Source organism: Dermacentor andersoni, unplaced genomic scaffold (genome assembly GCF_023375885.2).
Source record: "Dermacentor andersoni unplaced genomic scaffold, qqDerAnde1_hic_scaffold ctg00000039.1, whole genome shotgun sequence".
NCBI lineage: Eukaryota > Metazoa > Arthropoda > Arachnida > Ixodida > Ixodidae > Dermacentor > Dermacentor andersoni.
In genome coordinates this window covers 18,422,157-18,494,245 of record NW_027314752.1, presented here as the reverse complement: position 1 = coordinate 18,494,245, position 72,089 = coordinate 18,422,157, and the positions used below count along the sequence as shown (strand labels likewise).

Below are 72,089 nucleotides of genomic sequence, written 5' to 3'. Positions count from 1 at the left end.
TTTGACACGGTATGCTGAAACCGCCGCCTTACCTGCCGCATCAGCAAAAGACATCACCTCGTTTATTCTAAACAACTTCGTTCTCCGCCATGGCGCACCACGTGAACTGTTGAGCGATCGGGGCCGCGTATTCCTCTCAAATGTCCTGCAGTCACTCTTATCTGAATGCCAAATTATTCACCGCACTACTACTGCTTATCATCCGCAGACCAATGGCTTAACGGAACGATTCAACAGAACTCTATGTGACATGTTATCAATGTATCTTGCATCTGACCACTCCAACTGGGACCTTGTACTTCCATTCGTCACTTACGCATATAACACTGCCTCTCAAGCCACTACCGGATTCTCACCATTTTTTCTGCTTTACGGCCGCCATCCCTCCAGCACCATTGATACGGTTCTCCCGTACCGGCCGGACCCTGCTGAATGCTCACCTGTTTCTACGGTTGCTCAGGACGCCGAAAAATGCCGCCAACTGGCCCGTTCGTTGACATCTGCTCAACAGTGCCGCCAAAAAGAAAGCCATGACCTCAATCCTCCCCCTCACGCCTTCCCCGTCGACTCACTCGTGTGGCTTTGGGTGCCGCCTGTTGCTGCTCCTGGCCTTTCGTCCAAGCTCCTCCCGAAGTACCACGGGCGCTATCGCGTGTTTGCACAAACATCACCAGTGAACTACGTGGTCGAACCCGTATCGTCATCTTCCGATCTGCGTCGTCGGGGGCGAGACACTGTGCACATCGATCGGCTGAAGAGCGCGTAAAGGGGACGCGTGGATCAAGAAGAGAAAGAAAGAGGAGAACGAAGACTGTGCAGCTGCCATTATTCCTGTTGTTCGTAGCCTGCCGTTCCTGCTCTCGCACGCCTAAATGAACCCCCTTTCCCCGTGCTTGTAACAAAATATATATATATATATATATGTATACATATATATATATATATATATATATATATATATATATATATATATATATATATATATATGGAGAGAGAGAGAAAATAATGAGTCGTAGCTCGCGCAGTATAGCCCTCTGGGCCGTTTCCTTTTTTTTTCTTTCAAAAATTGTCCTATTAGGGTTATTATAAATACACGAAGGTATTTCGCCCTCGTAAGCAGCAGTCCTTGAGATAGTTATTCTGGCGGCTAGCTTCCCACGCCATGCGTGCCGCCCTCGCACCTGCTTAAGCTTTTCCTAGACGCTACAGTTATTTTATGTCCGCGCAACCTTGAGCGATCGGAAAGCGCGTTTTCCCCTCTTGGCCGGAGGAGAAGGGAGGCTTTGTTCCGGCCGCAGAGCCCTCCATGTCTCAGTACTGTGCCTGGTGGTGGTCTCGTGCGGACGATGCCCTCTCGGTGCGCGCATATTCTCCCTCATCTTTTAAGAGGTTCAATACTTACAAGCATTTGTCCCGCAAACTATATTTATTTCAAGGGAATTTTCCACGTCTCAATAATTTCTCTCGTCGTATTCGAGTACTTATTGCCGTGTTATTGTTGTTAACGAAGATTTCCCTGAAGTCTAAATATTTTAAGTCTTTTTGTCGTGTGCGTATCATGGCCACGAACGCTAATATCACCTTCCGGTTCTCTACCACGGTTGCGCTTTAAAACCACGGCGCTGCACTTTTGCTTCAGGTACTTTCCTTTCCTTCCTTCTTCTCCGCCCTTAAACTGGCTCTCTTAACTACTACCCGCAGAGACAAAGCAAAAGCGCGCGCATTAGATCCCATAAATGAGATAAATATTAACAATTATTATTAGGGTTATAATTATATTCGAGTGCTGATTGCTGTGCTATCGTTTGTTAACGAAGCTTTCCCTCAAGTCTAAATATTTTAAAGCAGTTTGTCGTGTGCGGATCATGGCCACGCACGCTTATATCGCCTTCCGTTACTCTACCACGGGCGCACTTTAAAACCACGTCGCTGCAATTTTGCTTTCCTTTCCTTCCTTCTCCTCCGCCCTTAAACTGGCGCCCTTATTATAACTACTACACGCAGAGACAAAGCAACTGCGCGCGCATGCGATCCGATAGGCGAGATAAATATATATATATATATATATATATATATCTTGTAAAGGAGATTTATTAGGGTTCGTAGCGACCGCCGGTTCTGCGATTCACGGAGCAGTTCCCGACCGCGAGCTTCTGCTGCGCGCTTGATGCTGCCGATGCTGCTGACCCAGTGCGCACGTTGGTTATCATCCTTACAATGGCCCCGCGGAAATAAAGGAGCCATCCTGGCTACTTAGGTTTCTGGAAGGACGGTAGAATGGTGATACGTCTTGAGACGCTGAACGTGAACGACTACGCGGTTACGACGTCACATGTCGGACGGCGGCGGTAGCGGCTCAATTAGGTAATTCACGGGTGATGTTCTCTCGAGAACGCGGTATGGCCCGTCGTACTTCGGAAGGAGTATTGAAGCGAGCCCAGGGGTGCGGTGTGGCACTAACAACCAGACGAGAGCGCCCGGAAGAAAAGTGGGAGGCGAGTTCTGGGCATCGTGAACGGCTTTTTGACGGTTCTGGTTGTCCGAGGTGAATCGGCGGGCCAGCTCGCGACATTCCTCGGCGTGTCTGGCGGCTTCCGAGATCGGCAGGCATTCAGATGGGTTTGGCTGGTAGGGCAGAATGGTGACGATTGTGTGAGAAGGATGACGGCCGTAAAGGAGGTAAAAGGGTGAGAATCCGGTAGTGGCCTGAGTCGCGGTGTTGGAAGCATAGGTGACAAACGGAAGAACGTGGTCCCAATTAGAGTGATCAGGTGAAACATACATGGCAAGCATGTCACCAAGAGTTCGATTAAGGCGTTCCGTGGTACCGTTAGTCTGTGGGTGATAAGCAGTGCATTTATGATGAACAATAGCGCATTCAGCAAGCAGTTGTTCGATGACTTCAGATAAGAAGGCGCGGCCTCTGTCGCTTAAAAGTTCACGTGGACCTCCATGACGAAGGAGAAAACGGTGAAGTATGAAATGGGCGACCTGCTGCGCTGTTGCATTTGGTAGAACAGCGGTCTCCGCATAACGGGTTAAGTGGTCTACCGCAACGATTATCCACCTGTTGCCGGTAGGAGTCAACGGAAGTGGCCCGTAGAGATCTATGCCCACGCGATCAAAGGGTCGGGATGGGCATTGCAGAGGCTGTAGTTCACCGGCGGAATTTTGCGGTGGCGCTTTACGGCGTTGACACTCACGACAAGAGCGGACGAACGTTTGAACGAAATTATACATTCCCCGCCAGTAATAGCGATGTCGAAGTCTTTCGTAGGTTTTGTAGACTCCCGCGTCGCCACACTGAGGGTCTACGTGGAACGAGGAGCAGAGCTCTGATCGCAAGGTTCTCGGAATGACGAGTAACCAGGTGCGTCCCTCTGGGGCATAGTTGCGGCGATATAGTAGCTGGTCTCGAATCGCAAAATGGGGAACTTGGCGCCGAAGCGTACGTGACGCTGGAACTTTCGACGTATCCGAGAGAAGGTCGAGCCGAGATGCAGTCCTGGGATCATTACGCTGTGCCGCAGCGATAGTGTCAACGTCCAGAGAGGATAATGTACACTCGCAGGCGGAGTCGTCACTGGCCTTCAGGGGAAGCGGCGATCGGGATAGCGCGTCAGCATCGGAGTGCTTTCGCCCGGAACGGTAAGCCACGCGGATGTCATATTCTTGGATTCGCAATGCCCAGCGGGCAAGGCGGCCGGCTGGATCTTTCAGCGTCGACAGCCAACATAGTGCGTGGTGGTCGGTCACTACGTCAAATGATCGGCCGTATAAATATGGGCGAAACTTGCCAAGCGCCCACACAAGGGCCACGCACTCCTTTTCTGTAACGCTGTAATTGTTTTCCGCCTTGGTTAACGTGCGACTCGCGTATGCGACGACGTATTCTGTGTGGCCAGGTTGACGCTGTGCCAACACAGCGCCAAGGCCTACACCGCTTGCATCGGTATGGATTTCGGTTGGCGCTTGAGGGTCAAAATGGCGAAGAATGGGTGGCGTCGTGAGAAGACGGCGCAAGGTTGCGAAGTCGTCGTCACACTCTGAAGACCATGATGAGAGATCTCTAGCGCCACCAAGGATCTGCGTGAGAGGCGATATAATTGACGCAAAGTTTCGAACGAATCGTCGGAAGTAAGAGCAGAGGCCGATAAAACTGCGTAGCTCTTTCATAGTGGTAGGTTTTGGGAACGCAGTAACAGAACGTAGCTTCTCGGGATCCGGGCGAATGCCCTCCTTTGAAACGACATGGCCTAAAATTGTGAGCTGACGAACAGCAAATCTACACTACTTCAGGTTAAGTTGCAACTCGGTGTTGGTCAAGCAAGTGAGTACGTGCTGGAGGCGGAGCAGGTGCGTTGCAAAATCAGGGGCAAACACCACAATATCGTCAAGATAGCAAAAACGGATTTTCCATTTGAGGCCACGTAGAACATTATCCATCATCCTTTCGAACGTTGCAGGAGCGTTGCAAAGTCGGAAAGGCATGACGGTGAATTCATACAAGCCGTCTGGTGTAACAAAGGCAGTTTTCGGGCGATCAGCCTCTGCCATCGGAACCTGCCAGTAGCCTGACCGCAAATCCAGCGAAGAAAAGAACTCGGCTCCCTGTAAACAGTCCAGAGCATCATCGATGCGTGGTAATGGGTAGACGTCCTCCAGCGTGATCTTGTTCAAGCGTCGAAAATCAACACAGAAGCGGATGGAACCGTCTTTTTTTGGGACGAGGACCACGGGAGAGGCCCATAGGCTTTGGGAAGGTTGAAGGACGCCTCGACGGAGCATGTCATCGACCTGGTCTGCAATGACGTGACGTTCCTTAGCGGACACGCGATATGGTCTTTGTCGCAGCGGTGAGTGAGAGCCAGTGTTGATGTAATGCTCGACCGTCGATGCGCGGCCAAGAGATGGTTGCGCACCGTCGAAAGAACGGCGGAATTGCTGAAGGAGTGCGAGAAGTTGAGATCGCTGCGAATGCGTCAGATCTTCGGCGATGAATGGGCTGAACACACCAGTGTATGTTGAGTCGGGTACGGAGAGGGCACTCAGTTCATGGATGGCAGTAGAAGGCACTTCGTCGAGGACGGAGACAATTCGTGTTGAATCGACCGACTCGACGTAACCAAGGCATTCGCGGCGGAACAGTGATAGCGGCGATGAAAGATGATTGTAAATGGGCATCGTGCTGGCACCGGCGGCAAGGTCAAGAGCTGCAAAGGGCAAAGGAAGCGCTTTTCGGGTAACAAAGTGATGAGAGGGCATGAGGAAGACCGTCCCGTCTGTAATGATACTACAGAAGACTGGTACGAATGATGAAGAGCGCGGAGGAATACAGGTGTCTTCTTTCACGACATATTTAGCGGCAGGATGAGCATCGACGGAGGCCAGGTTACCAAGGTGGAAAAGTTCAATCTCAGCCCGGGCGCAATTGATGATAGCATTGTGGCGTGAGAGAAAATCCCATCCTAGAATAAGGGCGTGGGAGCACGATGAAAGAACTATGAATTGAATCATGTACCAAACGTCCTGTATGGTCACCTGGGCAGTACAAGCAGCGGTAGGGCGAATGGGTTGAGCACTCGCCGTTCGGAGCGACCATCCAGACAAAGACGTCGTCACTTTACGAAGTGAACGGCGAAATCTTGCACCCATAACTGAAATAGCGGCACCGGTATCGACGAGGGCGACTGTAGCGACATCTTGGATAAACACATCAATGACATTGCCAGGTAAAGGAGGAGGACTTCGGCATGTCGACACTTGCGCAGTTCTTGCCTCAGGAACTGCGTCGTCTAGTTTCCCTCTTCGTTAGAGCCGGGCCGTCGACGCATAGGGGAAAGCGATCGGCGACGTGGGGAGGGCGACCGGAGGCGTTCGAAGTGAGGACGGCGATCAGTTTGGGAGCGAGCTGGTGATGGGTCGAAGGATCCGTAAGACGCAGTTGGATCAGGCGGCACATAGGGCGCGCGGCGATCGCCATCGAACGCCTGCGATCGGCGGCGGCAGAACCTTGCGACATGACCGGGATACCTACAGGCGAAGCATATAGGGCGATTGTCCGGCGTACGCCACGGGTTAGTGACGGCAGTGGTGGTCCAGGGGACGGGAGGGGGAGGGCGGTGCACAGGCTGCTGGAAGCGACACACGGGCACAGTGCTAGGGGCCATTGCAGCAACCATAGCATAAGTGAGTGGTGTAGTCACGACATCTTGCTGGTGAACAGCCGGCAGCGCTTCCGCGACCTCTTCATGGATCACGTTACGGAGATGAGACGGCAAAGTGCTGGCAGACTCCTGAGTAACGGACACCAGAGATAGCTGTCGTGCAACTTCTTCGCGGACGAAATCCTTGATTTGGGTTATCAGGGAGGCTTGTTCTGGGCCGGTGGTCAGACTGCAGAGTGACGTCATATTTGGTGTGCGATGTCACCTTGTCAGAGCTCGCTGCTTACGCAACTCATCATAGCTCTGGCACAAGCTGATGACGTCGCCAACAGTGCGTGGGTCCTTGGCCAGAAGCATCTGGAACGCAGCATCATCGATTCCCTTCATGACGTGCTTGATCTTTTCCGCTTCCGTCATGGCAGCGTTCACGCGTCTGCACAAATCTAGAACGTCTTCTATATAGCTGGTGAATGTCTGACCCGTGTCCTGTGCGCGTGTACGCAAACGCTGCTCGGTCAAATACTTCGGTAATCAAAGTCTTGAACACCGACCACGTTCGGATATCCATCTCATGATTTCTGAACCAGAGACAGGCCACGCCCTCGAGATAGAATGATAAGTAAGCCAGTTTATTTGAGTCATTCCATTTGTTATGTACGCTCAGCCGCTCGTAGGACGACAGCCACTCTTCAACGTCGTTGTCGTCGGTTCCGCTGAAGATGGGAGGCTCCCGTTGGCGAACGGTACCAGGGCAAGGGACGGTTGGCGGTGGAAGAGTCTGTTGGTCGGCGTCCGGCATGGCAGATGGTAGCGTCCGAGAACGGAGTTCCAGGATGGTAGAGTTGAACGTTACCCCGCACGGCTGCACCACTTGTAAAGGAGATTTATTAGGGTTCGTAGCGACCGCCGGTTCTACGATGCACCGTGCAGTTCCCGAGCTCAAGCTTCTGCTGCTCGCTTGATGCTGCCGATGCTACTGACCCAGTGCGCATGTTTGTTATCTTCCTTACAAATATATATATATATATATATATATATATATATATTTATTTATTTATTTATTTATTTATTTATAAATATAAAAATAGAAAATTATCAGTTATAGCATTCGTAGTATAGCCCTCTGGGCCGTTTCCTTCTTTTTCTTTCGAAAATAGTCCTATTCGGGTTATTATAATTACAGGAAGGTATTTCGCCATCGTCAGCAGCAGTCCTTGAGATAGTTATTCTGGCGGCTAGCTTCCCACCCTATGCGTGCCGCCCTCGCACCTGTTTATTCTTTTCCTAGACGCTAGAGTTATAATATGTCCGCGCAACCTTGATTGATCGGCAAGCACGTTTTCCCCTCTTGGCCGGCAGAGAAGGGAGGCTTTGTTCTGGCCGCAGAACCCACCAGGGGTGCTATGCAGGATGCGCCAAGTTTGCCGAAACTCTGGATCTTCACGAGCTCTGGCGACACCCCAAGATGAAAGGACGAATGGTACCGAGACACAGTTTATGTTTCGACAAGCCTCCAGTTTTGTTGGTTTATCTAGATTCACTCTGGCTGGCTATCATTCCTTGGGCGTTGCCTTCTGGGCGGTCGACAAACTGGAGCTCACGTGATCATACCGTCGGTGCATGGTCGTGCCTTCTTTCACTTGTTTGTCGTTCCACCGAGTGCATTACATGCACAAGCCAGTTATAAAACAAACGCATTTAGTACAATATTATTAGTTAGTTTAACGTGGTTTAGAAGCATTTTAAAGCTTACAACATGTACACTGAATGTGCATTAGACTAATTTGCAATTTAGTGCGCTTCGCATTATACCACGAGGGGACGCTGTGGTGGCGTCATCACATCCATTCACCGGGCGAGCATGGCGGCAAAGCATCGGGGGCGCCCAGTGTAAACAAACTCGTACAACGAGCTTGCAGTGCGCGACGTAGTGATAAGGCTCGACGATGACCACTATTTCTTGGATAGTTCTGTTCCTCCGTGGGCAATGTTTCCGTGCACCCCGAAAGACTGCCAATAGCTTCGGCGATGTTACAGATCGCAACGCGCACCTACTGTTCACGGCGAAGTGCTGAAGAAACAACTTGTCCGGTGCCGCTTCTGCGAGCGCGCCGAGTTCCTCCACTCTGCGTGACTGCGAACGTCACGAACATTACAGTGTGGGCAAAAGGCAGACATCCTATAAAGCTACGATGCGACAAGGAAGTGGTACCGACGATGGATCTCGCTACCAAAACAGTGAAGGGGACATCGAAAAGCTCCAGATAAGTATATTTCTACTGTTTCATATTTAGCATAATAAGAGTGCACGGATTAGGTCACTTTCGTAGTAACGAACTGAATGTCCAGCAGTTTAAAGAAGGCAGTGAGAACCAATGAGTGTTCGTGCTTTTACATGCAAGTGGGCCAGCAAAAATATGGAAAAGATGAAGGTAACCTTCACTAACTTGGTGAGAGAACATAAATTCATGAGTGACTTTAAGCCCGCAAAATTTATGGAAGAGTATCTTTATCCAGGTGAAATATCAATAGCAGGTACTGATATAAAGTAGGGAGCTTATACAAAAATTTCATGGGTTGAACAGCACATGGAAGGCATTACCGAATCGTGATCACCACGTTACCGATATCCTTGAAAAAAGTCTAGAATCATTGCATTCTACCGGATATGCAATATGGGACATAAACCTGAAGGTTAACAAATAAACTTGAGATTTCAAGGACTGTGCAGAAAGCGAAGTAACAAAAATTGTTGGAGATAGCATTAAGGCAGGAAGACAGTGGCGTAGTAAACCGTGGCAACTGATATGCTAGTTGAGATTAAGAAAAAGAAAAAAGGAATCGGCAGGCAGGCCATGCACGTATTCGATCACTTGTTGCCAATTCATAACGGGTGATTACATAAGCGTGACAGAATGGATGTCAAGGGGAGAGAACTACGGCCGAGGATGGTAGAAAACTGCATAATGGGACAAGAATATGATGTTTGTAGGCATAGGATGCAATCAGCTCGTATAAGACGGGATTGTAGGGTGAGGCATTTGTTTTGCAGCGAACAAAAATAGGTTTGTGGTGCTGACAGTAGAGACTCGTGAAGGTACGGGGCCACCTCAGCTGCTGGCACACTAATCAACATGACAATTGGCTCTGAAAAAGAAAACCCCAGTTATGAAAAGTAAAGCAACGTTGTCCCAACGCATTGTTTTATTGTGCATACTACACTAAGGCTTCCACAGTTAAAGGCACTTAGTACTGATAGTGCAACGAGCATTTTTGTTTGTAAATAATGGTTTGTATGCGGCTGATTCATTCCAATACACTTTTTTGCAGCAAAACATTCTGCTGCTGGAGGCACTCAACCGCCTGGTGGCAGTAGGCGAGCGCCAGGCACGTGCTCTTGAGAGTGTGGCAGAGGTCCAGAGGGCTGCTCTGCAACAGTAGTATCGGTGCCCTTACTGCTCTCCTGTCGAGCCCACAGAACGCACTTTATAAAGGAGCTTTCAGTTTAATATTTTGTTTATTATTCAAGAACATGAATAAAATTATTGCAGTAAACATTGTGCTGTGCATATTAGGAGACTTGTAACATGCACTTGGTGTCCCTTCAAAATAGGCAAAAATGCAAGACAACATGTGCCACTCTTGGACCACGTAAATAAAAAATACACTAATGCAGCATACACGTCATTGTGCTGTTTGTTCTTTCTATGTGCAAAAATACAGTGCGTGTTGATTAGCCATAAGATGAACGGTGTGTGTAATTCACAATGAAGACAGGAAACAGCAGGAGCTTAATAATGCTATCACCTATAGACTGTGCATATGACTGCAACACTCCTCGATTCAAATGTGCCATTACATGCATGTTCGATACCACATATTCTTTAACATTGTCTTATAATTGCATGCACTATATTTCACACATCTTAAGCACTTGCATAGCACACTTCTGATGTATCCATTTCATAGGCCAAATAATTGTACACTTTGTCCTTTTGTGTTGTATGAAAACCAGCATCCTTTACAGTCGGATAAAACTTCAGAAGACAGGAGAGGCCCCGCCTAGATGACCAAAGCGCAGCAGCCAATTGCCTCTACGTCTAAACAAATAGTCCCTCTCGAACGAGCAAGTATTAGTCTCTGCGGCGGCACGATGTCAGTCTAGAGTGCGTGCCCATTGGTGCAGGCTTGTGTTCGCCTGCCTTAAAGTGCAGATTCTGCAGCCTCCTAAAGTTGTATCCGACTATAGAAACACGTAATACCTTGCACCAGTTGCATAGACTTCTGCAACTTGATAGCACACAATGATCAGGAGCAGAAATCTATAAAGGCATCCAAGCAAAGCTGGCTGGCCACACTTTCATTATGAGGGGCTGTAAAAAGGTCTCGCCAAATATTCCCATGACGTCCTTGAAAAAGAGGTGGTGTTTGGCACTTCTTTAGAATCAAAAACAGATTACACTGAATGTTGTTTCGCACGTCAAAACAAACTGAGCTTGGTTATTTGTACAGCATGTAATGGGAGGTTGTGCTTCACATAGGAAACAAACTGCTCTGTCCAGTACAATGTTGAGGCCGGTATGGCACCTATTATGTCAACAGCGTCTATATACAAATTCCACTTTTCACAGGCCATTGATTTCACCATTATTTTTGTATGATGGTTCTTTCAATCAGTGCTTGTATTACATGAGCAGGTGGATTTGAAAGCAAAGCTTTGTTTGCTAACCTTGTGTGGCAAGGCACTGGCATGTTGTCGAATAGCTCACACTTCCTCGGTCCTGCAGCAAAGAAGCCCAATGCTCTATTTGAAGTTGGATCGCACAACAATTCAACGGCACACAAAGAAGAGTAACACACACAGCAAAGCATTCTGCTGCGTGTATTTATCTTCATATTGTGCGGTCGAATTGTTGTGGAATTAAACTTCAAGCTTCTATACCAATACACAGTCTGCAACCTCACCAATGCTCTAGTTATTAGGCCACAATAGTGCACATCTTTGAAATTTCCCAACATAAATTAGCTCTCCAAAAAATCACAAATGTTAAATTTTGCAGCACAGGTGTATGTATGCACGTGCCATATTCTTTACCACTAAATTCACAGGAATCAAAGAGGCAAGCATTAACCAGCCTTGCTGCTGCCGTTACCATTATCATCATGACACCAATGGAAAGACAGTGCCACGTTTCAGTAAAGGGAGTGCCGGAGGGAAAGGTGTGACAGCGAGGGCTTACAATAAAAATAACGGTTACGAGACATGTTCAATGCCAATATATGCTGCATGTCGCTCAGCCTACTTTGGCATTGCGGCAAGCGTTTACTCGTTTGAGCATATCACGTTTTGTGTAATCATTGCTCTAAAGCTGTAGAAATGGTCTATTTGCTCTGCAATTTTTATTTTTATCATGGTGGGTTAAAGACCCACTTTTCATTGGCATCTGCACCACATTTCTCCCGATATGTAATTTTGCCTTGGTGGTTCATGACATCTTCACGTACAGAGTTCTAGAGAGCATTGGATGTGCATTGTTCTACTGCTTAAGAATTAGAGCCCCATTATGGGATGAAAATATAGAATTTATCCATCCAGAATAACGCCGCCCCCCCAAAAAAAGAAGATACACTGAACCTCTGGCACATGCATCGACAGTGAACAAAGCAAACAATCTGAAGTATTTTCTTCATGTAAGCCAACACACTAAGATTCTCAATGCATTTTCATTTCGCCACAAATGCATAGGCACAACCGGCTTGGTGCAACATCCACATCTCGCGCTGCAACAAATTGTGCAATGCCTCGCTGTTCTATAGTGCGGCCGACAGATTACGCATGACCAAATTTCAGCATTGTGCATACTACGTAACTTCACCAATGAAGAACCCCAAGTTCTTTATGAGATTAGGATTCATAGGCTACTTCACACAATTTGTGATATTAATTTATCTATTTATACTTAATTAACCTCTTTCCCAAGAAAGTGAGCCATTTGGAAGGCACCCTGACAGACAAGTAAAACAATCGGCAAAAAGTCATCAAGCAGCGAAAAAGTCAGTATCATAAGCAGCCACATGTGAGATGTCGCTAACACAGAATTTAAGTTGGCTACACAGAAGTGACAAATTTGGCAATATGGCGTGTCTAAACATTACTTCAATGTTAATCACAGTAACGCTGACATTGAAGGCACCTTGATTCCTACGTACGTTCCGTCGACACACCCGACTACGTTCGTAATGTTCCCACGAAGTAGGAAGCATTCTTTTATATATGCCCGCTCAGCCGCAGTATTCTGGAAAGTTAGCCACCGCTTACGCACTGCCGCATCGATAAGCGCGTCAGACACATCTCTGACACAGTGGCTAACAGTAGTTTGATGGCGTCCAATGTAACGCTCGGCGCCGACGCTTCCCTGAAAACTCCCAGTCCCGTAGAAACGGGGGGCACAGATGACTTGCTCTACGACGGTGAGCGAATGAAGCCCGCCACGCTGTCTCCGCAGACGAGAGTCTTCGCCTAGCTCGTCACACAGCCAGCGCACTGATGTCTTCGACAGGAGGAAATGACGCTGAAACTCCCCGTCGGTCACGTAGGTGAACGGGTCCCGACGGTCATACTGACGCTTGCTGCCGCTGGATGCAATGAAACAGGCTGCTGCTGCCGCCGCCATGTTCCCGAGTTGAACTCGGAGGGGGTTTCGCGATGTACGAGTTTAGCGCGAGTTCGCCCGTCAATCAAAATCAGAGGTCACGCCCCGCGCGAGGCATGTAACTCTTGTGCGCGCACCCACTACAGTTGGGCCACGCCCAACTTATCTTCCGTCAACAGCGACGCGATGTCGAGCTGAGAGGCATCAACAATCTTGACCGACGACATAAAACACGCACAACGCACTGTCATCGGTGATGTACGGAGCACCGCTATCAAAAACAAAGCATTGACTGTTGCTGGCTTATGCACACATCTTCTCGGGCTGAGATGGCCGCACAACACGGTTTCATTGCCTGCATTGTGGCGCGTAGCGCACAGTAAATAATTATCGGCACGTCACTGTAGCTGCTTGCAGGGCGTCGATGCGCCGAGGGGGACGACGATGCTGAGGAGTGCGTATTGCAGCAGTCGTTTGAGATGGCTGCTCTGTCATCGGTGATGAAACGGAGCCACAGCGTCGTAAACACGATCAGCGTGCGAGAATCGCTCGCTCTTCTAGACCCAGTGCAATGGCATTTCTTCATCACAAGCACTGCGCACTCAGCAGTTCCAACACCTCTCTCCGTTCGAAATCTGATTTCATAACTGCACACAAGAGCCCTCACCTGCCAAAATGCGAGTGCTGCGGTGTCGTTACGATATCCACCTGCGATCGCTGCTGGCTCCAGCAGACGTAATCCGCAAGCACCTTCGACTACAGAACACACTCGTACACTGCGTACATGCGCTCAGAGGCACCTTCACTCAGCAAGCGATGACAATGTGATGAACTGTGTCGCTGGGGAAGCACGCACTTTTCGCAATGTATCGCAGAGGCTTCGCGCACAAAGATAAACTGGTACATTTTCACTGAACTGCGTCACTACGCTCTCTAAAATAACATACCGCCATTTTGCAGTGACAGCCGTTGTGTCGTTTTTAGTTGGTAAAGCGGGGGCCTTAATAGCCTAGTGAAGCGCCTGCGATGAACAGCCGCACCGCGGCGCTGCGTTTCTATTCCCCTAATAGAGAAAGGGTGGCCATGACCTTCCATGAATCATAACCGACTTTATTGAGAATAGCACTGCAGCGCCCCTAGGCGACTTATCACCGTATGAGCGCCCTCGTGCGTGCGACCCGCTTCAATGTAGCGCTGGTACCGCTTCTAAGCTTTCGCCTCAGTGTCGCCACTCGCGGCAAGAGGTGCAAAATTTAATAATTTGCTTGATCTCCGTTTGTCATCACAAATTTCTAGCGTTGAAAACGAAAAACAGATACTTAAAGAAATAAAAATGTTCGTTATTTTATTTGTTGTATTTTAACGTATTCGTTTGAGTGAAAGTGTAGGTGCAAGAATGCGCCGCATGTACCCTGTTCGCATTCCATGGCGGAAAGAAAGATAGGGCTCGAAAGAGGAGGCACGCCCTTGACGCGCCCGGGAAAGGCGTGGCAAGCGGCTCACGGCAAGTGTGCAGACAGACAGCGGGACAGTCACGGTATCGCTAAGTTGCGATAATCCGTTGATAACAATATGCGGCGCTGCCGCGTTTCGTTGTGCAGCCTTCTGCGCTTGAAACGTGGAAGCAGCGTGCCGCGCAGGGTGCGCTCATGTTGTCATACGCGGCTTTTTGTCTACATATTTTTTGCCTGCACCTTCGGCGCGTTCCGCGCTATCTCCGTTCACTGACTGCCGTCGAGCAAACTCGGGTAAAACTCGGGTGAACGAGAAACTCGGCGCATCCTGCATAGCACCCCAGGTCTCAGTAAGGTGCCTGGTGGTGGTCTCGTGCGGGCGATGCCCTCTCAGTCAGAGCATATTCCCCCTCATCTATTAAGAGGTTCAATACTTACAAGGATTTTTCTCGCAAACCATATTTACTTCAAGGGAATTTTCTACGTCTCAATAATTTCTCTCGTCGTATTCGAGTGCAGATTGTGGTGTTATAGTTTGTTAAAGGGACACTAAAGGGAAAAATGATTTCTTCTGCATCAGTAAATTACCGTTCTACAACACCAAAAACACCACTCTTACAACAATAAGACGTTTGGTGCGCCAGAAAAAGCGCAAGAACGAAATACGGGTGGCGACGCCTACTTGAGTTCCCGCACCTGGGCGCTGTGACGTCATGGATTTTGATGGCATCTTCTAGGGCCTACTAATTATAAATATCGGTACAGATTGACTACATTGTGTTCTAAAGGAACCAAATAATAAACATGGCAAATTTCGGGAACCTTTATTCAGCCAACGCGGCCCAAATGCGAAAACATACTTTGGAATCCCTGACGTCACGCTGACGTACCGGCGCTGGAGTTTCGGCGCGAAATTCAAATACTGATACTTTGACCTTCATTTTCTCATCGAATAATCAAACTATTTTCTTGAAATGACTGCCTGCAGGGTTCTCAAACAATTCTCCATTAGTCTAAACTGATTTATTGTTTCCCTTTAGTGTCCCTTTAACGAAGCTTTCCCTCAGGTCTAAATATTTTAAGGCAGTTTGTCGTGTGCGTATCATGGCCACGCACGCTTATATCGCCTTCCGTTTTTCTACCACGGGTGCGCTTTAAAACCACGGCGCTGCGATTTTGCTTCAGAGACTTTCCTTTCCGTCCCTCTTCTCCGCCATTAAACTGGCTCTCTTAACTACTACACGCTGAGACAAAGCAACAATGCGCGCATTCGATCCCATAGATGAGATGAATATTTACAAAAATTATTAGGGCTATAATTAGAGTCGAGTGCTGATTGCTGTGCTATCGTTTGTTAACACAGCTTTCCCTCAAGTCTAAATTTTTTTAAGGCAGTTTGTTGTGGGCGTATCATGGCCACGCACGCCTATATCGCCTTCCATTTCTCTACACGGGTGCGCTTTAAAACCACGGCGCTGCATTTTTGCTTCAGAGACTTTCCTTTTCTTCCTTCTTCTCCGCCCTTAAACTGGCTCTCTTAACTACTACACGCAGAGACAAAGCAACAAGGCTCACTAGACAACCACAAGGCTCCGTCCTCGGGCCTCTTCTTTTTCTAATCTACATCAACGACTTGCCTTCTACTGTTTCCTCTCATATCCATTTATTTGCGGATGACTGCGTAATCTTCAGAGCAATAACAAGCAGTGACGATGTAACCACTCTTCAGGCTGACCTGAACGCTATTCCATTGTGGCGTAAAACATGGCTAATGGAACTTAACATCACAAAATGTAAATCTCTTCGTGTATCAAGAACTTGCAACAGTATCCCCACTTATTCCTTAGATCATGTCCTCTTAGAATCGGTAGGCTCATACAAGTACCTTGGTGTACACATCACTTCCACTCTCACTTGTTCTGCACATATCACATACATAATTAACAATGCTAATCGTATGATTCGTTACATCCGCCGCAACTTTTCTAAAGCACCCTCATCCCTCAAACTGCTCTTGTACAAAACGTTAATACTTCCGAAACTAGAGTACGCCGCATCCATCAGGGACCCTCATCATGAAAACCTAATACATTCACTAGAAATGGTCCAAAATAACTCGGTTCGCTTCATTCTTCCCAACTATAACAGGACCGCTAGCATATCTTCAATGAAATCAAGCCTTAATCTACCATCCCTAGCCTCACGCCACAAAGCGTTTCGTATCTGTCTGTTCCATAAGATGTTTCATCATACGCACCTGCGTAGGGAATTAATCCCTCCCCCACGTCACCTATCATCTCGATTAGATCATGCCTACAAGGTCGGTGTCCCTTTTTGTAGAACTAACGCTTTCTTCAAGTCATTTATACCTCGTACAGCAGCAGAGTGGAATCACCTTACCGCACTGACAGCCACCATCAAAGATTACCAGCTTTTCGAGAACGCCTTAGCTAACATTGTATGAGTAGACACACTTGCTAACTTTTATTGCAATACTCTTATTCCTTGTATCACATTTCCTATTTTTTCTTGTTTTGTATGCCTGTAACCACACCCCTCTCAAATGCCTATGGCCCTGAGGGTACATGAAATAAGTAAATAAATAAATAAATAAACAGCGCGCGCATTAGATCCCATAGATGCGATGAATATTTACAATTATTATTAGGGTTATAATTATATTCGAGTGCTGATTGCTGTGCTATCGTTTGTTAACGAAGCGTTCCCTCTAGTCTAAATATTTTCAGGCAGTTTGTCGTGTGCGTATCATGGCCACGCATGCTTATATCGCCTTCCGTTTCTCTACCACGGTTGCGCTTTAAAACCACGGCGCTGCGATTTTGCTTCAGGGTCTGTCCTTTCCTTCCTTCTTCTCCGCCGTTAAACTAGCTCTCTTAACTACTACACGCAGAGACAAAGCAACAACGCGCGCATTAGATCCCATAGATGAGATGAATATTTACAATTACTTTTAGGGTTATAATTATATTCGAGTGCTAATTGCTGTGCTATCGTTTTTAACGAAGATTTCCCCCAAGTATAAATATAATTTAAGGCAGTTTGTCGTGTGCGTATCATGGCCACGCACGCTTATATCACCTTCCGTTTGTCTACCACGGTTGCGCTTTAAAACCACGGCGCTGCGATTTTGCTTCAGGGTCTGTCCTTTCCTTTCTTCTTCTCCGCCGTTAAACTGGCTCTCTTAACTACTACACGCAGAGACAAAGCAACAACGCGCGCATTAGATCCCATAGATGAGATGAATATTTACAATTATTTTTAGGGTTATAGTTATGTTCGAGTGCTGATTGCTGTGCTATCGGTCGTTAACGAAGCTTTCCCTCAAGTCTAAATTTTTTAAGGCAGTTTGTCGTGTCCGTATCATGGCCAGGCACGCTTATATCGCCTTCCGTTTCTCTACCACGGTTGCGCTTTAAAACCACGGCGCTGCGATTTTGCTTCAGAGTCTTTCCTGTCCTTCCTTCTTTTCCGCCGTTAAACATGCTCTCCTAACTACTACACGCAGAGACAAAGCAACTCCGCGCGTATGCGAACCCATAAATGATATATACATATATATATATATATATATATATATATATATATATATATATATATATATATATATGACTATATATAGACATATATATGTATATGTTTATATTTATCGAAAATTATCAGTTATAGCTTTCGAAAATAGTCCTATTAGGGTTATTAAAATTACACGAAGGTATTTCGCCACCGTCAGCATCAGTCCTTGAGATAGTTATTTTGGCGGCTAGCTTCCCACGCTATGCGTGCCGCCCTCGCACCTGTTTAACATTTTCCTAGACGCGAGAGTTATACTATGTGTGCAAAACATTGAGCGATAGGAAAGCGCGTTTTCCCCTTTTGACCGGCGGTGTAGGGAGGCTTTGTTCCGGCCGCAGAGCCCTCCACGTCTCAGTAAGGTGCCTGGTGGTGGTCTCCTGGTGACGATGCCCTCTCGGTGAGCGCATATTCCCCCTCATCTTTTGAGAGGTGCAATACTTACAAGGATTTGTCTCGCAAACCAAATTTACTTCAAGGGAATTTTCCACGTCTCAATAATTTGTCTCGTCGTATTCGAGTGCAGATTGCCGCGTTATAGTTTGTTAACGAAGCTTTCCCTCAAGTCTAATTATTTTAAGGCCGTTTGTCGTGTGCGTATCATGGCCACGCACGCTTATATCGCCTTCCGTTTCTCTACCACTGTAGCGCTTTAAAAACACGGCGCTGCGATTTTTCTTCTGAGACTTTCCTTTCCGTCCTTCTTCTCCGCCCTTAAACTGGCTCTGTTAACTACTACACGCAGAGACAAAGGAACAACGCGCGCATTAGATCCCATAGATGAGATCAATATTTACAAATATTTTTAGGGCTATAATTATATTCGACGGCTGATTGCTGTGCTATCGTTTGTTAACGAAGCTTTCCCTCAAGTCTAAATATATTTTAAGGCAGTTTGTCGTGTGCGTATCATGGCCACGCACGCTTATATCGCCTTCCGTTTGTCTACCACGGTTGCAGTTTAAAACCACGGCGCTGCGATTTTGCTTCAGGGTTTTTTCTTTCCTTCCTTCTTCTTCGCCGTTAAACTTAACTACTACACGCAGAGACAAAGCAACAACGCGCGCATAAGATCCCATAGATGAGATGAATATTTACAATTATTTTTAGGGTTATAATTATATTCGAGTGCTTTTTACTGTGCTATCGTTTGTTAACGAAGCTTTCCCTCAAGTATAATTTTTTTAAGGCAGTTTGTCGTTTGCGTTTCATGGCCACGCACGCTTATATCGCCTTCCGTTTCTCTACCACGGTTGCGCTTTAAAACCACGGTGCTGCATTTTTGCTTCAGAAATTTTCCTTTCCTTCCTTTTTCTCCGCCCTTAAACTGGCTCTCTTAACTACTACACGCAGAGACAAAGCAACAACGCGCGCATTAGATCCCATAGATGAGATGAATATTTACAATTATTTTTTGCGGTATAATTATATTCGAGTGCTAATTGCTGTGCGATCGTTTGTTAACGAAGCTTTCCCTCAAGTCTCAATATTTTTAAGGCAGTTTGTCGTGTGCGTATCATGGCCACGCACGCTTATATCTCCTTCCAATTCTCTACCACGAGTGCGCCTTAAAACCACGGCACTGCAATCTTGCTTTCCTTTCCTTCCTTCTCCTCCACCCTTAAACTGGCTCCTTTAACTGCTACTCCCAGAGACAAAGCTACTGCGCGCGCATGCGATCCCATAGATGATATATATATATATATATATATATATATATATATATATATATATATATATATATATATATATATATATATATATATATATATATATATATATATATATAGAAAATTATCAGTTATAGCTTTCGTAGTATAGCCCTGTGGGCCGTTTCCTTTTTTTCTTTCGAAAATAGTCCTATTAGGGTTATTATAATTACACGCAGGTATTTCGCCATCGTCAGCAGCAGTCCTTGAGATAGCTATTCTGGCGGCTAGCTTCCCACGCTACACTCTTAATCTGGTTACATATAAGTTGCAGTTAAAGAAGCGATGCACATATTTTCATCTGGATCCGAACTGTTAATAAGTGGAACGAGACTTATAAGTGGATCTTATGTGGAACGTTCGTTCTGTTTTCTTTATGTTTAGCGTTCTTATCTGGAACTCAGTAAAGGGGGGAGGCGGTGTTGTATGATCTAGTTATCGTTCCACTTAAGTTCCAGTAAAATTTCTAGGCAGTGCGCTTGTATATTTTTTACTTGTGTCTTGTTCCACATAACTGGTGCGCTGCAGTGAAGTGTGCATTGCACCACATATAAAGTAAGTGCTCTTTGGGCAAAGATACCTTTGACACATACACCCATGGCATATAAAAAGCAGAACCTTAAGTATCTGTGAAGCTATCTTGCAGCAGACAGCTCTAAACTGCTAAGGAGGATTTTTAGTGATGTCATTTTACCATAAAAAATATCCCTGTTCAACAACGCCGTAAAAAATTTAATCGACGCAAGCAAAGGATATATCTTAGCGAAAAGCAGAAAGTGCAGGAACCTCTTGTCAGGTGGTCTGCGACGCTCAAATGGCCTTTGTGAACCTGCATGGTATTGCTGTCACTAATTCCAGACGCGCAGTACATCAAAGCGTTGGTGTCGTTGCCCTCTCTTGTGCTTGTCTCAGTTTGCGCTTAAGTTTCAATGACGAATGTTCACCAACTAGCTCGTCTCTCCATTTTACTTCAGTGCGTCTAATCAATAACTTCAATTCTAGAAGGACTGGTGTCTTTCGGTGCCTACTCTGCTGTTTGGACGAAGCCCACAACTGCCTGGGCTCAATAATTTCTGGTGGAGAGCGCACTTTTTTGGACACCTCGGTTACGAAATAAATATTGAGGATATCACGTGTTGTGCATTTGACTAACAAGCAATATGTCAATGAATACAGCCTTCAATTACAATGGAGCTTGAGTCACGTTGCGGCATATTACATTTGCTTATACGCACGCAAGTGTGGTTGCATTTTTGTGCTCGTGATGGCTCTTTGATTTCCACAAGTAAACAAAAAATATCAATTTGCAGGGAAAGCTCGACTGTATATACAATTCAGAAGTGGGGAACGAAATTAAACTTAGAGAACTTAAAATACTTCGCAGTATCTGCAGTAAACGCTGTGTATAATTACTGGTATCATAATATCTTTCTAAATTATGCACTTCAATAAAGGAAAAATTCGCTGTCTAAACATCGGTTTCTTCATGGTAACTGTAGCTTAGAAAATGACCCTTCCGTCTCTGGCTGCTCTCTTGTTTATTGTTTTCCTGCAGTGCTGGCGTATAGAAAAAAAGAACTTTTGAAACTGGCCGATGCATTGCTTTCTAATAAACTGTGCTACACTTTCCCCTTGCTATATGCGAGTAATTTGTCATGTGTATATCAAATAGCGTCGCATTATATTCTTTTTTGTAATGACCAGGCTTGCTGTGGTCAAGGAAACGCAGCAAATGAAGCAGCGTACACTTTGCGCTTATTGTAAGCAGCTACGCTGCAAAGAGTTCTTCAAAAATTAGGTACGTTTATTACGCGCGCTCGCGGCCAGCAGCGCGAAACAACTTTAGTAGAAATGACGTGTTAAGCGGTGCGCTAATATCTTTATAATATACATTAACACCTGTAATACTTATATTGTATGTATTAAGTACAATATATATCTATATAATTGTGCGTATTAAGGTATTAATATCTAAACACTGCGCCCTGAGGGCGCGTGGCGCGTTATCATTTGCGGACAGAAAAAAAAAAAAAAGCTGTGACGGCCGCGGAGTTTTCACGCGCTGTTCCGCGAGCTGGCCACGGGCCACATCGCCCATCCAATCACTACGTACAGATGCGCATGCGCGACGTCTGATGATCTCTCCTCTCCGGCTCGCTGGAGCTACCTCATAGGCCACCTTATCGCCGGCGCGGTTTGCATTATGACACGCAGTACAGTGGGTCTACAACTGCTACAACGCTATAGCACGAAAACGAGAATGCGCAAACACTTGTAACGATCGCAGCGCCCCCATATCTCAGCATTTCCCCTGCTAGTTGTAAACGTTCTACTTCACCCAACGCCACCAGTGGCAGACACGGAACGATGGCGCGTGCCGCGCCTAATTCGAACTACTAGAAATGAAGGTGGTGTGCTGTCGGGCACTCTGGCAGGAACCGTTACGACGAAGCGGAGTGTTGGAGTTCCCAGGAGGCGCAAACAAAGGTCAGTGCTGCATATTTATGTGCTCGTTACGATTGTTGCTCAGTGAAACCAAAGAATACTACTGTGTCGGGTAGGATACCGCTGCGCTGCCGTATGCATTCAGTTGAATTCAGGCACGCCTGCTAAACTCGCTCTTCGACAATACATTACTGCGTATATAGTCCGATAGCTTTCAGAGTGCCATCCCGGCAGATTTGTTTCCAGCGCGCGTAATGTAGCTATCTAGATGACGGAATGGTGGTAATTTTTTCCGCCAAATTGCGGATCACGAGACGAAGGGCGAAACGGCAAATCGAATTAATGTGCTTACTTCGTCATTTGTGCTGTCTTAAATTATGCGCGGACATTTTTTTTCGTAGTGTGCAAATTCACTTTGTCTTGGCGCGTGAAACTTTGTTTTCGTTAAACGTAATCGGTAAATGGTAATTCGCGTGAATTTACATACTCGTGGGCCGTAATCCGCTCGACATTTATGACACCGACCACGTTGCCGGTTCACGTGTTAGTTTCCCAGTAATCTGTGTGCCCCCTTATAGATGTTGCCTAGTAAGATAGCGACGGCGTTCGCTTTAGCTGACAATACCGCGTGTTTGCCCCTCGCGATCTCCTCGCGCTCACACGCTTAGCAATTTCCAAGCAAATTTGTCATAGCTTGCGTGCTTGGACTTATCTGTCATTTTTTAAACGTGTGGGTTATTCCCGCTGTTTTTTTTTCTGCTAGGTAGCATGGATCTACAGTGCTAGCCAAGCCGGGATCGTCGTCCCGGGTATATTTGTCTTTGCCCCTTGCGCGCACGTATTGCACCAAGGAGAGTGCGCGAGTAAGGTGCCATTCGGCATAACTGTTAATGATGGTTCAAGGCGCTGGCGGCCGCACTGCCTAGGTTTGGCTGTGTACGTTAGGTTGTTGTTTCTTGTTTCTTCCAATGCCGTCGGCCTTTTCAGATGTTATGTTCATGCTACCCTTAGCTTGCACCCTGGCGTAGAGAAATGGAAGGGACAGTGGTTTTCTTAGCAGTAGAGTGAGTTCACGCTGCTGTCGCTTCATAACATAGCTTTTTTTGGGCAGCTTACATTAGTTAATAAAAACATTTTATTAGTGGAGGGAAGAATGGGAGGAATACGTGCTTGGCCTGGCCTGGTATTCAGAAATTATGCCGCCATTTGTATGCCGTGGACGTCAGTTCTGGTAGCACGACAGAACAATTACAACGCGTACGTGCTGAATAAGTTCTTACATCATGATGTGCCCACAAAAATTATGCCATTTCTGCGCGTCCTCAAACTTAATGCAAACATAGCTACGTTCTCTGTTCGACAATAACCTGTGCAGGAACCGAATATGGCTGTGCCCACTTGGATAGTTTGTGACAAACATTCCTGTTTCTGTATGAAAAATAAAAAATGAAAACATTTCCAGTTTCTACGCGAACCCTTCGCGTCATGGCTGTGGCATGCACTGTAGCCATATACATCTCGGGCGTACCGAGGGGTCGTTGTGGCGAGTGCGAGTGTGACGGTTTCCGGCGCACTGTGGAGCTTGTAAGCCACGAAAGAGTGCCACTTGGGTGGTGTATATTATGCGGACATTCACCAGTCGCTCATGGAGCACTGACACGTGAGCCTAAATTATGTTACAATATTTTTATGCCTTAGTGTTTAGCAATGAGACCTTACCAGTGCTTCGGCAGTGGATGGTTTATTTTGTTTTGTAAAGAAGCTCCTCTCCAATTTTTTAGTTAACCACCTTCCAATCGATTTTGGTCTGTGGGGTCGTAACTGGGTCAGTTGAGCATTGCAAACGAAAAGAAGCCTTGAAACTGCAACTTATGAAAAGGAGCAAGGTACCTAGGACATGTGGGATCTCTTCCTTCACTTTCAGTCTTGTTCTTTTTTTCTAGTTTTTCTGTGTGCTGAAGTACAATAGAAGCAGTACATATTTCTAAAATAAAATGGATATGCTAATTGTAACTACAATTATATTTCTTTTTTTGTGCACCATCAGTTACAGCATCATATGCGATGTACCGAGGAACAAGCGAAGGTATGCTGTTTCTTATTAGCATGACTCTTTTGGGTCGTTTGTAGAAGACTTTATGGTTATTTGTTTAGCATATTCTTCTACAAGATAGGCCCAGTGTGGCCATACTAAAAATTTTTATAGCATGCATTGAAGCTGATGCTGCAAAAGCGAAAAACATGGAGTGGTGCACCCGTCATATTTGATTCTCTGATTTGCAACTCCGCCAAGAGCATTACCCCAAAAAATTTAAACCCCTATAAGCGTTTCAAGCAAATGTTGTGTTTCGAGCAAATGTCGTGTTTCGAGCAAATGTCTTAGCAACTCATTGCTGACAACAGAGCACCTGATGTTGAAGGGCACGCTTCTATAATTACGCGAAAATTCAATGCTTTGTGTAGTGAACATTATTATTTGGCCTGTTAAGGAAATGACAAGTACAGTAAACCTTTGTCACTGTGTACTTGCTAAGCCATTTCTGGGATGGAAAAGTCGAAAAAGGTTGATGTGGGCGAGTACAGGCATGATACTTGTAGTAAACAATGGCGCATAAAAATGGGGATGAAAAGGGTCGACGTGCAACAACACGGTGCCAAACTTCCAACTAGATTTTGGTAGTACTGAAGAGGGAAGTTCCAAGTCCCACGTGTTGTATGTGTTCCCTTTACATACCCATTTCCTTGCGCCGTTGATAACCACAAGATGAAAAAAATAAGCACTCTCGCACCCCTAAACAAGCAACCCCACCTCATTATTTAGGTGTTCTAGTGTTATAATCGGTTATGCCTATTAGTGCTTTGTGAGCAGTCTTGCCTTGTGATTTATGGTTTAGTGAGGTTTCATAGGCATATCATTTACTGCATTCTTAGCAGCCGACTTACAAATCCTGCAGTCCTCTTACGAAGCGAACTCACAGCTGTTCTCTGCTTTGAAATTTTCATAAAAACTGAAAATGGAAGTACTTGGAAATGCTGTAGAGTTTTTCTTTAAAGAGCTGTAAATTGTGTACTTTATTTTATTGTGTACTACCTAAAACCACAATGCACACATCGGTCCACTGTGAGATAAGTTACCCACTATAGAAATGATCTTTCTTTCGCAACAGAACCTGGAGACCTCACGTTCTTGGAAGCCAGTAAGTTCAAAGCACTCACAATTATTTTTGTTTCCAATGTTTGCCTGAAAAACTTTTGGGTAGGCAGATGTGTCAATGTATTTCAGTGTGTAACATAACACTGTGCCGACTGACAGACTGCAAAACATTACCGGATGAATTTTATATTTTAGCAGTTGAAGCCTAAGTGAAAGGCTCTGTGTTTAGTATTTTGATTTTTTATGCAAGGACAGCTGTTGTTTAGAGCTGAAGATTGCTGCAGTTTGAATGTGCGGTTAAATTTATACATAAAGTTAATATACACCTAAAAAACTGGCAATTACATGCAGTGTTAGAACAATTTCGTTGGCACTTTTCGTAAGTGTAACGACCTAATGTGGCAAACTCTAAAGGGACACTGAAGTAAGTTGTAAACATTGCCTAAAACATTACTGGAGCCCAGAATGCCTAGGCCATGTTCTTACTTGTTCATTCAATTATTATGCATATCCTAAAGTAAAAGAGTGCTTGAAAGTTCAGAAGTACCGTTTCCTTACACCTTCCTCCCCTCCGCTTTTCGGACGTTGGCTGAGACGTCCGCCGGATGCTAAAGCTCGCTGGAATACATTTAGCAGATTTATTTTATCTTCAAATGGCCCAACCAATGCGTGAGCAAATGAAAAGCCGATATTGCCTGTATTGTGGGTGGATATTTGAATTTTGATGGTTGAGATAGTATGAAACCACACTGCAAAACAGTGGAACTTTGTTACAGTACTTGGTACAGTGGCTGTGAACTGCACGTTTGCTCTTTCCGTGCATTGCAGCCAGCTAATGCTGTAGATATCCTCTAAATATTCATTATACTGCGCAATGCAGCAAGCCACATATCAACATTCAACAAATTCATCTCAGGGCCCCTAAAGGCAGGAAATAGCATTTATTATGCATTTTTTATCTTCCGCTGAAAAGTGGAGTATTGTTTAGAGAGATTTATAATCATAAAACAGTGCCAGTGTGCAGGAAACGTTGCAGAATATCGTAAATCACGAAACAAAATTCAGAGTATTGCCTATTAGATTTTAAATAAACAAGTGGGTTGCATTAAGTAGAGCTCATTTATTCAATGTAAATGTGGGCAAATGGCCGTTTTGGTGCGTACTTTGAATTATGAAGGAAAATATTTATGGAATATGAACATAATATGAATAATACTTTTTAGAATAAACTTTTAATCCACATGGTAAATGAAGCATTAACAGAAGTACAATGTGAAGTTTCTGGCAAGAAATGCCCTGGTGCCACACCGCAACAGGCTTGCTGAACTTTTTTAAGTATGTGCAGAAAAAGCTTGAAATCTTTCAAGTTATCATGATCGTCGCTAATTGTTTAGAACATAACATAGCGCATCTCGGATGTCTTGCAGTTGCTCCTCCCCTGGCGAGAGGAGAAATGTTTGCTGCTGATGCACAGCCAACGGCAGCGGTGGAGCTTGAGCCCCAGGCTTCAGCTGAAGTCTCAGCCCCAACACCATCCCCTTCAATGTCATCCAATCTGCAGCACACCACGATGGTGACAGACTCATATTCAACCTCACCCGACGTGCTAAGGGATCTTTCGCCTGCTGCTTTGGCGCCAGCACCTCGAATGTCCCAGCCTCAACTGCATGTGTCAGCTCCACCCCCTGCAAACCTGCCGGTAGAGTGTACTCATATGCGCCAGCACTGTAGATTTTCACCTAAGCAGTTTAGCCGGTTTGCCAACCATATGAGTGGGGTTCACTCTGGAATTAAGCGGTACACCTGTTTCACCTGCACTGTAACATTTGGTGCTCTTGCACGATACAAGAAGCACTGGGATAATAACCACGCAGTCTCTTTAGGAACTGCTGGGATACCCGTGGTGAGGGCTGATTGTGCACCATTAAGCCCAGAGCATCTTAGTGTTGACCTTGAGTATGAGTGCCAGCCCCCTTCATTAGGTGATGAAGCACGACTTTCAGACTTGTGCCGTATGCTAGAAGGGAAGCACAGGTGTATGAAAACTGTTGTTGATGCTGTTGTTCAAGATGTGTCAGAGATGTTTCGTGCAAAAGATTTTGAGCTAGATATTTCACAGGTGAAAAATGACAAGGGGAGAAAGCTTTTGTATGAGAATAATAACATTTATGTGAGGCCTTGTGAGAAAATACTTCCGAATGGCTCTAAAGCTTATTACGTGCCACTGAGGCAACTTTTGGCAAACCTGCTGAGACACCCAGAGGCAGCCCAATACCTCCTACGTCCAATCTCCTCATCTGGCGATGGCTGCCTCAGAGATTTTAATGATGGTGTGAGATTTTGCAGTCATGCACTGTTCAAAGAGAAAAGGAATGCTCTCGGACTACTAGTCTACTGTGATGATGTGGAGATGGCTAAACCATTGGGAATGAAGCGATGGGCCTGTGCAAAACTGACGATCTTCTGTATCATGTTTGCAAATTTACCACCTTCCAAGCGTTCACAAATGAACTCAATATTGTTTCTTGCAGTAGGCCAGTCAAACGATCTTAAAAAAACTGACTCTAAAACAGAATTGCTGCAGGACTTCCTTTCAACAGTAAATGAACTTGCAGCTAAAGGTATTGTCTTCACAGTACAAGGAAGAGAAACAAAGCTTTATGGACAGGTTCTTGCATTTCTTGGGGACAGTCTTGCCTGTCATAACATTGCTGGGTTCAAGGAGTCATTTGCACCGAATGTCAGGTATGCGTACCGACGTTGCAGTGCTCGTACTTGTGATTTTCCTAAATATTCCAGACACAAAGAATGTCATTTGAGGACGGATGATGAGATCAGCAGGCAAGTGGCGCAGTTAATGAATACAACTAATGTTACTGAGCAGATTGAGCTATGGGCTGCCTGCGGCATCAATGGCCCATCCGTATTGAACCTTTTCACAGGTTTTTCATTAACTTTGGACCTGCTATTCGATCCAATGCATGTGCTCCTCGAAGGCATTATTCCAAGGGAATTAAGCATGTTTTTGCATTACCAGATACAAAAGTGACGCAGTTTTACTAGGAGAGAACTTAATGATGCAATAGCTAACTTTAAGTTTGACAAGGCAATCAGCTCCAGCGAATACCCAAGGCTGTTTGATGCTTCCCTCCCATTAGTGTCATCAGCGAGTGCAACGGCAATCCTCATGCTGCACCTACCTTTATTGATAGAGGGGATTGTCGCCACCAATCCCTTGGGCCCAACATTTGAGTGCTACACCATAATGAGTAAAATTGCCCAGCTAATGCTATCGCCAGTAGGGAGTGCTGAAGCAGTTGATGAACTTGAGTCAGAGGTTGTTAAACACCAGAAGCTGTACCGTGCCTGCTATGGTGATGTTGGTTTCACATCAAAGTTTCACATGCTGCTCAACTTAGTGGAACAAATAAGACAGCATCACCCTGGCCACCATCATTGGACTATGCCGTTTGAACGCAAAAATGCCCTGCCAAAATCAAAAAAGTTGTTTAACTTTAAGGATGTTCCCTTCTCAGTGAGCGAGTTTTACCAACTCAGCCTGTCGCATGTTATGTGGCACGGGAATGGTGAGGCAAAGAATGGTTTCCTAGAACGAGATGCTGGAACCATTAGTGATGGGCCGTTTTTGCTGACGGGAACCTTTGTTCAAGCAGGCCTCCCGGCTACTCTGGTTGGATCTGTGGGCAGCTCGTTGGAGTCTGTCATCTGCGAAAATGTTGAGGTGGCACTGCACAGTGTGATGATGACTCGGACCTCTTCTGGGGGCATTGGATTTCTTAAAGTCATCACAATTGTTCGTGTCTCAAGCCAAGATTTTTTTCTGTGCAAGGTGTTAATGCTGTGGCAGTATGATCCTGACATTAACTGCTTTGTTTTAAGGGAGACTGGGCATGAGAGAGTTGTCACAAAGGAGAGATTTCTTCTCCCATGGTCTCTGTTTTTGTATGCAGTTATCGATTCTGTCCGCTGTTTGTCTCGCTACTACACCCAGCTGCCACATTGAGAATGTTATATGCAAAGTAATAACCTTTACTGTCATTGGTTACGATATCCTCAGACCTTAATGATGTAATGCCAAAGCAAAAACACGCTTCAGTCCTTTTTTTTGCTCTCGTCAATAAAACTAATTTTATTTATTTAAATAAGTATAATTCCTTTTGCACCTATCTAGCAAAAAATGTATTTTGGACCTTGCATACATCCTTGCTTCATTATCTTCGCATCCCACAAGACTGTACCATTCGCACGACTTTACCCCTATCTTTGCCCGTACTAACAATTTTAAATACTGTTTTTTTTTCCGTCGCACGATAACAATAGGAATGACCTGTCCCACCATATTTTTGATTCTGGAAGCATACTAAAATTCATTGAAAATTTTTGTGAACTGTGATTCTGATCTTGTGCTTTACTATGTTATATACCTGTCTGTTGTTTTGCCTTGCCTGTATTATTATAACTGCCCCACTCCTGCTTTGCCCATTTCTTGGCATGCAGCATTTTATAAATAAATAAATCAGTTTCAGGTTTTGTAGTGCTTTATGTGCGATTTTCTGGTTCTTCTTGTATAGGCCAGAGGGCAAACACTGACTTACAAGCAATGGAACAAGGAATGCATACCGCAATTTTCCTCGTATTCGAACCCATTCTTGAGTGGACATGATTTGCCTGTCAAAACAAGGCAGCACATGAAAGCCCAATTAAGAGACGAAATTATTACATACTTGAAGTAAGTACGCACTATCAGTTTTGATACTTCGATTGTCTTTGTTTTGGTATTGTTGCATTACAAATCAGTTCTCAAACAACTTTTCGGTGAAAACAACTTGATCAACAGTCCAAATACATCAGTAAGAAGGCGGCAGTACGAAGCGTTTGGTAGCACGTTGGCGCATACTTTCCCGGAAGTGCAGTTTCAGGCAGGAGGCCCTGGCAAAAAAAAACAGAGATCTTAATTTTGGTTGGGTAAGTTAGTTATTTGTTATGTATTTTTAATGTTAGATGTATAATAGCATATTGATAACCATTCCATATTGAGCACTCGATTCCCGCATAATCTGGAGAGGCCACTACTATGCGAGGTGTGTATTGCCATGTATTCCAATGTTGACTCGTTATTTCAGAAAGCATTTATGCGATCTGTGAGTGCAACGAGGAAAACGTGGCTGCTTCGGATGAAAAAAAGTATCTGAGAAGCCTGCAGAAAGTGACCATGCTTCCAGCAACCCAATCCCTTGTCCTGATGCGCTACTTGAACTAAAGGTGATAATTTCATTTTTCAAAGGCCTTGTTCAAACATTGCCTGACAACAGCTAGTTACTTCTATGTTGAAAGTGCTAGCTGATGATATTACACTTATAAACAGCCACCTACCACTTGCATTGGTAAACCATTTTTCAGCAGGCAAAGTGAGGTACCTTGTGGAACTACTAGATGTTAAAAGGTATTGAGAGTTGTCCTGGCTGTCGGTCCAAGCATTTATGGCTATGACCGCAGCTGTGGCAGACAAGGAATGTAAGGAATGCCTGTGCTGCTACTCACTTTGGAAGCTGCACTTGCGTAAAACAATTTAAAATACTCGAGTGAAAATGCTTTATTGGCTCGCTGCCTTTACTGTGTTGTGCCCCGGCATCATTTCCTTAGGCTCTAGCTTCCAGACAGGGGGATTTTGCATTTATGTTTTTGATCAGCTGCTTGCCATCTCCAACTATGCTATCAATTTTCATTTATGTGCACACGTTTCCTGCGATCAGGTGAAATGCATTTAGCCATTTTAAGTGTAACGTCAGGCGTTTTTTCATGGATGTTACTATGTATGGTTTGTCAGAAGCACAAAAACGTAGCTTATTTTATAATCTATGCTTTGCTGATGTGTACAGTTCTTTATTTATCTGCTTTGCTTTTGTGCTTAGGCAATTGAAGACATGGTCACAGACCCCTTTTGTATGGACCTTGGGCGAATGAAAATTCTTTTGGCCGCAACTGCAGAGGCCCGCCGCTCCAATGCACCAGATAATTTGCCGTCATATTTTTTCAATCCTGACGTGGTAAGATCACTCATGTTTTTCAAATTTTGTGCGTCTGCTGTGTAAGGTTAAGAGTGCTTTATTTTGTAAGCTGTGATTTATGTTTAGTCGGCTGTGCTGTTTATAGCATTTGATGAATGGTAAAAAGTGAGTGCTCATTTACGCAGACCGGCTTGCACTTTATAACCTTTAACACCATGAAAAAGCATTGCTATAACAATGAATGTTCAAAAATCTAATCTAAATCAAAATGAATATGGAATCAACTCCACTGCTAGAGTAGTTGTGTGAAAGTGATATTTTTTCTCATCATATCGTTCAGCAGAATTAAAGTATTTGAAGCCAACCTAGGTCCTGTTTTTGCTTCAGTGGGCCATAAATTATCAGTCAATGTGCATTTCTTTTTTTTTCAGCTTGCCTTTGAAGCAGAAATAAGGTTTAGAGACACAGTGGAGGCTATGGAGGCCAAGCTAAGAAAAATGCAAGAGGTTTTGTACCGGCAAAGTCTCATGGCAACTGAAGAATTTGTTCGACCCAGGAAGGCTGATGCAGCAGTTTTTGCTAAGGTAAGACGGCACTTTCTGATCTCTTGAACAGAAAGGGACTGATAAAAAAAAAACATCAGGGCTGTAGTTCCGTACGCAAAATACCTAAATAAATATGGAAAGGTGTAATTTAAATCAGACTTTAAATCATGGTTTACCTGTAAGTTATTTTAAGCATAGTAACAGCACTAGAAAGCACATAATGGAGCAAAGAGGACATTTAATTGTAGTGGAAAGGTGCATGAAGTATGAAGTGCGCAAATATTAATATATTGGTTGGTTGATAACTAAAGCTCCCTCAAGGCTGAAAAAGCCGATTGATGTTCAGATCATTCAACCATAAACGCGTAATGCTTTTTCCAGAAATAAAGCAGCAATTCCATTCAAACTAAGCAATCGTCAATAAGGCGTGCTTATAGACTTTTTGCGCACAGTGGCACCTTTTGCAGGCTTGAAAGAAAGGAAACCAAGAAATCAGTGAAATAAATTACCGTATTTACTCGCATAATGATCGCACTTCTTTGTCAAAAAATTGATGCAAAATCAGGGGTGCGACCATTACGCAGGTTAAATTTCCCGCGAAAAGAAAACAAATTTTCTTTTCATGCCGCGTTTGCTGCGGGACATCAAAACATAAATGGCGGCCGGCGGAGCAAGCCGAACACGCCGAATGCGATTTTTTTCTTGTGAGTACATTACGTGCATTGAAACAGTTTCTTTCATATCAGTAATGAATAATATCGTTAATATCGGCAAGTTTGCGGCTATAACGTAGTCATGTCCACTTTGAGGGGACAGAAACAGATGGCGCACCTAGCTGCCAGTTTCCGCAGCCGGTATGCTGCGGAAACTGCGGCATCTGTCTTCACTACTATCCTTATACGGCAAGTTTCGCTAAGGGTGGGTAAATATCTTAGCTGTGTTACAAGCGTCAGCGTATGAATAGGGTACACATTTAACGTATCAGTTTAAACGTGGCTACTATCGTTGCCCCCGATGCAGATGAGAAGAAACGAAAGGCGCCTTTTTTGCTGTTGTTGACCATAACCATTATAACGCCTACGCATAATAAAGGCAAGTTTGGTTGCAGCTTTTTTTTTAGTCATGGAAGTGCGGAAAGTGATGAAAGTAATGAAATGAGGCATTTACTTAAGGATGTTTGGTGCATGCAGACCGCTTTGTTTGTCTTGAAGTTCACGTAGCATTCCACAGATGGTAAGTGCGATCACCATTAGCTAGACTTGGCACACGACATATCGCTGCGGCAAGTCGGTGGTATGATCATTACACGGGAAATAAAAAAAATGAGATTTTGACGGCGAAATTCAGGGGTAAGATCATTATGCGAGTAAATACGGTATTAGTTTTATAAGAAGAATAACATCACGAGCACCACAATTTAAAGCCATTGTGTAGTTAAAATTTGCTGCTTCTCTTTGGCACAAGAACTTGGCAACAGGTCTCCACCAGGCCCATGCATATTGAAAGAGAGTGGCAACTTCAAGATAGCCTGCAAGGAAAAGATTGTGACTTTACCACCTCCACCATCACCTGAGAAGGCAGTCATCCTCCTGTTGACTGTATATTTCATGTTGAACCTGTCGTACCCATATGCTTTTGGACAGTTCTTGGGACTTGTGCAGACAGTTGTTGAGAAGGACGAGCCATTTGACAGTGGCTTGATGTCATTTAAGGTAAAGTCTCTGTTGAAAAACCTGAAGCGGTCAGGCCTATATTGACATCCCAAATTTTTGGTAGGTAGAAGCAGCATGGCAGCTGCAACACTGTGAAGTAGTGCCTTCTTTTACGAGTTTTTATCACCAGGGCAAAGTGCTGGCTGTAGGTATCTAGGTTGGCTTGTTTTTTTTCTTAATTCTTTTATATGTCACTTGTATTTTTCCAGGCTGAATTGTTTGCTTATTTAAAGATTTCTCACTTGTTTTCCAGAGTTTCTTACATTTATATTTCGCTGTTGCCTTGCCAACTTTTTAACATGTGTAACATGCTTCCAGCTATTTGGGGCATAAAACTTTATTAACATTTATTCTAGCTTTCATGCTAGTGTTTGGGATGAGTTTATCCCAAACTATACAATGCTGGGGCAAGTAACCTGCCTGGAGTGGGATGCTTTTTCGGGATGCTTATCAAGTGTTTTGGTTACAATTAACTTTGTATTGTACGTACATCTATGATCTGCCAACTCTATTGTTTCTAGTGTTCATGTTTTTGTTGTGGTATTTGCCGCATGCTTCTGGCAAGTTTTGGTGTGCAATTATTTCATTGTTTATTTTAACTTTCGCTGCCTTTTCCCTTGAATAACTCATCCACTACATTCTTCATTGGTCTTGTCTTAATTCAACTCTATAGGCCCATTGTTTTATGCCTTTTTCGTATAATTCTTAGAGTACTGCATTCTTTTACAACGGGGCTGTGTAAACTTGGTAAATGGCAGATGGGTACTGGCGCATTTGAGTTACATTACTTCCTGTGATAAGCCACCGTATTTTATAGCCTTGTTTAATGTTTCTTTTTCCACAGCCGATGTGCAAGTTTATTTGCATGGGGTGCACTTATGCCTCGGGCCATTTTGTTACCCACTTCTTTAATATGGGGGCAAACGTGTGAATGCCGCTGAATGCCTAGTCTCTTTTCTTTTTGGTATTTGTGCCGTGTTGACTAGTCATTTTTTGTAAAACTTGAGATGAACATGTCTGAAGTATATGCAATACTGCCACTCAATAAAGTTTACTCATTTTGAAAAGCAGTGTAATGATTTGTTTCATAGGCGTTTTAATTTAGGTACCTTGTTTCTTTTACATGCAGCTAAAGGCCAGAACAGATCCAGCATGCAAAGCCAAGGTTTCCACTATGCCATTCCAAGTACCTAAAACCTACTTTTATATGGAACTGTGCTCTAATAGACAACTTTCGGGGACCACACTGCTGCTAAAATTTCTACTTTCCAATTGTTGGTATCCCTGCAGGCCACATGCCAAGCCAGCTTGGCATATGACCTCAGTTTGTAGTGACAGCAGAAAGCAAAAATATTGCAGAAGTGGAAACCCATAGACAGCTTCTTAACTGTCTATTAGAACATTGTTTTATATAAAAAGCAGGTCTGAAAGTACCTGGAACGGCGCACCGGATATCGCCATTACCATTGTATGTGGATCAACGTTCCAGTAACTGAAATAACCCTTTTATTTGGAACAGGGTTCCATATACTATTTATGTGGAACAACGATCCACATAATTAATAAGTAAAAATAAGTGGTGAAATGTTACATCTGCTTTTTAAGTATGTGGAACGTCGTTCCAAATACATAAGTGAAACTTTTTTGCAAAACAGTTCCAGCTACTAAGTGGATCTTATGTGGCTCCAGATTAGGAGTGTCTGCGTGGCGCCCTCGCACCTGTTTAATCTTTTCCTAGACGCTAGAGCTATACTATGTCCGCGCAACCTTGAGCGATTGGAAAGCGCGTTTTCCCCTTTTGGTCGGCGGAGAAGGGAGTCTTTGTTCCGGCCGCAGAATCCTCCACGTCTCAGTAAGGTGCCTGGTGGTGGTCCCGTGCGGACGATGCCCTCTCAGTGAGCGCATATTCTCACTCATCTTTTAAGAGGTTCAATACTTACAAGCACTTGTCTCGCAAACCATATTTATTTGAAGGGAATTTTCCACGTCTCAATAATTTCTCGTCGTATTCGAGTGCTTATTGGCGTGTTATAGTTTGTTAACGAAGCTTTCCCTTAAGTCTAAATATTTTAAGGCAGTTTGTCGTGTGCGTATCATGGCCACGCACGCTTATTTCGCCTTCCGTTTCTCTACCGCAGTTGCGCTTTAAAACCACGGCATTGCATTTTTGCTTCAGAGACTTTCCTTTCCTTCCTTCTTCTCCGCCCTTAAACTGGCTCTCTTTACTACACGCAGAGACGCAGCAACAAAGCAATATTATTATTATTATTATTATTATTATTATTATTATTATTTTCAGTGCGTGCAGAGGAGGTTCCGCTAGACAACGTCGTCAAATATTTTGGCGATCTCAACTGCCTCTTAGTTGATATGCTGGCCGCAGAAGGGTGTATGCCAGCTGAGCCAGCTGTAACCCCTCCTCGTAGCTCTCAGCAAGGCCTGGCGCTGTTTGAATGGGACAGGACTGGGAAAGAGTTCCACAGCTTTACTGTGGTAGTGTGGAAACAAGCTACTTCTTAAACGAATTAACTTCCTCGAGAGGTTTGTATTCCGGTGTACACTAATTAAGTTTTATATCTTTTTGTACTCTTAAAGAACCTAATTTAAACACAAATAAAGTTGTGGTAACTTCTGTAGTGCCTGACTTGCAATGTCTCCCATAGGTTGTCAGGACCGGAGCTACGAGTATACCATGGCCACGTCGCTGTGCCGCCTGAAGATGTACCTGACCTGTCAGCTAGGACGCCGCTTGACCGTCGTCTTTGGGCTAATGAAAGGTTTCCTAGAATTACTGCGACAAAAGTACGGAGAAGTACCTAGCAGTTGGTCCAATTTTCTTACCCTTAAACAGACTCATTACTCTGATACGAACGTGGTTTTTCCTTGCCTTCTCTTCTGCAGGCTCACAGGATTCTTACCTGCCGTAACAACCTCTATGAGCGTGCAAAGACCATTGTTACCGAGGTGCCTTACACAGGCTACGCGGTGCAGTACGGACTGTTGAAGGAGCCATCAGCTCGTAAGGCGTTTGAAAAGAAGCGCAACGTGAATGTCGCCCAATACGGCCTGGTAGTTTGTCCTGGAGAGCCGTGGCTTGCGTGCTCCCCTGACGGCATTTTCAGTTAATCACTATATCGGGTTATTCTTTCCAATAAAAACTCAAACTTTCAGGGATGAAGACGGCAGCGCAGTGCTACTGGAAATCAAGTGTCCGTTTTCAAGACGGCAACAGAGCTTGATCAAGAGGCCACTGCTGAAATACCTGTGTGGTTTTTCTGGATTTGAGACGCAGCCATTCTTACTTCACACAAGTACAAGTGTGCTTGCACGTGCTCGGTTTGGAGTACTCTTACTTTTTCATACACACAGAAGTGGACTCGCTCACTATCAAATTAAAAAGAGACGATGCGTTCCTGTCGTCGGCAGTGCCCAAGCTGCGAAACTTCTATTTTGAGCATTTTCTCAGAGCATTGCATGAATGTGCCGACATCTGAGGTATTTACAACATTTAACATTGTCCAAGAACAGAAGTAATATATTAGTTACAAGTACCACGCCATCGCATTCGCAATGCAGAACATAGACAACAGTGCTTTTTAATAACATTATTTATTTTTACACATTTGATACATTTTATACAGACATGTACAGTCGTATATGTCACAGTAAAGCTAGTCATTTAAGCCTTTGTGTCTGTATGAAAATTGTGCAATAAACTTTTTCCCCTTCTTCCTGCCCTATTATTTCTGTAGTTTGGCAAAAATAGGTTTCTTCAGGTTTGTTAGCACTGCTAGCACGTGAAGAATCTCATCAGCATAGCCAGTCAGCTCGTGTGGTATCCTGCGTGTAATGATATCATAAATTTTGAGCCTCTGAATCACTCTTTCTACATGAATGCGCACGGAGGCGGTTTCATATGAGGCATCTACTTCAGACTCCGTGAATTGTGGGCTGGTAGCAAAAGGTGGCATCACCAACGTCGCATCCTGCGCGCCAGAACCTGTTTTTTATGCCTGGAAATCCTTTATCGGCTAAAACAACATCTCCTGGTTCAAGAAGGGACAAAAAACCTGATTCAACAGTTAGCGTGCCATCAATTGTTCTACCTCCAAACCCCTTTGAAAGAAAAGTGATAAGCCTATTCGGAGCTATTCCAACAAGGTACTTGATTGTGTGCCTTCCTTTGTAGTCCGAATACCACATGTTTTGTTTTTCAATTCCTGGAGGCACTTCAGTTTCAAGTTCGGTGCAATCTATGACAACTCTGCATTTCGGATAGTGCAGTTTGAAGCATGGAGGTAAAGTGGCCAGAACAGCTGCTTGTGATGGCCAGTATAGCCATTTCCTTGTAGCAGCATGGATGTTAACAAGTACACCCTTGAAGATACGAGACGCTGTTGTTTTGTGGATGCCAAAAAGGACACTGAGAAAAGAGAATGGCAGCCCATGGTTAAGTTTGATCAAAAATAACAGAATCTTGTGTTCAATAGACAGCTCATTCAAATTTTTAGAGCAGGTGGCAGTATGCTTAACAGCAGAGCAAATAAAGAAAAATCAATTGCTGTAGACGCATGAAAGGCGTTTTCATCATGCTGAAGAGATCTAAACCCTGCGAAAAAAGGCTCTTTGCACGCCAGCCCAGTGCTTTGGTCTGAAAAGCCCGGACTGCATGAGCTGCCCAAGCCTGTGCTGCACACTTCTTTGTGACTGATGTAGGATGACGCATTACCATCCCACAACTCTGATATAAATGTGAAGTTCATGCTGAAAGTAGCGCTGCCGCCTTCCGTCATTGTTGATGCCTGAAACAAGCATTTAAAACCAGCTTAGTAAATCAGTCACATTAAATTCAATGAAAGGCACAAATTATACGTTATAGACTTTAGCTCACATCAACACGATGTACGTCATCTGCAGACTGGTTGCAGGCGGACGCACTTAAGTTGTCACTGTAAGGCGGGCTGTGCGAAATCTATGGTTCGCGACTTGTGACACACCCTGTTTCTTGACTGTCACAACTGGGTATCTGTCGTGCCTCCTCCATCTTTTGCTCCTGGTGCTTTCTTTTTCTGGCAAAACAAGCGTTATAACACATCCAAACAATATTGGTTCACTGAAGCACCGCGACCACGCAACAAAATCTACTCAACGCAAAAAATTAATTGGCATTAGCCCTCTGAGGGTACATTTTTTTCGCCATATGCGATAATCGAGGGTCGATTTTTTTATTGCACATTTAAATTCTTCAGAGGGACCTATTTCGAAAAAAATTTGCCGTAATTTTTCTAGGGTGACCGTAAAGAGAGAAAAATGTGTTTCGCGTTGGCGTATTTGTACTGTTTATTCATGAAAAACAATAAAGAAAGCAAATAAAGTTATAAGAATTTAAAAAAGGCGCATTGTTATACACAATGTCCACACGAGAACATACACAAGAAGAATGCGCACACGAAAATTTTTCGCAAGTCTCAAATGTTCCTCTTGCACTAATATTTCTTTAACGTGTGGTAGTCCTTTAAGCATGGCTCCACACAGAGCGGTTTGTTGCACTCAGCGCACATGGGCCTTGTGTCCTCGCGATATTTTTGCTGCTGAGTGGTGTTGGCGCAGACATGGCACCTCCTCTGGGTACTGCTTCCCTGAGCAGCCATGGGAGGCAACTTCTGAATAAAGTGCCAAAAAACGAAACGCATGCATGGCGGCATCCTTCGTATGCGGACCCCTGTGAGCAACAAACGAGCGAGTAACAGGCGGTCACCTTTTGAGTGATAAGAACGAGATAGCCATCAGTTTTGCGAGCGAAAGAAGCCGAAACCGCGTGCGGAACCAAAATCAAACCAGCCGCCGCGCGCCCGAGAGGGCGCCAATGCGCGAGCGGTAGCAGACGCTCCGGAGCAAAAAAAAAAAAAGAAAAAGCTATACAACGAAAACCGAAAGAGAGAGACGCGAGAAAAAAATTCCATGTATTCCCATATAGTGGCAGCACATGCCAGGCAAAAAAAAAGCTAGGAAGTTAGCGCGTGTTTTAAACGTACAGACGGCGCCGTAAATAGATCACTTTCGGACCTGTTCGTAGCTCCGTATATTTACGACATCGACCCTCAAAGGGCTGGTCACACTACCTGAAGCTGAGGGAAAATTTAATATACACTCTACCTCGCGTAACGGTCACTTGACACAGGCCCAGTCGATGTCTTGTACGCAGCGGGAAATATTGAGGGGAAGTAAGTGGGGTGGCCTTCTTCGTTAGATTTCGTGCCACCGACGAAATGTTTGCTGCATATCCTGCTATGTGCTGCAGGTGTCCAGTTGCTGCCATCATCTCTGTAAAAGCAACCGATTCAGCGTTAACTAACTTGACATAACGCCAGAACATCAAACAGTTTACCTCTGCCGTCGGACGAGCGTGATCCAGCGTTGACGCCGTTATGCTTCATACGGTCGGCTCGGAAACCGGTAAAACTTTGTTCCTGGTGAGTTTCTGTACGTGCTGTTGCAGCCCACTACGCAACAATTCGTGTTGCCCTTCTGCATTCCTCAGAAAAGTTGCAGCTACGCGCGAAACACTTGCACAGACACACTTTCCGAGCGGAAGCGGGCCGGTCGTATCCTGCCAGATCCGCGCTCGCCGCCGCGAGGGGCGCTCTAGTAGGCGCGGGAACTACGTTCGCAACCTGCCTCTTTGAGCGATCGGAAAGCGCGTTTTCCCCTCTTGGCCGGCGGAGAAGGCAGACTTTTCATCCGGCTGCAGAGCCCTCCACATCTCAGTAAAGTGCCTGGTGGTGGTCTCGCGCGGACGCTGCCCCCTCGGTGACCGCATATTCGCCATCATCCTTTAAGAGGTTCAATACTTACAATCATTTGTCTCGCAAACCATATTCATTTCAAGGCAGTTTTCCACGTCTCAATAATTTCTCTCGTCGTATTCAAGTGCTGATTGCCGTATTATAGTTTGTTAACGAAGCTTTACCTCAAGTCTAAATATTTTAAGGCAGTTTGTCGTGCGCGTATCATGGCCATGTACGCTTATATCGCCTTCCGTTTCTCTACCATGGGTGCGCTTTACAACTATGGCGCTGCAATTTTGCTTTCCTTTCCTTCCTTCTTCTCCGCCCTTAAACTGGCTCTCTTAACTACTACACGCAGAGACAAATCAACCACGCGCGCATTAGATCCCATAGATGAGATGAATATTTACAATTAATATTAGGGTTATAATTATATTCGAGTGCTGATTGCTGTGCTATCGTTTGTTAACGAAGCTTTCCCTGAAGTCTAAATATTTTTTAAGGCAGTTTGTCGTGTGCGTATCATGGCCACGCACGCTTATATTGCCTTCCGTTTTTCTTCCACGGTTGCGCTTTAAAACCACGGCACTGCATTTTTGCTTCAGAGTCTTTTCTTTCCTTACTTCTTCTCCGCCCTTAACCTGGCTCTCTTAACTACTACACGCAGAGAGAAAGCAACAGCGCGCGTATTAGATCCCATAGATGAGATGAATATTTACAATTATTATTAGGGTTATATTTATATTCGAGTGCTGATTACTGTGCTATCATTTGTTAACGAAGCTTTCCCTCAAGTTCAAATATTTGAAGGCAGTTTGTCGTGTGCGTATCAATGCCACGCACGCTTATATCGCCTTCCGTTTCTCTACCACTGGTGCGCTTTAAAATCACGGCGCTGGAATTTTGCTTTCCTTTCCTTCCTTCTTCTCCGCCCTTAAACTGGCTCTCCTAACTACACTGTAAAAAATTTCCGTAATGTTACGGAGGATTTCTGTCATTATACGGAGAACTGCAGATAAATATACGGAAAGTACGTCATATTTCAAAAATACGGCAAAATTTGCCGTTAATATACGGAAAGTGCTCTCCGTATTCAGCTTTACGGACATTTTCACTGTAGTCACATAGCGGCTATACACTGTTTTGGACGAAACAGAGAGAATTCCGTATTTTTGTTATGTGAACATCCGTATATTGTGAGAAAATTTAAGCTATCTGAATGAGCGCTCGTACTCATAAAGTTTCAGCTAACAATATTTATTGAACACGCAAACTGTACGCATTATGAAGATGCGTACAAAATGTGAGAGCTAGCCTTCTACCAAAAGCTGCAATAACAGTTCGTATAAATATATATACGCATCTTCTATTCCAGTAGCAGTTTGCCGCGCATATGGGCTTTGTAACGCTGATCATATGCGCAAATATATGCATGTTCTCGCAATGTTCTCAAATTAAGTGCTTTGTAGTTACTAACACAGCATATATGTTTAAGTGAATGAAGAGCCGGGGACATACGTGCATACGTAAACAAGCTTGCGGCACTGAGGTGCTGGTGCACTGGGAATGAAATTGGTGCCCTATACGCCAAAAATTGTGCGCACTCTAAATCAGTACCGAAACGCAGGGTGTGGTATAATGACCGTAACTGCGTTTACATTTCGCAATAAATGGTCTCGAAGGGGACTGGCGGCCTATGCACTCTTAATCTGGTTCCATGTAAGTTCCAGTTAAAAGTGTGGTCCATATATATTTATCTGGATCCCTACTGTTAATAAATGGAACGAAACATATAAGTTGATCTTATGTGGAACGTTCGTTCTGTTTTCTTTATGTTTATCGTTTTTATGTGGAACTCCGTAAAGGGGAGGAGGAAATGTTGTATGATCCACTTATCGTTCCACTTAGGTTCCAGTAATATTTCTAGACAGTGCGTTTGTCTATTTTTTGCTTGCGTCTTGTTCCACATAACTCGTGCGCTGCAGTGAAGTGTGCAGTGTATCGTGCGTTAACTACATCATTGCACCACATACAAATTTGGCGCTCTTTGGGCGAAGACCTCCTTGACACATACGCACATGACATATGAAATTACAGAAACTTAGGCTGTATCTGTGAAGCTATCTTACAGCAGTTGACATTTATAAACTGCTAAGGAAGGATTATTAGTGCTGTCATTTTACATAAAACAAAATCCCTGTTGGACTACGCCATAAAAAGAATAAACGACGCAAGCAAAAGATATATCTTAGCGAAAAGCAGAACTTGCAGGAACTTCTTGTCAGGTTGTCTGCGGTGCTCAAACGGCCTTTGTGTACCTGGTCTTGCCGTCACTAATTTCAGACGCGCAGTACACCAAAGCGTTGGTGTCGTTGCTCTCTCTTGTGCGTGTCTCAGTTTGCGCTTACGTTTCAGTGACGGATGTTCAACAACTAGCTCGTCTCTCCATTTTACTTCAGTGTGTCTAAAATTAATAGCTTGAATTCTAGAAGGTCTGGCGTCTTTCGGTACCCACTCTGCTCTTTGGACGAAGCCGATAACTGCCTGGGCTCAAGAATTTCTGGTGGACAGCGCGCTTTTTTGGACACCTCGGTTACGGAACAAATGTTGAGGCTATCGCGTGTTGTGCATTTGACTAACAAGTAGCACCTTAGAAACAACGACTTCGGTTCAACGTTCAGCCATTTGCTCGCTGTGGTCTAGCACGATACAGAGTTTTCAACGCTTAAGCAATGTGTTAATATGACTACAGCCTTCAGTTATAATGAACCCTTGGGTCACGTTGCGGCATATTACGCATGCTTATAGGCATACAAGTGTGGTTGCATTTTTCTGCTCGTGGTGGCTCTTTTATTTCCACAAGGAAACAAAAATATAAGTTTGCAGGGAACAGTCGACTCTATACGATTCAGAAGTGGGGAACGAAATTAAACTTTGAGAACTTCAAATACTTCACAGTATCTGCAGTAAACTCTGTGCATTAATGCTGATATAATATTATTTTTCCAAATTATGCACTTCAACAAAGGAAAAATTCGCAGTGTAAACATCTATTTCTTCTTGGTAACTGTAGCTCGCTGAATGACACTTCCGTCTCCTGCTGCTCCCTTGTTTATTATTTTCCTGCAGAGCTGGCGTTTAGGAGGAAAAGAACTGTGCGGAAACGGGCCCCTCCATTACTTTCTAATAAATTGTACTACACTTTACCCTGGCTATATGCGAGTAATCTTGTCATGTGTATATCAAAGAGTGCCGCATTATATTTTTTTGGTAATGACCAGACTTGCTGTGGTCAAGGAAACGCAGCAAATGAAGGAGCGTAAATTTTGTGCTTATTGTTGTTAACAGCAACGCTGAAACGCTGTCTTCAAAAATTACGTACAGTTATTGCGCGCACTCACGGCCAGCAGCGCGAAACAACTTCAGTAGAAATTAAAGGGCTAAGCAGATATATATATATATAATTGCAATTACACGTATTAACCTATTGATCCCTAAACACTGCGCCCTGAGAGCGCGCGGCACGTTGTGTTGATTCCGTACAGAAAAATAAAAGCGCCGACGGCCGGTGAGTTTCCACGCGCTGTTCCGCGGGCTGGCCATGGGCCACATCACCCATATAATCGGTATACCTCCATGTGCGCATGCATGACGTCTGACGAGCTCTTCTCGCCCGATAGCCGGCGCCACCTCATCGCCGGCGCGGTTTGCGTTGTGACGCGCAGTACAGTGGGGCAGCAACTGCTACAGCACTAAAGTGCCAAAACGGGAATGCGCAAACACTTGTAACGATCGCAGCGCCCCATCTCTCAGCATTTCCTCCGCTAGTTGTAAATGTTCACTTCACCAACGCCACCAGTGGCAGGCGCAGTGCACAGGGGCGTGCCGCGCCTGATTTGAGCTACTAGAAATGGAGGTGGTGTGGTTTCGGCCAGTTTGGCAGAAACCATTACTTTGTGTGGACGTACGACTGCGACATTCTTCTGATCCTGTGGCTGTATCACGGTATTCGCTGCTCGACGAAGCGGAGTGGTGAAGTTGCCAGGAGGCGCAAAAAAAAAGGTCAGTGCTGCATATTTATGTGCTCGTTACGATTGTTGCTCAGTGAAACCAAGAATACCACTGTGCAGGGTAGGATACCGCTACGCTGCCCTATGTATTCAGTTGAATTCAGGCACGCCTGCTAAACTCGCTCTACGAAGACATTACTGCGTATATAGTCCGATAGCTTAATTTGAGTACCATTGCGGTGGATTTGTTTCCAGCGCTCGTAATAGAGCAATCCAGATGACGGAATGACGGCAGTTTTTCCGCCTAATTGCAGATCGCGAGACAAAGGGGCACATCGAATTATTATTCGTACTTCGTCGTTCATGCTGTCTTAAATTCTGCGCGGAAATTTTTATTAGTAGCGTGCAACTTCACTTTGTTTTGGCGTAACGTAATGGGTAAACGGCAATCCGCGTCAATTTGCGTGCTCGTGCGTCGGAATCCGCTCGACGTTCATGACTCCATCCACGTTGCTGGTTCGCGTGCTAGTGTCCCAGTTATCATTATGCCCCCTTACAGTATGTTGCTTAGTAGGATATTGACGGTCGCTTTAGCTGACAGCGGGTGTGAACATTCTCACCGTGCGACCGCGTGTTTGCCGCTCGCCATCTCGCTCTCACACGCTTAGCAACTTCCAAGCAAGTTTGTAGGAGCTTGCGTCCTTGGACTTCTTCGTATTTTTTAAAACTTGAGGGTTATTCCCGCTGTTGTTTTGTCGTTGGCGGCCGCACTGCCTAGGTTTGGCTGTGTACATTAGGTAGTTGTTTCATGTTTCTTCCAATGCCGTCGGCCTTTTCAGATGTTATGTTCACGCTACACTTAGCTTGCTCCCTGACGTAGAGAAATGTAAGAGACAGTGGTTGTCTTAGCAGTGACGTGAGGTCACGCTGCTGTCACTTTATAATATGATCATTTTGCGGCACCTTTTATTAGTAACAAAAATATTTCATTCGTCGAGGGAAGAAAGGGACGAACACATGCCTGGCCTGGTAATCAGGAATTGTGGCGCCACTTCTATGCCGTGGACGTCAGTTCTGGTAGCACGACAGAACAATTGCCTACAACGCGTACGTGCTGATTAAGTTGTTACGTCATGATGTGCCCAAAAAATTATGCCGTTTCTGCGCGTCTCAAACTTAATATACTGGAAGCATAGCTACGTTCTCTGTTCTAAAATAACCTGTGCAGAAACTGGATATGGCTGTGTCCACTTGGATAGATTCTGACAAATATTCTTGTTTTTGTATGCAAAATAAAAATGGAAACATTATTTCCAGTCTCTACACAAACCCTTCCCGTCATGGCTGTGGCATCCACTGTGGCCGAAGACATCGCGGGCGTACCGAGGGGTCGTTGTGAGAAGTGCGACTGCACGAGTTCCGGCTCACTGTGGAGCTTATGAGCCACGAACGAGTGCCGCTTGGGTGGTGCATATTATGAGGACATTCACCAGTCGCGCATGGATCATTTACAGGTGAGCCTAAAATATGTTCATATATTAGTATGTCTCTAAGTGTTTAGCAGTGAAACCTTACCAGGGCATCCGCAGCGGATGTTTTTTTTTTCGTAAGAAGGCTCCTCTCCTATTTTTTAGTTGGTTTGAACCACCTGTCCTGAATGAAGAGCAAGCCGTCTAAGCGATTTTGGTCTGTGGAGTCGCAATTGGGTCAGTTGAGTATTGCAAACGAAAAAAAAAGCCTTGAAACCACCGCCGATGGAAAGGAGCAACATATCTAGAACATCAGGAGAAAAGACGAGGAATGCGGGAGATGGAAATTCAAGACGTTTCGCTCATATCTAGAACATGTGGGATATCATTCCTTCACTTTCAGTCTTGCTCTTTTAGTTTTTCTGTGTGCTGAAGTACAATACAACCAGTACATATTTCTAAAATAAAATAGATTACCTAATTGTAACTACAATCATGTTTCTTGTTCTCGTGCACCATCAGTTACAGCGTCATATGCGTTGTACCGCGAGGAACACGAAGGTATGCTGTTTCTTATTAGCATGACTCTTTTGGGTCGTTTGTAGAAGGCTTTATGATTATTTGTTTACCACATTCTTCTACAAGATAGGCTCAGTACGGCCATACTAAAAATTTTTATAGCGTGCATGGAAGCTGATGCTGCAAAAGTGAAAAAGGTGGAGTCGTGCACACATCATATTTGATCCTCTGATCTCATTGTCCAAAAAATCCATCGGCATTATCCCAAAAAATTAAAACCCCTATAAGCGTTTCCAGCGAATGTCTTAGCGACTCGTTGCTGATCACAGAGCGCCTGAAGTTGAGGAGCACGCTACTATAATTACGGGAAAATTCAATGCTTTGTCGAGTGAATATTGATATTTGGCGTGTTATTGAAATGAAAAATACAGTAAACCTTTGTCACTGTGTACTTCTTAAGCCATTTCCAGGATGGAAAAGTTACAAAAGGTGGATGTGGGCAAGTTCGTGCATGATGCTTGTAGTTAACGACGCAAAAAAACGGGACTCAAAAGGGTCCACGTACAACAACATGGTGCCGAACATCCCTCTAGATTTTGGTAGCACGGCAGTTGGAAATTCTAAGACCCACGTGTTGTACGCTTTCCCTTTCATCCCCATTTTCTTGCGCCGTTGTTAACCACAAGATGGAAAAATAGCACTCTGGCACCCCTAAACAAGCACCCTTACCTCATTCTTCTTTAGGTGTTCTACAGTGTTATAATTGGTTATGCTTATTATTGCTTTGTGCACAGTCTTGCCTTCTTGTGACGCATGGTTTAGCGAAATTTCCTAGGTATATCATTTACTGCATTCTCAGCAGCCAGCTTACGAATCCTCCAGCCCTATTACGAAGCGAACTGACTACTGTAACCTGCTTTGAAATTTTTGTAAAAACTGAAAATATAAGTACTTGGAATTAGGTAAAACAAAAATTCTGTAAGGTTTTTCAATTAAAAATAAATTTTATACTTAATTTTATGATGTGCAGATGGCTAACCCATTGGGAATGAAGCAAGGGGCCTGTGCAAAACTGACGATCTTCTATATCATGTTTGCACATTTTCCACCTTCGAAGCGTTCACAAACGAACTCAATTTTCTTTCTTGGAGTAGGCCAGTGAAACGATCCTAAAACCACTGAGTCAAAGAGAATTGCTGCAGGACTTTCTTTTAACAATGAATGAACTTGCAGCTGAAGGTATTGCCTTCACAGCACAAGGAACAGAAACAAAACTCTATGAACAGGTTCATGCAATTCTTATGTTAAGCATCATAACAGCACTAGAACGCACATAATGGAGTAAAGAGGACATTTATTTGTAGTGGGAAGGTGCATGAAGTATGAAATGCGCATAGATTAGTATATTGTTTGACTGCTGACTAAAATCCCTCAAGGCTGGAAAAGCCAATTGATGTTCACGTCATTCAACTGGAAAAGCGTAAAGCTTTTTCCAGAAATGAAGCAGTGATTCAATTCACACTAAGCTATCGTCTATGCCGCATGCTCATATAATTTTTGTGCACACTGGCACCTTTTGCAGGGTTGAAAGAAGAATAACTTATTAGTTTTATAAAAACGGTATTATCCCGAACACCACAATTTAAAGTCATTGTGCAGTTAAAATTTGCTGCGTCTTTTTTCGTTAAAGGCACAAGAGCTTGGCAACAGGTCTCCACCAGGCCCACGCATTTTGAAAGAGAATGACAACTTCAAAATTGCCTGCAAGGAAAACATCCTGGCTTTACCACCTGCATCATCACATGAGAAGCAGTCAGCCTCCTGTTGACTGTATATTTTATTTTAATCTTGTCGTACCCATACGCTTTTTGGACAGATTTGGGACTTGTGCAGACAGTTGTTGTGAAGGGTGAGCCATTTGACAGTGGCTTGATGTCGTTTAAGGTAGTCTCTGTTGAAAAATCTGAATCAGTCAGACCTAATGTTCACGTGCTAAATGTTTGGTAGGTAGAAGCGACATGTAAGCTGCAAAACTGTGAAGTTGTGCCTTCTTTTACGATTTTTTATCACCAGGGCAAAGCGCCGGCTGTATGTTTCAAGGCTGGCTTGTTTCTTTTCTTTCTTTAAGATATTTCACTTGCATTTTTCAAGGCTGAGTTGTTTAGTTATTTAAAATTTTCTCTCTTGTTTTCCAGAATGTCTTACCATTGTATTTCGCTGTTGCCTTGTTGAATCTTTAAAATGTGTAACATGCTTCCAGCTATTTTGTGCATAAAATTTTATAAACATTTACACTAACTTTTATGGTAATATTTGGGATGAGTTATCCCAAACTACATAATGCTGGGGCAAGTAACCTGCCTCAAGTGGAAGGCTTCTTCAGGGTGCTTATGAAGTGTTTTGGTCACAATTAGCTTTGTATTATACGTACATCTGTGGTCAACCAACTGTATTGTTTCTAGTGTTCATATTTTTTGTGACATTTGGCACGTGTTTCTGACAAGTTTTTTTGTGTGCAAACATTCCATTGTTTATTTTGGCTTGCACTGTCTTTTCCCTTTAATAACTCATCCACTACATTCTTCATTGGTCTCGTGATATTTCAACTGTACAAGCCTATTGTTTTATGCCTTTTTCGTATAATTTTAGAGTACTGAATTCTTTTGGAACGGGGGCGCGTAAACTCGGTAAATGGCAGATGGGTACTTGCGCATTTGAGTTACGTCATTTCGTGTGATAAGCCAGAATATTTTATAGTCTCTGTTTAATGTTTCTTTGTTTCACAGCCGATGTGCAAGTTTATTTGCATGTGGTGCACTTGTGTGTTGGGCCATTTTTATGGCCCATTTTTTTAATATAGGGCCATACGTGTTAATGCCACTTAGTGCCTAGTCTCCTTTCCTTTTTGGTATTTGTTTTTTGTTGACTAGCCATTTTCTATGAAATTAGAGATGAACATAAGTGTATGCAATTCTGCCACTCAATAAAGTTTACACATTTTGAAAAGCAGTGTAATAATTTCTTTCATAGGTGTTTTAATTTAGATACCTTGTTTTTTTTACATGCAGCTATAGGCCAGAGCAGGATCCGGCAGGTGAAGCCAAAGTTTCGACTGTGCCATTCCAGGTACCTCAAACCTACTTTTATATAGAACTGTGCTCTAATAGGCAACTGTTGGGAACTGCCAGGGTCAACACTGCTGCTAAAATTTCTACTTTCCCATTGTTGGTATCGCCGCAGGCCACATGCCAAGGCTGTGCTGTCAAAATAATGTCGGTGGATGCATCAGCCTGCTTGGCATATGACCTCAGTTTGTACTAACAAAGGAAAGCAGAAATATTGCAGAAGTGGGAACCCATAGACAGTTTCCTGTCTATTAGAACACCGTTTTATATAAAAGCAGGTCTGAAAATACCTGGAATGGTGCACCGGATAGCCATGGTTATTTTATGTGGATCAACGTTCCAGTAACTGAAAGAACCCTTTTATTTGAACAGGGTTCCATATACTCTTTATGTGGAATGATGATCCACATAATTAATAAGTAAAAATAAGTGGTGCACTGTTCCATCTACTTTTTAAAGTATGTGGAACGTGGTTCCAAATATATAAACGGAACTTTTTTGCAAAAAAGTTCCAGCTACTAAGTGGATCTTATGTGGATCCAGATTAAGTGTGCAGATCCAAGTACAACGGTCGGAGGAAATTTTCGAATGCGGCAAGCAATTAACCCAAGTGTCAAAGGGCACTGCTGAACTGCAATGTACACTGTAAACAGAAGTAAGCCGAAAAGGGCATTACAAGGGTTGCGACCTCCCTTGAGACTACGCGCCTGAAAAGCGTGCTCCCTTGCAGTGGGAAAAAAAAATTTTCAGCGTCCTCCACTTTGCTCCATCGCAAAATGGGGATGAAAGAAGGAGGGAGATCCTCAATATTACATCGTTTTAGGAGGGGTTTACAAGGAAGAATGCTCCCTTTCACGGAAACGGAGTTTTATTTCATATGCCCGGCTTTATATTTTCTTTATTTTTTTAGCATTATATGCTTTACATACTAACGAGCATGCACCTGTTCGAGAAGTAAACGAGCAATGAGATGCATATTGCGCGAGTGCTTTTTCTTTATCTTGCAAGATTACACATTTCCAAGGGTCTAGTAAAGTTCTTCAAAGCGATACAATGAACGATTCGTTCGTCTCGTCGACCACAATGTCTTGTCGCGTTGCTAGAACGCCCGCGACATCTGACTTTGGAGGCGGGACCTTGGTGGACTTCGACGGCTTCGACTGCAATCTCCTCGCTTCTGTTCGTTTGCCCAACGACTGAAAGTGAAACTGAAGGCAAAGCCCGCAAAGCGCCACTGTCGTGGGCGCTGGTGACGGCACTCGTTTTGCTCTTCGTAGTTCCACCATTTCACGTATCGTTTCACGCGTGTATCTGTATGTGTGGTTGCGAGTTGTCTGAGAATGTTTCGTATACTGTGGCGTCTTTATACCATACAAAAGAACTACAATCGCGTTTTCGTGATTTGTGCACTACAATACATCTTTGGTGGTTCTCCGCGCGACCGTGCGCGGGACATTCCCCGATGCGCTACGATATGCAAGCGGCATGTGAAGGCTCGCCCTGTCTTGTCAAAGTCGGAGCCTACGGCGTCGACTTCTTTGGAAACAGCGTCTTTCGGATTATCACTTGTTCAACTTGCCTTTTGTTTTACGCGGATTTTTCAGCTGCGGTGGTGAGTATTTGCGTACGGTGCGGACCCAATGCGCTATGTGTGCGATGCCTAAATTTTTCCCATCGGTCCGCTGCTGTCTCAGACGGATTCCTTGAAAAGGAGCTAGAGCCGCACAGATCTCTCTCAAGTGCAAGTGCAAGTGTTGGATTTGGTCCATCAGGTGTGTCTAATCATTTCGCCCTATGTGTCGATATAGGTTGCGTCGCTAAGCGACGCCCCGCAGAATTGTCACATCAACATAAGTTCAAAGGCGGCAAATTACGGTTATGTAGCTTGACCATATTATCTCTTTGTTTAATGGGGCCACTCAATGTGTGCACACAGTTGTGTCCATTTTATCAATTTTGTGAAATTAATGGAAAGTGAGACGACCACCTAATCGTAGCAATTGCTACAAAGGAAAGCCATACGGGTTTCCTTTGTAGCAATAGTGCGAGAGACCTATACTGTTACGTCCATTTTGTGAAATAATCTTTAAACTTCAAATTTCATGTATTTTCATTGGGAAATCTGCGCAAGTTACAAGTTGTCTATGTATTCAGTAGGTTCAACATTCTAAATCGCGTTATATTGTGTAACAATGTGCCAGTTTGAGGCAGTTAGAATGTCCAATTTTTCTTCTGTTTGCAAACACTGTGTGAATTTTCATAGTTGTGTGTATTCCGCGAGTTTCGCCAGTGCTGAAAATGACAAATGGAATAAATATAAAAAGGCCTGTATATTTGTCTGCTTGTGCACTTGTGTCTTGGACAATTCCTCAAAACAAGCATGTTTCGGATAAACGAATCCTTGCGAAACGTGTTGCACATATTGCTGTATTTGTCTTTGAAGATTTATTAGGAAAAGCAGCTTTCATAGATTCAGTAATTCATTCATTGTGACCGCTTCAAGTGACTCTGAACTTGACCATCAATTTCATAGTGGCTGCTTCAGACAACCCTAGTATTGAGTGCTTACTTCTAAGTTTCAGATATGTTTGCACCATACAAGTCTACATGCCTAAACATTAAACCACCAGAGCCCACGCTGTTCAGACAGCAATCTGGGCATCATGAAAAAATGCAATAAGAACGGCAGCAAGAACAAGTACTCACAAGTAAATCTTTATTGTCAGAGGGATACAAGAATTATACATCCATCCAGGATATGCACAGAAACCACATCATAGTCACAACAGGCGAAGCCTAGCCATATGTCACAGCCCTTTAATAAAAAATGACATTTACCTCCAGTGTATGCTTAATGAAGTCTTGCCAATTAGGCCATTTTACTAGCACTACTGCCCAGTGTTCTCGAATGCTGGCTCACATTTGCAGGCAGCAATAGGCATAGCAACCTCCATTATCTGTGCATCACTCATCACTCAATTCTAGGCAATTAGTTTGAGAGAGGCATTTCCGACCACACCAGACTGTACCAGCATTGCCTTGCAGCATGCTCATCAGTGTTGCCAGGGGGGCACACTGGGAACGTAACTCCTCGCCCCCAAACTGTACGTTGCTTTGTACCTGGCATAAAACGACGTGCAGACAACACTCAACTGCCACCCACACACCCTTCCCAACTTCAAAGGTCAAAGGCACGTCACGCACACACATAAGCAGACCAAAGAATCCTTGGCTATCGCACTGGGGCTTGTTACATGAGGTAGAAGTACAGATTCTTGGTCTCGATAGTCATGTCCGAACAGGATCAAAGTGGCTAAGCAAAATGAAGATCCCAAAGTCGAACCTACACCTGATACGAAGGATTGTTCCTAATTGTGGAGTAGCATGTACTGAGGTAGCCGGTAGCATTGTTGGGTCTGTACTCTACACTCTAATCTTGGTAACCTATAAGTATACCTATAAACATGAGTAACGAATAAAATAACGGTTACTTCGCCCGTCCTTTTGATGTTTTCATTATATTGCTCATGCTAAGGGTTACAATGACGAAACTGAGTGAGACTGTTTTGTCGTTCCTCTAATCAACTCATGTGTTACTTGGGATAGCTTATCTACTTCTTTCCTGATGTCCAATTCCTAATTTACCTGCTGCTCCTGTAAACAGCCTAGTTACTGTTTGAGTGTTTACCACCATTTTATCAGCATCTTCCTGTTATAAAGCTGCAAATCTTTTTGTGAGCTCCATCCAGAATTCATCTGCTTTTACAATTACTGCGCCTAAGTGGACCTCATTATTGATGACTCATTTTAGCCCTCTTTTCAATGGCACAGCAGTCTTACACCTCATTAACATATGACCACGGCCGGTTACCCTGCTGAAAACTTATAGGCCCTGCACTATGCTCGGGTCTGCAAAGAGCACGAAATCTAATTGAAATTTTCATTTAGTATAACGCATTTTTCAGGATAACTTACCTCTATAGCGTTTATTCCAGAAAGCTTTCCCAAATCTCCAATCCCAAATTCGCTACCTCTACTTAAAATCTATCATCATCTCCCGTCTACTTTTCCTAGAATTGAGGACAGAATTACGAACTGCTTATTCCCCGTAGAGCCTGTTTCTTTTTTACATTTCACATTTGCAGTCAAGTCGGCTGTGACTTCATTTTGCACCTTTCGCGTTGCTTATTAAAGTTGTTTATCAAACTGTTCTATTTATGCACTGGACTGGATGGTTCACTGAATTTACTGGACTATTCACTGGACTGGAGTTTACAGTGTAAGCGCCTACTATGTTAAATCTGTATCTATTATTTCACATTGTTATGATGAATGCTTCCCTCTATATATTGCTCTAACAGCATCAAGGTTGCCCGCTTTGATTTTAATAACTTGAAATCCTACCCGGTAACCTTTCTTTTTACTGCGTTACTAATTGACTGTGGGGAGAGCAACAACAGAGAAAACTTAAACAACCAAAACATCAAATGTTAGGGAGTGTAGCATGATTTAAACTGCACAACGTACACAATCCCTCCTTGCTGTTTTCACAGTCGGGTCGGCCAGCTTCCGTGATGATGAACCATAATGTTCAAGTGACTAACTCCCGAAAGAATGATGTTGCTAGCTGAAAACCTATTGTTACATCTCAAATCGGCTTTGTGCATTCTTTAGGTGGTTCCCACGAGGCGGATCTTACATCAGAGTTAGTGCAAACGGCGACAGAGTCCGATAACTACCGCTGCCCTCCGTGAACGCGGTAACGACTGCGAAGGCCAGTCTCCTGACCCTGAGACACTGTCTGCTACTGATAGCACACTAATTTATGCGAGGGGCAAACGTCGATGCCTTCCGAGGGAACTGCGTCGACTTCAGGTTTCCAAATTGTCACGTGGTTCCCTAGAGTGGAGGAGCGATTTTGGAACAAAGGAGGAGGGGTGCGACGGAAGGCCGCAATGTCATGGGTAGGATATTGCGAATGATTCCACAATAAGGATTGGCCGATACTCATTCATCAATTTCCTTCGTCTTGTCACCTTGGAAAGACGGGCACCTTTGGTGGAGTGGTGCTTTTTTTAGCGGGAACCTTTGGTGCAATGAGTGTGGCCTGACGTGTGCTGACATATGAGTGCACAGAAATGTAGTGAGCTCAGACATTTAAAGTGATCCTACGTGGAGTGGGCTGCTACATCTGAAGACATTGAAATGACCCAAAGGAAAAGTTTTTTTTTCCTTTCGCTGCTACTCTTGCACCTTCTCATCGCTGTGCCTGGACGATTCCTGGCCTAAAGGCTACGCCGAGTAGCCATACTGTTTATCTCGTATATTTGTTTGCAGCAGACTTCTAAACAAATGCTCATCAGCAAATCTAAACCCAATTGTTCATGACGGAGGCTGTAACATGGCGCGTTAACGTATTCCTATCTCTTTGTATCAAGTCCGTCAAACTGACGTACCCTGTCTATGCGTTGTACATAAAGCTCTCAACTTGGGCAAGAAGATTGGCGTTGTCACACGGGAGCGTTACTTCGAGACTAAGCCTTACTTCACAACCGTAAACGATGTAAAATAGCCTGAAGCGTGCTCTTTCATGCGTAGCAGGTTTCCGTGAGTTACGTAGATAAGTATATCGTGCTAGCACTTGTGCTGCACGTCTACGTGCGCAGGCAGCATGCCAGTCATCGTATTTGAGAGCGCAGCTCCAAGTAGCCTGTTCCTGCAACGAGCGTCAGCGACATACCCTAGCGAACGAGCCCAGGAAAATATCGAAGCGCGAACGCGAAGCGGGAGATTAAAAACGCGAGCCGCAAACGGTGGAGCCGCAAACGGTGGAGAAAGGCCGGGTGGCAGGGCAGCCCGGTCGTTCGATGTGTCTCAGCCAGGCCGTTCATTTTGTGACTATCTTCTGCTCATGTCATCTCGCTCACGCTTGTTTGGTTTGGTTGGTTTGCTCTCATTCGCGTTTGTTTCAAGTGTTATGGTTTGCGATTGTTCTTTTACATTTATGAACCTGGCGGCTGCTCTCTACAGTACCTCCACGTCACTCGCGCTTCCTCTCGCAATCTCACGATAAACGAGTATGTCGCGCCACACTTCGCTCCGTTTCCAACGTGCTTCACGAGACAGATTTTCCCTGCCACCCAATATATCGCAAAAATGAAATCACACAAAAAGCTATGCACTACTTTCATATTAGGGAATGTTCTAGTCATCGGGGAATTTTCGAGCGCGGCTGTCTATGGCTAGGCTCCGGCAAAAATTGCGTGCGTCTACCGAGCCTTGTAGATCGACAGTTTTCCCCTCACGCGGGCCAATCCCAAAGAGTAGTGCAATACCGGGCCGACCCATGGAGGTAAAGCTGCCTTTAAACACTTCCCATACGTGTGCCAATCCAGAAGCTAGTAAAACACTGGGGCGAACATGTGGCGGATGAGCAGTTCGCCAATAAATGGCCCACAAACACAGCTTCTATGTCGTCCTTCTTCACAGACCAAAAAGGCACTGAATATTTTTGAGTATTTCGGTGAAGCTGTTTTTGTTCAGGTGATGGGCAGTTTTCTATTGATGGGTCGTGCAGCTGAGTGTGAAGACGTTGTCAATGAACTGTGCGGTAAACGCCTTGCTCGTTTTGAGATGAGATGGGGTGAAAGAACAAGATGTATTACAATGTTCGCCTTAGAAAAACGGGGCCTCCTCTTGTGATATACCCCGAGGCAGTGCCTTTACCTGACAACAAAACTTCAACGTGTATATGGTGACGATTGACAACGTCTTTCCAAACAAGTCAACAAAAATGGTCCCAACTGGTCCATGCCGACTTTGTTAAAACGTATGCATGAGGTGTCCATTGTGTTCTGTATTTCCTTACAATTCACGGCAGGTGTCTTCCGATGACGGGATTCATGGCCAGCTTAGACGTACCACGTAACACAGAAAGCAAATTTCGGCCTTTAGTGCGGTTTGTGCACTGTAGCAACAGTGCACCTGATGAAGACTCGTCATGCCGGGCGAACTAGAGAGAAAGAGATGAAGAGGAAAGGCAGGGAAGTTAACGATATATCAGTCTCCGGTTTGCTGCCCTACACTGGGGATGGGAGATAGGGGTTAGAACGATGACAGGGAGGAAAATGCAAAAAAAAACTACGCACACATGGAGACACACATACACCAAGGGCGTTCCAGTTAAAGACGTTCGCAAAGGGCGGTAGATCGCAGAAAGCGCATTAGCGCTTGCACGGCCTTCTTCTGTGACGTCAGGTCCCTTCGGTGGTGTAGAATTCTTTTTTCCTATAGCGGTTGGTCGTACAGTTGGTCAAGTACGTGGCGAAGGCATTCCCTCTGTTGACTGTACTGCTGGCAACCGCTCAAAATATGGTCAATTGATTCGTCATGGCCGCAGTGGTCACATCTTGCGGTATCGGTCATCCACATGCGGAATGCCGATGCTTTGGTGAAGGCAACGCCCAACCACAGTCGATACAAGAGTGTGGCGTCTCCACGGCGAAGCTGTGATGGCGCGCAGAGACTTAATGCTTGATCAAGGGAGTACAGTCGAGTATTTCCTAAATGTGGCTCATTCCATTGCGACGTGGCGCACTGCCGAGCAAACAGGCGTAGCTTCCGTGCTGCGTCAGTTCTATGAAGTGGAATTGGTAGATGGCTCCTCAATATGGGCTGAGTGGGCAGCTTGATTGGCCCGTTCATTGCCGATAATCCCGTAGTGTCTTGGAAGCCAAGGGAAAGTTATTTCATGGCCTGCATCACTTATATGGTATAACGTCTCTGTAATGTGAAATATTAGCGGCCCATGTGGTACGCGTCATAACGGTGACAGTAGATACTGCAGTGCCACCTTTGAATCGCAGAATACGGTGCACTTCTGTGGCTATTCATTGCCAATGTAATGAAGGGCAGTAAAAAGCGCTGCGAGCTCTACTGCCGTCGACGTTGTCGCGTGAGACGTCTTAAATTTGATTGTTTTGGCTATCGCTGGAATCATGGTTGCCGCCGCGGAGCTCCAGGTGAATTATTTTCCTTACACGCGGCCAGAGAGAGAGCGATCATCTTCATGACATGAAACGCATAAAAGATGCAAGACTAACTGTCTTTTTAGTGAAAACCGAATGTACCAGTTAGGGGAGTTAGGAGAGGGTGGCGCAAGACCGGGCTAGAGCAACCGCCACAGGAGGAGAAGCATGCTAAACCAGCGCCTCGCTTCCCCGGCTTGCGCGCGTTCTATAACGTGACGAATACATAATTGGGGCAGCCATCCATGCACTATACATCTCGGCTCACCCTCGAACACTTCATTTACCGCACACAGCCAACGGCGCAGGATAGGATCTTAATCACACTTGCCTTTATACGTAAGCTCACGGCAATACCGACAGATATAATGTGACGGTTGTGTTCATATTGTTGCTATCACAAAATTTGAAATATATAGAATATTTCACTAAGGACCAACCACGCTGCTTCTTTTTGTCATGATAGAGCGGGGAATGATATTTCTAGAAAATTCTTTGCTAGAGAGAGAGAGAGAGAGAGAAACATTTATTCGAACCATCGAGGTGGTTGCTCTTGAGGTCGAGTGGGTGGTGTCCTCATTCCAGGACTCCACTGGCCATGGCTGCTCGACGTACTTGCTGGACGAGAGCTTCTTGTCCCGCCAGGGTATCGCCGATCAGCTGTACCTCCTATCGCTCAAATGACGTGCTAGGCGTCTTTAAGTGTTGAGGTTTGCCCCCGCACCCCCACGAGATGTGGAAGAGTGTAGGGCGTCTGTCGCCGCACCAGGGGCAGATGCCGCGACATGTATGTGGGAAGATTTTACTGTATTTCTGTAGGTTAGGAAATGTGTTTGTCTGAATAAGTCGGAGAGCTACGGGTCTTCAGTGCTGAGCTTTCTGTGAGGCGGAGGATAAATCCTGCGGTTGAGTCACTGCATCTCGAGTCGGTTGCAGTAATTGGACGGCAGGGGCATGAAGGTAAAGGGTGGGGATTGATGAGACGATTCGTCTTGCCCCGCTCGATTGATTAGCGCTCGAGCTAGAGCGTTTGCCCTTTCGTTTCCCTCCAGACCCGCTTGGCCCGGCATCCACGTGATTTGATGGTATTCTTGCAGCCTCGGGCCTTGAATCTGAGTCGCCAGCAGCGGTGTTCGTCCGTTGGTAAAGTTACGGCAGGCCTGTTGCGAGTCGGTAACGACATGGACTTCCCTGCCTACCCTGTCTTCTTGCTTTATTACCCGCGCCGCGGCTATGGTCTCAGCCGCAGCTGGGGTCTCTGCCCTTACGGAGGCCGCGAGGGTCAAGGAGTTGTCTTTCCCGTTCACGGCGGCTACCCCGAAGAGGCCCCCTACAGGGTACGACGCCACGTCCACGTACGTTACGTACTGGTCACCCTTGAATTGTCGGCGCTGTCTGTCGACGCGAGCCTTGCGTCGTCCTTCATGGAGTTCATGGCTCATGTGCTTCGGTATCGGGTTTGCCTTGATCTTGCCTCAGGCAGGAGTGATCGTTGCCCATCGAGGGCACGGAGCTCCGTTGCCGTTCCGGTCCGGTGGAGGATGGCTCTGCCCGCCGCCGTTTTCTGTAATATGGTCTTTTGCAAAGCCATAACCACGTCCGACAGCTCAGCGAATGTGTTGTGTATCCCGAGGGCCGCTAACGTCTCGTTTGAGGTGGTGACAGAGAGACCCAGGGCCGTTTTGTGCGCGCCCCTGATGATGACATCGACGTGTTCTTGGTCGCGTTTGTTTAGCGAGTGATAGTGATACGGCATGCTATGCGTTATTCTGCTGATCACGAGAGCATGGACGAGGCGAAGCGTGTCCTCTTCTCGCTTGCCTTCTCGCTTGCCTCTTCTCGCCTTGCGGCTTCTTGTAATTCGATATATAATCCGCGAGATCTGGTTGGTGGCAGACCTTGGGGTTTGGATGGTGTGGGAGGCTTTCAGGTTGCTCTGGATCCAAAATCCCAGAATCCTAGTCTTATTGCCTTCCATGATCTTTTGGCCCTCAAGATAGAGGTCGATAGGGCCGGGGGACTTGTAGATTCCTCCTCCGTGCACCCGGATCACCTCGGACTTTTCGGGCGGACAACGCATCCCACTCGCTACCGCAAATCTCTCCGCGGCCATCGCGGCCTCTTGAAGGGTCGCCTCTTTTCGCGCTAGGGAGCCCTTGGTGGCCCAGAGCGTGATGTCGTCGGCGTACAGGGCGTAACCTAGGTCGGGGATCTTCTGCAGCTCTTTGGTCAGCGCTAGCATCGCGACGTTGAATAGAATCGGGGAGATTATCGCCCCTTGCCGTGTTCCCCTGTTCAGCACGTCGATCGTATCCGATCGAGTCTGGCCTATTCCGATGGTTGCCGTCCGGCCCGTCAAGAACGATTTAACGTAATTGAAGATGGGCTCCCCACAGCTGATGTCGTTCAGTCCCTTGAGAATGACCTCGTGAGAAATATTATCGAAGGCCCCTTTTAGGTCGAGTGCGAGCAAGAGATGTTCTCCTCCCTTCGGGATGCCCTTGAGAACTTCTTCCCTTAGGATTAGGAACGCATATTGCGCAGAAAGTCCCGGCCTGAAGCCAAGCATGACGTGCGGGAAGAGGTCACCGTCCTCTATGTAATGTTGGAGGCGGGTTTTGATCACCCTCTCGTACAGCTTGCCGAGGCACGAAGTCAGCGAGATGGGACGCAGGGCGTCGATCGCGGGCTTCTTGCCGGGTTTGGGAATGGTCACGATTTCCGCGTGTTTCCACTCGTTCGGTACGTGGCCCTTGCTCCAGAGTTCCTCTTTTAGGTATTCGGTGAAGTCCTGGATGTGCATCGGGCTCAAGTTTCTATTCATGGCATTGGTGATTTTGTCAACTCCGGGAGCAGTGTTGCGCTGTGAGGCTCGTGCCGCGGCATACACCTCTTCCTCCGTGATGGGAACGTCCAGTTCTGGTCTTGGTTCTCCTTCATATTTTAGGAGGCAGGGTTGTATAGGGTCGCTACCAAATTATCTGGTATTTAAGGTTTCAATCAGATCCTGGTCGTTTCCGGGGAACTTGTGAGCGATTTCTAGGAGTGTCCGACTGGTTGTCGATTTCGCTTTGTCGGGCTCGATCAGGCAACGTAGGATGACCCACGTCTGCACCGTACTCAGGGTACCCTTGAGCGAGGTGCAAAACTGTACCCAATTTTGCTGCGTCAGCTCGTTTGCGCAATTTCTGACTTCGTCTTTTATTTTCTCGATTCGTAGACGTAGCTTCCGGTTTAACCGCTGTCGCTTCCACCGTTTCAGGAGGCCCTCACCGGCTTCCCACAGGTGTAAGAGCCGGCGGTCGACTTCGGGCGTCTCGACCGTGGGTTGGATGGTTTTAGTGGTTTGGATGTAGGCGTCCCGGAGGTGCTGCATCCATTCCGCTAGGTCCGTTATACCGTTTTCGGGCGGGCGGTACTGCCTGAATGCCTCCCACTCCGTAAGCCTAATTTCGCCAGTTGTTCTCTTGAGTTTCGGCGGGGATACCGAGATGCTGAGTATGTAGTGATCGCTGCCCAATGTTTTGCCCAGGTGCGCCCATGAGTATTCCCTTACGTTTTTGACAAATGACAGGTCCGGAAACGTCTCTCGACTTACACTATTGCCTACACGGGTTGGTTGGAGGAGGTTGGTTATCAATTCGAGGCCCATTTGGTCAACAGCATCGAGGAGCAACCTCCCCTTTTGCGTGTCTTGTTGGTAGCCCCAAGTCGTGTGCCTAGCGTTCATGTCTCCCACCACTACCAGCTGGTTGCCGCCAGCGGCTCTCACGCTCTCGTAAATGATGTTGGGGAAGTCGTCTTTCTGAGCCCTCGGTAGACTGTACAAATTCTGGATGAAAGTGCTACGTCTACCCCTCTTCTGCGGCAAAAATTCCACTAACACATGATTAATGTCATGATGTTGATAATGTTGCCCCACGGCCGTCACCGTTCTGTGAACTAAAACCGCGACCTTCGGTGATCCCACGTGTTTAATTACGTAGTAACCCCGCAGCCTGATCGGCTGGTTCCCGACCTCTTGAAGGCAGATGACGTCGGGGGGGGGGGGGGGGGGTGTATAGGTGGTTTTGGAAGTAAAGTTGGAGTGAACTTGCCTTCTTGCTGAAAGAGCGACAATTCCACTGCCAGATCACGAGGTGTTCGGGCGCACTGCATGTGGTGTTAGCCATTGCTGACGTTCATGGCACCGCCGTGGCAGTTGTCGGCGTCCCTGATGTCACCCGTGTTGTTTATGCGCCTGTACGCCTTGATGAGTGGGTTGCTGCTCTCGTCGTCGACCCGCTTGCGAGCCGAACTCAACCTTGCGTATTCTTCTTTCAAGGTCTTCATGGCTTAGTGTGTTCTCCTTGACTTTATTGTTTAATTCGCCCATCTGGTAAAGCACCTGTTCTAACGTCGCATAAATACCTTCGAGGGTGACTACACCTGACTGGCCTGCCGCTGCCGAGGCCACACGGGGTAGCGATGAGGGCGTTGTAGTTCTTGAGGGGGAGGAATGGAGATGGCGGACTGGTGACCTATCGTGCCGCTTTGCGGCCCTGCCTGTGTGTTGTTGCTTGTCTTGCTTAGCAACGCCTCTAAGCGTTGCATGCGTTGGTTTAGGTCATTAACCTGAGCCTTGAGTTTTTTTATTTTCTTCCCTGATGCGCGTACATTCTGGGGAGCATTTACAATTTTCACTGGTATTTTGAGCGGAGGAGGTACTAGACTGATTCCGGCTCACCTTGTTGTTGTTGGCTTGGTTCTTCTTGCCCGATTGGTTCTTTTGCTTTGACGTGGATGTCGAGGTAGAAGGCTGCCACTGCCCCTGCTTCTCTCCTAGGTTTGGCCACTCCGAGCGGAATCGGGACGTGCACCCGGAGTGGGACCGGGATCGGGACCGGGACCGGGACCTTGACCTGGACTGGGCCCGGGACCTTGAGCGGCTTGCCGAGGATTCCGAGCTGAACCACCGCAGGCGGCTTCGTCTTGGCCTTCCTCCATCAATGTCGTCGTCTTCCTTCCTCCTTCCGGGCGGAGGATGCTTTTTGGTGGTAGTGCTGTTTTTTAGCTTTTGCTTGCACTCGCGAGACCCCGTGGCGTGGGCTTCGCCACAGACGGCGCACTTGAGTGAGCACTCGTGGTCGTCCATCGGGTCGTGCGTCCCGCAAGCGAGACAGATCTTGATGTTCGGGGTAGGACAAACGTCCGATCGGTGTCCCATGCGCTGGCACACACAGGAGATTTGTATTGTGGGCTTGTAGGGTATCCCCTGGGCATCCCCTCCGTAGTAGTATACCTATCGTGGAACTACGTGAGAGCTGAACGTGATCACGGCCGTCTTGGTCTTTGCCAACATGCGGGCCTGCACGATTTCCACGCCTTGGGTCCTCACTCTTAGGTGAGTCATAAGCTACTCGGGCGGGGTATCCGGGTCGATTCCATGAATGACGCCCCGGGCCACTCCGTCCGGTGCCGCAACGTAAGAGTTGACTTCGTAAAGCACAATCCGCCCAGCACAATCCGCGTGATCTTGCGTGCCATATCAGCGACCTCCGGATCTGGGGTGCTAACAATAAAAATGTTGGAACCGGGTCTCAAGCGCACGATGAAATGCGAATCGTCAACTTTCAATCCGCAGGTGGCCGAGACGGCTTTCAATATTTGGTGGTTGCTGAAACTCTTCACCTGAAAGCCTTTCTTGGGTCGAATGATGATTTTGAAGTCGCTACGTGGCAGTGGGGGCAGTCGTCCCTCTTCTTAAAAGAAGGCTTCTTTGATGCCCCAGCGCCTGCAGCTGCGTAGGATACTGATGATAACGCGGTGGCGGAGGAGGGCGATAGCGGAGAGACCACCCTGCCTGCCACGCACACTTGCTCGCCTCTGGCCAGCTTCTTCGTTCTTCGCTTGAGGTGTAAAGACCAATTGTAATACGGACATTCCGATGGCGTCCCTTGCGAAAGGTCCTCTTCCATAATGGCAGGGCCGTCATGGCGATCTTCCGAGATGTCTTGGAAGTCCATGGCTGTAGTTTCTTGCGACGAAGGCCCGGCGGCAGCTCGAACAATAGAACCGGGGGCGGGTGGGGCTGTAGCAACAACTTGCTAAATCTCAACCAAATGACTATATGCTCACATTTGGTGACAGTGGCACACAGAAGCAGGGACTTGTGGAGGAATTAACAGAGTTCTGGCAACTTCAGGTGCACAAGATTATTCAGTAATATGGGAGGCTTTAGAGTTCTACCTTACACCAGAGCAAACTGCAATCGACCGAAATCAAGGGCAGCCGCACCGTTATAGCTACGCAAATTAAGGACAATTACGCAGCGTATTCACAGTTCGAGCCCGCTCTGACAGCCCACCGTTAGATATTTCAAAGGCAGCCACACTCGGACGAGCTAATTTTGCTTCTGCGAAGTGAATGCAGCGGGTATTTCAAGACGCATGTTAAATTCGTGGCAGTTTCATTCGTGAACATTACTTACGTGGCGCAAAATAATTAGTGAGAAAAACAGTGTTTATTTCAATGCGAGGAAAGAAAACCGAAACTAGGGCAAATGTTTTGTGGTCTTGTGCGCGTAGAAAATGATCCAAAGCCGAAGCCGTCAAGAGCATGGCGCCATTTTGCAGCTGAGTTTCATCATGCGGGAGTACGTTGTCGTTGAGTGGATCTGAAAGTGCTGCGTTAGGGGCGACTGCAACCAGGCGTTACGGCGGGAACTTTTGTCCGTGATGTGTGATTGTGACGAAGGGGACCACCGCTAGCAGGAGCGTGTCACCGATTTCGTTTTTGCCGACATCGAGGAAGTGCAGCTCGCCGGATGGTCACAAGCACCCGAAGTGTTGCAGTTTGCACAGCGTCTTTCATTGTGATAAGAGATATCGAAGCACACACAGACGAGCAGATGCAAACGAAAGACTACCAGCGGGGAGTGACCTGTGCCATATTCCTCTTAACGTCTCAGGTAAGCATATAAGCTTTTGTTCCGAGTTTACAAACGGCTTTTACACTCTATGCACGGTAACGTTTAGGTTTTCCTTTAGTCGCAACTAACTTATAACATAAAGGTTACGATGTTATGAAACCAGCTTAATATTTGTGTTTTTGTTAATTTCAGTCGCGGCTAGAGGTTACATGCGTCGAAGTATATCGCTCTAATTCTCCAATACGCTCTAATTCCTCCAATAACACTGCTAGACTCACCTCACTAGATAACGTTCTAACCTTAAACGTTGCCAAGTTCAAAGTTCAATGGCAACCTGTCCGGCTTTAGCCCCTTTTAAACACTCTCCGATTTCGTGGTGTGCTCTTTCCAAGCGTGTTGTGTGTCTGAGTCGCTCGTGACCCGTGCTTCCAGTCACCAAAATGACTTTTAAAGGTGCGCGAGCCACTGAAAAGAAGTACTGCCGCCGTGGAGCAGCGACATGTTTGGAGCGCTGCGTGCCACTGGCCACTGCAAGGAGCCGCATTGCCGATGAAATATGGTAAAAGTTCTTCGCTCACGTTAGGGTGGTGGGCATCGCTTATGTTGTGACTGCTGTAACAAATACTGAAGAAAGGAATAGACGTGACCCAGGTAAGCAGTGCTCCTTCTTCAATTATTTATTTGCTGGTGTGTGTGTCGTATATTTCACCATCAATTCATGCTTATGCTTACGCTACTGATTTTTATTGAAGCGCACTACTTGCTCACTTCATAAACACGTTTTTTTTTAAATATCGATGAGTCACCGTGTTGGTTATTCTTAAAACTCGAGTATATGTGCATTTTTTGGCGTACACAAAGCATTAGACCTCATGCACGGAGCTGGTGTTTTGTGCTGATATGGTCATATGTTTAAAATAATTGTAAACTATCCTTAATTAATAAAAAAATAATTGCAGTAATTGAGTTTGTAATCACTTGAGATCGCGTTTTTACTATTAAACTCTCACATTCTTCCGGTGTTATTATTGTACTGAAGAGGAGTAGGAACTGACTTGGAAATTAATTCGATTCGCATGATTCGTTTGAATTAATATTTTTTAAATATTTAACCTTGAATTTTTATTTTTCCGGAAATGTCTCACAGAACACACATAAATTTTGCGTGTTTATATAGATGTTCTGTGGTAATATTTTATCTGCTTGTGGTTAACTTACGCATCTTTCAGTGCATGTTGATATATGTTTGCAGTGCGACTTAAACAAGTAAATATAAGATTTTAAGATTACTTTTGGTTCTTGTTGGCTCCACAGGAAATCGAATAATTCGCAACTGACATACTGGCCGAAAACAGACATGATTGGGCACTGATCGTCTCCCTTATGATAGTATAAAATATATATGTATTTCTATTTAGACACATTGTACGCGGACTTTCAACATTTATGTCTTTTTGCGTCATTCCTGGTGCTGCTGTAGCAATAAGTGTGTGCTGCCAGTCAGCTCCATGCCCGAAGGTTTTTTAGTATTGCTTCATGGCCGTGAAAGAAAAATCTAGAGCAACCTTGAGCTCCCAAACTGTCCGCGTACAAATGAGCATAGTGTAACGGACAGTTAAGAGAGTCCAGATACAACTATTTATTGTGGGCTAACTTGAGCCCTGGGAGTAAATAAAAAGCACTGCCGCGTTCTAAACGGGAGATCAGGAAGGCCTTCTTCTTCTCTCTCGAGCGTCGCGTCACGTCGTCTTCTTCTTGTAGACGCCGACAACGGCCACCTTCGATGCGAGTGCGTGCGGCGAAAACACGTGACATTATTTCGTCTTTTCCTCCAATGCGCCGTTGTGCTCTTGAGGGGGCGCACGAACCTGCACGCGTTGTTTAAATATGTCACTGCCTTGTATCATTATCCCCCCTCCAAAACGCATCGTCCCGATGCTTAAAGCGACGAAATTGTTCACAAGCTGTTGTCCATACTAAAGTGGTATCTGGCCCAGAATAGATGTTTGGTCGAATAGTCACTGCCTGTCATGATATGGCTTCAGTCTGACCAAATGTACAGTTTCGGTGCGACGCCGGCATCGAGATGAGCTTATTTGTCCTTCTGGCGTAACTTTGTAGTTGAGGGGACTGATGCGGCGAAGTACTCGGTAAGTGCCGAAATAACGGCGCAAAAGATTTTCGGACAGGCTGCGCGTCGGCACGGGAGTCCACACCCATACTCTGTCGCCTGGGGCATACTCGACTTCCCTTCGCCGCAGGTTGTATCGGTCCGCGTCGATGCACTGCATTTGTTGAAAGCGATGTGGCGCCAGCTGACGTGCTTCTTCGGCCCTCTGTGTAAAGTCACTGATGTCAGGGTTCTGTTCTTTAGTGCCTCTTACAGGCAGGATTGCATCCAAGGGTGTGGTAACTGTTCGTCGAAAAACAAGTTGAAATAGCGTTATTGAGTGGTATCTTGCAATGTCGTATTGTAGGTGAATGTCGCATAGGGGAGGATCTTGTCCCATGTACGGTGCTCTAAGTCTACGTAAATTGACAACATATCGGTCAGCGTCCTGTTCAGTCGCTCGGTCAGCCCATTTGTTTGAGGGTGATAGGCGGTTGTTTTCCTGTGGCTGGTATGAGTCAGTTTCATGATGGATTACGTCAAATCGGCTGTGAACGAAATTCCTCTGTCCGTGATAATAATTGCAGGGGCACCGTTTCATAATACTATCTTGGTGACAAAGAATTCAGCCACTTCAACAGACGTTTCACTGATTAGAGAGGATGTCTCGGCATATCGGGTTAGGTAATCTGTCGCTACTACAATCCATCGTTTCCCTGATAACGATGTCGGAAAGCGACCAAGCAAGTCAATTCCTACTTTTTTGAATGGGGCTCCTGGGGGTTCTGTTGGTTGAAAGAGGCCTGCGGGTTTTAATGGAGGCGTTTTGCGTCTTTGGCAATTCCGACATGTTCGCACATAATGCTGTACTGAATTCAATTGCTTTGGCCAGTAGTACTTAGCATGAATTCGGGCGAACGTTCTGCTCACTCAGAGGTGTCCTGCTGATGGGTCATCGTCACAGGCTTCTAAGATTTCGGATCGCAAAGCTGAAGGAACGACGAGTAGAAATTTCTCTGTGCTGTGCTCAAAATTTCATTTGTACAGGACGCCGTTTCTCAACGCATACGATGACAATCCCCGGCAGGAAACTCGCGGAACATGGACGGGATGTCCCTCGAGGTGCCTGATAAGTAGAAGCAACTTGGCGTCGGACTGCTGGTTTTTGGCCATCTCCGATGTGGTTACGGCTCCAAGAAACGGAAAGTCATGTCCATCTTTTACGGGAGCAGATTCGACCAGCGCACGTGATAAACAATCAGCGTCACTGTGCTTGGGACTTGACTTGTACACGACCGTTATGTCGTACCCCTACAGCCTCAGACTACATTTAGCAAGTCTACCAGAAGGATCTTTCAGGTTTCCAAGCAAGCACAATGAGTGATGTTCGCTGATTGGTCGGAACGGTCTACTGTATAAGTATGGTCGGCATTTTTCCTATGGCCCATATTACTGCGAGACATTCTTTTGCTGTGGCTGAATAGTTGGTTTCAGCCCGTCGAAACAGTGCGGCTAGCGTATGCAATCACTCTTTCCTCTCCGTTTTGCCATTGAACGAGTACGGCACCAAGTCCCAAATTGCTGGCGTCTGTGTGGATGTCTGTTTCCGCTTCCTCATCAAAGTGCGCAAGGACCGGTTGGCTTTGAATTCGCCGTTGGAGCTCATTGAATGCATCTTCTTGTTCCCTGTGCCATACGAAAGGCGTTCCTTCTTTCGTTAATCGCGTTAACCGCTCGGCAATCTTCGAATATTTTTTGACAAAACGCCTGTAGTAGGCGCAAAGGCCTATGAATCCCCTAAGGGCCTTTTTATCGGTTGGTCTAAGAAACTTTTCTACTGCCGCGGTCTTCTCAGAGTCAGGACGCATGCGCTCGGAGCTAATCACATGGCCGAAGAAAAGGAGTTCATGGAAGCCGAGGGGACACGTTTGTGGCTTTATCGTCAGCCTTGCTGAATTAATAGCTTTGAGCACAGTCCTTAGTCGTTCCACATACTGAGCAAAGGTGGTAGAAAAAATCACGACGTAGTCAACATAAACCAGACAAGACTGCCACTTTAACCCGGAGAGCACAGTGTCCATCATCCGCTGAAAGGTGGCAGGTGCGGAACAGTGGCCGAGCGGAAGTACCTTGAGTTCCTATAGTCCGTCTGGTGTGACGAATGCTGTCTTCTCACGATCCCATTCGTCGACTTCTATTTGCCAGTATCCGCTTTTCAGGTCGAGAGAAGAAAAGAATTTCGCATCCCGTAGTGTATCCAGGGTGTCATCGATCCTCGGAAGTGGGTAGACATCCCGCTTTGTGACGACGTTTAGCTTCCGATAATTAACGCAGAAGTGCAAGGTCTGATCCTTTTTTTTACCAGCACCACAGGCGAAGCCCACGGGCTGGTCTATGGTTGAATGACATCGTCTCTAAGCATTTTTTCGACTTGTTTGCTGATGATCTCTCTCTCCTTCGGTGACAATCAGTAGGGATGCTGGCAAATAGGCCTTACAGCTTCGTCGACAATGATACGGTGTTTGGCGATGGATGTTCTTGGACTTTCAATGTCGTTGAGAAACATGAGGCGAATTCTCGTACAAGGTTCTCTATTTACTGGTTCTGGCTCGGTGATAGTGCTGCTTCGATGTTGACGGATGCGAGTATGGAGTCTACTTTGTCAGACTCCAGTGCTGCAGCATCGGAGTGGCTCAAATCCATAATCTGTTCAAAATCGTTAAGGCGGGCAATGACTGTTCCCTTCGCCACATGCGGGACTTCCTTTCCAACAACCGTCACGCAGCCGAACAAAACCCCTTGCCATACAGATCCCTTTTTCGAGTAGAGTCCAGTGTTACTGTCTGGTATTCCTACATAGTCGCTGAATATGGTGCTTCTTACGTCGACAGCTATGCTGGATCTTGGGGGCATCGTGACGTCGTAGTCTATAATCTGAAGCACATTGAATTGCTCTTCACACTCGAACGTTGCGATGGCGCACTTCGTTGAGAACGACACACAGGATTCCTGCAATTTGATACCTGCACCGTTCGCCTGCAAAAAGTGCATTCCAATAATTAAATCCCTTGAGCATTCTGATAGGACAATTAAACTGACGACGTATGTAAAGCCGCGTATTCCGATTCTAGACATGCACCTGCCCACCGGGTTAATAAGGTGTCCATCGGTGGTTCAAATTTGCGGTCCTCTCCAAGGAGTCAGTACTTTTTCAGTTTTCTGGCAAGTACTTTACTCATAACGGAATGGTCTGCGCCTTTGTCTAGTAAAGCAGTAATTTCGCAGCCGTCTATAAACACACATAAATCGGAAGCTACGTCACTCTTTTCGCAACTGCTCTCGCGTCCGTCGTTACATTTCAGAATCAGCGCTGGAGGCTCCGTTCTTGCTTCGACAGCGGCCTCAACTCCACAGGTTGCCGGTATTAGTTTTCCCGACATTGGCTTTGGGGGCGTCGCCTTGGGGAGCTTGAGGATGGACGTGGGCTCGGTGATCGATACCTCAGCGGCACTGTTGACCGAGGTTGGTGTTGCTGTGAAGTCTGCCGGCGTTGGCGCGTTGTCAAATACTCCTGGATCTCGAAAGGGCGTTCACCGTTTCTTGGGCAAGGAGCGTTTACGGAAAACCCCCGAAGTCCCGCTCTGCGGTATTCGCGCATCCTGTAGAGATGGCCAGCTTCGCCGTAGCGCTAGCACAGCGGGATTCTATCAGGAGTGCGCCATATGTCAGCCTTCCGGAATCTCGTCTCCGGCGAAGACAGCAAGAACCGAGGTTCAGGTACATGCGCAGTTGCCGCGAGGAAAGTACGTCCTGGAGATCCTCTGTGTACCTCGGCCTACGATACCGTCAGCCGTACCGGCGACGATGCTTGCGACTGTGCTGGTGGGTTTTGTTCGCGGACTGCTTGTCTCACTTTTTCGCGAACCACTTCTGCTAACGAAGAAACCACTGTGGGGCCGTTGTTCAGCTGTTGCCTCTGGAGCTCTTCTCGAACCACAGATCTTATGAGTTCTCGTAAGATCTCGACGCTGGTCCCGAACATTGTCGACATCGCATCCATAGAGGCGACGTTCATATCGCTGTTGTAGAGTCTCGCACGCTGTTGAAGAGCCATTTCCATAGTTGTCTCCTCGGAGCGGAATTCGGCAACGGTGCGTGGAGGGCTGCGAACCAAACCAGCAAAAAGCTTCTGCTTCACACCGCGCATCAGGTGCCGAAGGTCCTTGTACTTGCTCATGCTCGGGTCGGCCCGGCGGAATAAGCGGGACATATCTTCGAGATACATTGCCACGCTTTCGTTGTTTCGCTGGCTTCTTGCTTGCAAATTGGCTTCACCTCTTTCCCAGCGGTCCGCGCTCGCATACCGGGGCAACAGCTCCCGTCGGAAGTCATCCCACGACCGGAGGACAGCTTTGTGGTTTTCAAACCACGTTCGTGCACAGTCTTGCAATGCGAAGTAACGTTGCGGAGCTTCCGGTTTTCGTCCCATCCATTGTAGTCAGCAACGCCCTCGAAGCCATCTAACCAGTCCTCGGCGTCTGCGAAAGTGTCGCCGTGAAAAGGCTCGGGCGTTCGCGGCTGGTCAACAACGGTGCGGGTTGAGGCTGGCTGGGATGTCATTTCAGTATTGTCTGCTGCTGCTATTATAGTCTGCTCTGGCGAAAGAGGCAACTCAGGCGGCTCACCACGTAGGCGACGGCTCGTGCGCTGGTGGACAGGCGTAAGCACGTTGGGTCTTAGATGGCGTGGTTTCGGGCTGCTTTCTCCAACTCGAATTGGGCTGGAAATCATTACCCCACACCTCCACCTGAATTGTAACGGAGAGTTAAGGGAGTGCAGATACAACTATTTATTGTGGGCTAACTTGTGCCCTCGAGGTAAATAAAAAGCAATTCCGCGTTCTAAACGGGAGATCAGGAAGGCCTCCTCCTTCTCTCTCGAGCGTCGCGTCTACTCGTCTTCTTCTTGTAGACGCCGACAACGGCCACCTGCGATGCGAGTGCGTGCGGCGAAAACACGTGCCATTATTTCGTCTTTTCCTCCAATACGCCGTTGTCCTCTTGAGGGGGCGCGCGAACCTGCGCGCGTTGTTTAAATACGTCTCTGCCTTGTATCAATAGCATCTATAGATGCTATAGGTGTCCTGTTACTGTCAGGTGGCTTTGTGTGATCCTGATTAATTATCGCAGTAAAACACAGCGAAAAGCTTCTATCATGCTTAGAAGATAGTGTTTTTACCAAGATGAGCGTGCTTTAAAGTAGACTATGACAGTGAATGCTTGTGGTACCAGGAATATAAATGTATATAACAGCGTGATCCAACACAATAGCTTTGATTTCCTATTTGCAATATGGGCATTTACTTTAAATACCTAGAAATGTTAACCAGTGAGCTATACTTTATTTAAGGTGATACTTCATATTTGTGGTGGTTTGTGTGTTCGTACAAGTGCCACAATTGAAGTGTGAGGATCTTACTATATTAAACTGCTACACATTAGTCAGCATGTTTGAAATATTTGGTATATTTGCTAAGATTTTAGTATTGACTCACAAGTATGGAAGCATTGCTTGTGCTACCTGCACGAACATGTATCGACTTGTAATTTCAACATCAGTTCTTAATTTTATTCTTGCTCAATTACAGCATGAAAGGCTGCTCTTTTCTCTCCTTC

The 72,089-nt window shown here is 45.7% G+C and overlaps 1 pseudogene; it reads right to left on the bottom strand.

Annotated features, from left to right (window-relative positions):
• Positions 1-37,196: 37,196 nt before the first annotated feature.
• On the bottom strand, positions 37,197-62,528 carry LOC126519898 (uncharacterized; annotated as a pseudogene).
• Between the last annotated feature and the right edge of the window lie 9,561 nt (positions 62,529-72,089).